This window comes from Nuphar pumila, chromosome 12, assembly GCF_984573655.1.
Source record: "Nuphar pumila chromosome 12, dmNupPumi1.hap1.1, whole genome shotgun sequence".
In the NCBI taxonomy this organism is placed as follows: domain Eukaryota; kingdom Viridiplantae; phylum Streptophyta; class Magnoliopsida; order Nymphaeales; family Nymphaeaceae; genus Nuphar; species Nuphar pumila.
The window spans coordinates 26882759-26954847 of NC_143260.1; the positions used below are offsets into that span (position 1 = coordinate 26882759).

Genomic DNA, 72089 nt, shown 5'->3' on the forward strand with positions numbered 1-72089 from the left:
AAAACTATGTATTTAACACATGATTTGCAATTATAAGACAATAATTGGAACGTATAACAATCTTGATTCAAGCCACTCATCTCACATGAATGATTTACATCTATAAATTTTAGACTGTGAACTACAAGTAGAAGTATACTTAGAAAGATCTCAAAGTGAATTAACTTTATGTTTTTCTTGTTAATTATCATGTGGGTACGTACGAACATTCGACATTGTATCAAACCGAGATTACACGGGGGTCTGTTATGTTTTTCCAATTAATACCCCGTACGACTAGCAGTACGAATATCCAAAGGAAACGATTCATGATCGAGAGAGTACTCCACAATAGCTAGAATTAGAATTAGGATGCATCTTGTAACTTCTGCAGAAGACTTGGATCTACCAAATAAGATGTATTGGTAGTCCTGACCCCCTAACTCCGATGACTGCGGACCGGGTGAGACGCATTGCTCTCACAAAGTGTAATTGTTTCACAGAGCTTGTACCTTCTACCCTCTTCAAGGTAGAACATGAGTTCGGTAACATACACCATCTTTCAGGTGTATCCAAAACCCTGAGAACCCAGTAACATATATCGTCTTTCGGGTATGCCTAAAATCTCGTAGTTAGGTTATGTAAGCATACTTTATATTTTATTTATTTCTTCTTGTGAATCATGGCACCGCGAGGGATTTTCAAAAAAATCTCAACCAATATTCGAGGCGATCACAGTGTATGCATATTACCCAACCAACTCCCAATAGGCATAAACCATTTTTTTCTCAAGAATTTGGCTCAACCCTGAGCCGAGCACTTCGAGTATTTAACATTCATCTCTGGGCTAGGGTGTATGCTTTTGTACCCCACTGTTCGTACGCCCTCATGGCATATGACTCTTCATAAGTGCTTCCATGGCACTATAACAATCATGTGAAACCGTAGCAACATTTTTATCTCTAAAAATATTTTACAATGAAAAATTTATCTTTCGACCATACTCGGGCTACAATGAGCCATCGATAGGCCAATACTTCATAGCTGCCACCACTGGCAGGTGAACAAGGTAGCATATCCTACCAGTCACCGACAGTTGGTGAGGAGCTAGGATCGTTTGACCCCAGTTTGTTTTGCCTACAAGGGTGCAGCGGCAGCTTCCTTTCGACTCAATGCAGCAGACCTAGTCTACCAAGTTCACCGACACTTAGCCACCCGAACAGAGGCGACCAATTGGGCGTACTCAGTCCCAACGGTCTGTCCTTTTTAACCTTTATATATATATATATATATATATATAGAGAGAGAGAGAGAGAGAGAGAGAAAACGCTGCCTATGACATGGTTATCTGGACTATGTCTATAATCTCCCTATTAAGAGCAGATCGACATCCCATGGTAGGAGATTCAACCGTAGCCTATGCAACTCCATTAATCATTGAAATGAGGACTGATTTGATCTCTCATCCGTCGTGACTATTTTAAATGAATGGATGTGTTTTCACACATTCGCAGGGTGCTACAATATACGTGTGCTACAGGGCATCGAGCGCACGCACACAGACATAACACCCCTTACCTCGATTTGACGAATCGTGCCCAAAAAAATGGTATTGCTTGCTTCGATGATCCCTTCAATTCCGGCTGGAGTATCTCTTAGTGTGAGAGAGCTAATGGAGATTCTGGAGGGTTTTTTTTCTTAGATGGGTTAGAGAAGAGAAAGAGAGAGAGATGACAGCAAAATCGTGAATCACCATATTTGCTATGGTGGTTTTATTTAATTGGTTGGGTGTTTCAAAAAAAAATTGAAAAAACTAAAAGTGTGCCTCCCTCCACCATGTTTTCTTCATTTGGATAACTTTTAACCCAAAGTACCATTTTTTCCTTCCTCCTTCACGCACATTTGTTTTTCCCAACTACTTTTCTTCTTTTTATTCTTGCCCTTCTACATTTGTGTGTGCAAGCTCCTCCTAAAATCATGGAGAATGAGAGAGATTTTAGCTATTTTAATTTCTTAGCAAAAGCAAGTGATAACTTCTCATGTTACCATTTGTTTCAGAAGTAGATAAAACATGGGGCTAGGGTTTTAACAATTTTTTTTTATAAAAAAGTCTTAAAATGCAAAGATGTAAAAACCCATGTGCAATGGGGGGTTTGTACTAGGGTTTATCCCCAAAGAGGCAACAAATCTCTTCACTACACTATGTTTTATTTCGTTGCAAAGAGTGTATCTTTTAATTCATTTATACGTGTCTAAGATTCTATGCGTCTTTGACAAAAAGAAAAACATGTTTTTCTCAAAACGTGCATGTGAGCATGGTCGGATTCAAACCTGCGTCAAATCCCCAAGAGGTAACGAGCCTCTCCACCACACCACAATCCATTGCGTTGCAGGTTTTGTCTGGTTTAATTTAGATAACTCTTGTTCGGGTTTTTCCCTTAACGGCTTCACCTTTTCCAAGTGGGTTCTCCCGACTTTTCTTACACACCTACGAAAATGTGTTAATTCTTCTTTATATCTTGGTTAGGGATCATAAGATATTTGGATCCATCGAGATCCAATTGCAATCGGGTTAGGTTTTGGATTCTCCTAAAATCCGAATCCAATCACCAAATCCGAATCAAATTACTGGATCTACGTAATCTAGTTCGGATCTAGTGTCAATTCATTCCAAAGACCTGATATTATCACATGCCTTTTGCAAAAAATCTTACCTTTATTTATCTAAAAAAATATCAAAATTTCTAGATTTTACACAGAGAGATTCGATCATGGGCCTTCAGCTTGACACAAGACTCAACTTACCACATGGGATACCACCTCGATGGTGTATGGTTTAAATTTTTGCTACTAATCCTACATATATCTAGGGATGGCGGTGGACCAAGCGAAAACGGAGTTTCGCCCTGACTCGCCCCGTTTGGACCGGGGATGAAGAGCATGAAATGGGAATGAAGGCAGGGATGAAGGTTAAAATGCATCCCCAAGCGGGGATGGACTTACGCTTTCTCCCACCCCACCCCGTCCCCATCCGATCCCCGCCCGACCCCATCCCAATCCTTCTAAGGGATGACAATAGACCTAGGGAAAACGGGGCCCCACCCCATCTTGCCCCTGTTTGGACCAGGGATGGAGGACATGAAACGGGGATGGAGGTTAAAATCCATCCCCATGCGGGGATGGAGGTTCTAATTTTGAGACGGGGTGGGGGTGGAGACCTTGTCCCCCGCCCCCGCCCCGGTCCATTGCCATCCCTAAGGATATCTGAATTTGATGGCATGTAAAAGATCAGATTCAGTATGAACTTTTCTTCATTTGGATCTGAACCCATTTAGGCAAATATCCAATTAGTCCGATCTGATATTGGTGATATCTGACCCGAATCAGAAGCATTTAACTACCCTGGCATAAATCCAGATTGGATGAGGCTGGTCCAGTTTTGATGGCCAATGTTCCCCGTAGGGGTGCAAATGAATCAGCTTTGTTTGGACCGTCGATCCATATATGACCACTTTATTTCTAAATACAAATCCTTAAAATAAGATCCAATTTAGATTTTCTTAGCCGGGTTATTTTTGGAGACAGATCAGACACGAATAATAGAATGTTGGATTTAGATTCAAGTTTGGATCAAGTCTGATGTATATACATTTTTCGCAAATATTAAAAAACCTGTTTTTTTTAATCTCCTATTATTGGATCCAGTATTACCATACACACTATCAACCTTGCTTCATTGGATCTAATTCAGACTTGGACTTGATTCCGACCTATTGCACACACTTTCGATCAGATTTGGATAAAGTACGATCCAGACTGGGGTGTCAACGGTTCGGATCCCTGCTAAAATGGGTGGATCCAAACATGGATCCAACTGAATGATGCAGGAATCAATTCGAGTCGGGCTGATTTTTCATAAGAAAAATCGTACCCAGATCCAATAAGAATTACATAAACCAGTTCCGGTCCGTCCATACCCAGTAAAATAGTAAAAAAAAAAATTAAAAGGTTTTTCATTAAAAAAAACAGGGATCTTAATTGGAACTCAGGTCGAACCCGGGTTTAGTATAAAATTTCATAAACCACACTCGACTCATTGGATACCCTTCTTTGCAACCAAACTCTGACCCTATACTGGGCGGGACAACAAGAATGATTTTGGAGTTCTATATTTTTTTCCTCAGTAAGATTAAGGTTTTGAAAGATTTGCTTGTTGGGTTGTCCGTATAACGACTTTCTCCAAACAATTTTGCTGCACAGCGTATATAGTTTACTTAATGTTTCTTCATTCATTTATTGAACTTTAAAAGAAATTGTAAGTTGAGGTTCTTTTTTATTGCGAGAGGGAAGAGGAGTGTAAATGTAGATTTCAGTAGGGAATCAGTGATTCATCTGAGAAGCTTTTCATCCGTATAATTGTCTTCGTTTATGGTAAATGAGCAGAAGTTGATAAGTGATACTAGAGCTTTCCATCCATGTAATGGTTCTGCAGTTTTGTTGCTCAGATAAATTTACTGCGAGTTAATTTCTTTGATTGATGACGATTTGTTGTTTTATGGATCTCTGAGAAGAAAATGCTCTACGCATGTCTTTTCTGATGAAGATCCCTTTTGGAATTAGGGGAGAGCTAGTCAAAAACGGGAAAAAAAGAAAAAGCCTTGCCCACTTCCATTGAAATGAAAATACTTATTTTCCTTGAATTTTTTCTGCATGTTGGATTTCTTTTTTTATGGTAATGGATGGATTGATGACCAGACGGAGTGGACAAGAGAAGAGGATGAGAAGCTTCTCCATATTGCGAAGCTCATGCCTACACAATGGCAAACTATTGCCCCCATCGTTGGCAGGACTCACTCACAGTGCTTGGAACGTTATGAGAAGCTCCTTGATGTTGCATGCCTCAAAGATGAAACATATGAGGCCTCTGATGATCCCAGAAAACTACGCCCAGGTGAGATCGATCCCAACCCTAAGTCAAAACCTGCCCGACCCTGTTGACATGGATGAAGACGAGAAGGAACTGCTTTCAGAGGCTCGTGCTCGCCTTGCTAACACATGTGGAAAGAAGGCAAAGCGGAAAGCCAGAGAGAAGCAACTTGAGGAGGCAAGGAGGCTTTCTTCCGTCCAAAAACGCAGGGAGCGAAAGGCTGCTGGTATCAACATCAGACAGCGTAAGAAAAGGAAAGGGATTGATTACTATGCTGAGATACCATTTGAGAAAAGACCTCCTCCTGACTTTTCTGATGTCACTGATGAGGTAGACCGGTTGAACAGCCAAAATTTCCAACAACTATCGAAGAGCTTGAAGGGAAAAGGAGGGTTGATGTTGAAGCACAGTTAAGGAAGCAAGATATTGCTAGAAACAAGATTCTGTAGAGGCAGGATGCACCAGCAGCAATACCGCAAGTAAATAAGCTGAATGATCCTGAAGCCGTTCGAAAGAGATCTAAGTTGATGCTATCTGCCCCACAGATCTCGGACCAGGAATTGGAGGAGATTGCAAAGATAGGCTATGCAAGTGATATTGTCTCCGGTGGGGAGGAAATGGATGGAGGGAATATTGTGACACGGACTTCTAGCAAACTATGGGCAAACTCCTAGGCAAGCGATGGCACCTATTCGGACACCTCAAAGGACCCCAGGTGGGAAGGCCGATGCTATTATGATGGAAGCTGAAAACCTTGCTCGTCTGCAAGAGTCACAGACACCACTGTTGGGTGGGGAAATTCAGAGTTGCACCCTTCAGATTTCTCCGGTGTTACTCCCAAGAAAAGGGAAATTCAGACACCAAATCCAATGGCTACACCGATGATGACACCTGGAGGTACAGGTATCACCCCTAGAGTCGGGACGACACCATCAAGGGATGGTTATTCTTATGGTATGACACCAAAAGGGACGCCTTTGCGGGATGATCTTCATATCAATGAGGACATTGGCATGACAGAGTGCTAAGCTAGAGCTTCGTAGGCAGGCAGAATTGAGAAAAAAACCTGCGTTCTGGGTTGTTAAATCTTCCTCAGCCGAAAAATGAGTATCAGATAGTTGTGCAAGAACTACCAGAAGAAAGTGAAGAAGTTGAGGAAAATATTGAAGAAGATACGTCCGACAGGATATTAGGGAAAAGGCAGAGGAAGAAGCAAGACAGCAGGTACTCCTTAGGAAGAGATCAAAGGTGTTGCAGAGGGAACTACCTAGACCACCTAAAGCTGCGGTGGACCTAATCAGAAATTCCTTGGCCAGTGGACAAGGGTTCCTTTGTCCCAATCACTCCAATTGAGCAGGCAGATGGATTTATCAGAGAGGAGTTATTGAAATTGCTGGAACATGACAATGCTAAATATCGGATGGGAATGTAGACAATGTGAAGAGAAAAGGTCACAAGGGTGCCCCTGCTGGGAGATCCGCAGGTTCTGTTTCGGAGATTGAAGATTTTGACGAGGATGAGCTGAAAGTGGTATTGTCTATACTTATATATCTTGAGTCTTGACAGATATGTCTGAATTTCATTTGATGCCTTCCCCTTTGGTATCATTAACCAAGAGAATAATGCAATATTTAGAGAAGCATGCGGCCAAGAATAAATTTGTCAAATGTTTAGATTCAAAGTTTATGTGCACACGGATGTTCAAGTTGTGTCAGTATAACCAAATTTCAAAATTCTGTCAAGGCTTTGTGGCAATAAAATTTATAGTAAAGCAGATCAATAGGATGCATCTCCTACATTGTGATCTGCTTTCATCTTATGATTGGAATTGCTCTTATTGCTGTCTTTGATTGAAAATGCTGCCTTATTTTGGGAAACTGCTGTTGTTTGTTTTGGCAAATCATTGTTGCTGCTGCATGATTCTGGTTAAAAATAAGAGCTGTTTGGAATGGTTCCTTGGGATGTCATGCAGTTTTTTTTTTTTCTTTGAGAAGATATTTGCCACTTTTGCTTGGTAGTAATTCAAATGTCCAGGATCTGTGTGTTCGTGGGTTTCATTTTGTGATGATTATCGAAATTTCCCTCTTAAGTGGGTGTTCCTTTGTTTTTTGAACTTTTTTGAACTTCAGATGATTACTCTTATCAACTCTGTTTTGTTATAAATGAAGATAATTGATGAGTAATAATGAGGTAGAAACAACTGAATGTGACATATCTGTTGCACTTAAGTTCCGAGGAAGGCAAATAGAAATGGGAAGCATTATGAGAAACAGAAATAGGAAATAAGGCCTGATGAAATGGGAAGTGGGAAATGAGTTGGAAAAGAATTCGGAAGCAAAAGTCAAAAGGGGAAGAGAGTGGAGAAACATTTTGGGAAGCAAATATGGATTTTTATTTTAAATATCAAATGTTTGAGGTTCAAAGAGATAATAGTATAATACTTTATGTTAGTATTCCCTGCCGTAACTTTTATTCAATATGCCATCATAGAAATCAACTTTTACACATATAGCAATTGTGCAAAACTAAAGGATTTTTAGGTTTTCACAAAGTTAAAACTGACTGGAATTCAAATTACATTCCCTCTCTTATATAATATATTGCATTCATTTTCTAATTTAATGTTATGTAAAAACTACGATTTATATGAATTTGTTTTCCAAATACATACAACAACAACAACAACTACGCCTTCGTCCCAAAACAATTGGGGTCGGCGATATGAACCAAAAAAGAAAATCATTCTGGGTCTTCCACATGAATCCTTCTCCTCCAATCATTTCTATCCAATGCCATGTCCTCGGTGAGGTTCAAAGCATTCATATCCTTTCCTATCATCTCCATTAAGTCTTCTTAGGCCTACCCCGACCTCTTTTAACTAATATATTTTCCCATTTCTCCATCCTTCTAACTGGAGCATCATCAGGCCTTCGCCGAATATGTCCAAACCATCCTAAACGATTCTCTCTTATCTTATTTTCAACGGATGCAACGCCTACCTTCTTACGTATCTCCTCATTCTGAATCTTATCTTTTATTGTATTTCCACACATCCATCTAAGCATACGCATCTCAGCTACACTCATTTTTTGAATATGATGTCTCTTGGCATCCCAACATTCCGTACCATATAGTAAAGCGGGCCTAATTGTCGTCCTATAAAACTTTTCCTTCAATCGAAATGGCATTCTACGATCGCACAACACTCCAATTGCACTTTTCTATTTCATCCACCCAACCTTTATCCTATTATTTACATCTCCATCAATTTCTCCATACTTTTGAATGATATATCCCAAATATTTGAAACAATCATCCACCGGTATTTCTTGCTCACCAAGCTTCACTATACTCTCATCACTACTTCGTTGCTTACTAAACCGACATTTCATATATTTTGTCTTACTCTTACTCAACTTAAAACCTCTTGCTTCCAATGTCTGTCTCCATAATTCTAACTTAGCATTAATTCCAGTTCTAGACTCATCAATCAAAACAATATCATCAGCAAACAACATACACCATGACACATTTTCTTGAATTGATCTCGTAAGTTCATCCATCACTGTAACAAATAGGAAAGGGCTTAATGCATATCCTTGATGTAACCCAACCGTTATAGGAAAATTGGTTGTCACACCTCCACAAGTGCGGACATTGGTTACTACTCCTTTGTACATATCTTTAATTATACTAATGTACTTGAGAGAAACACATTTCTTTATCATTGTCCACCAGAGAACATCTCTAGGTACTCTATCATATGCCTTTTCTAAATCAATAAAAACCATATGCAAATCTTTGTTCCTCTCTCTATGTCTCTCAATAAGTTGCCTAAGAAGATGTATAGCTTCCATAGTTGATCTTTCAGGCATAAAACCAAATTGATTCTCCGATATCATGACAATCTTCCTCAACCTATACTCAATCACCCTCTCCCAAAGCTTCATAGTATGACTCATGAGTTTTATACCACGATAGTTTGTGCAATCTTGTATATCACCCTTATTCTTATATAGAGGCACCAAAGTACTCTTCCTCCACTCATTAGGCATCTTATTTGTTCGCCAAATCTTGTTAAAAAGATTTGTCAACCATTCTAAACATTTTTCACCCAAGCATTTTCAAGCCTCGATAGGTATACCATCTGGGCCAATTGCCCTTCTTGATTTCATTTTCTTCAAAGCCTCTGCAATTTTCTTCTTTTGAATCTTGCGCATGAAGTCACGATTCATCTCATGAAAAGGAATGGAGAAGTCTCCAAGATCCTGAGCATGACTTCCATTAAATAGCTTATCAAAATAATCTTTCCATCTCTCCTTAATCTCCTCATCTTTGACTAAAACCCTTTGTATACATCTAACCATACCCAGATCCCTCGATTTCCTATCTCTCATCTTTGCAAGCCTATAAATATCCTTCTCGCTCTCTTTGGTATCCAACTTGTCATAAACTTCCTTATATACCTTATCCCTCGCGTTTCGAACTACTTTTTTAGTTTCCTTCTTTGCAATCATATACTTCTCCAAATTCTCATTATCACGACTCTTACTTAGATTTATATAACACTCTTTTAACCTTAATAGCTAATTTGACATCCTCGTTCCACCATGATGTATCCTTACCTAGCGGTGTACCGCCTTTAGACTCACCCAATACCTCCTTAGCCACCTTTTTCATGCCACCCGCTATCTTATTCCACATTGATTTCGAATCCTCCTCGAGACACCAATCAGCTTCCTTAACTACCTGCTCTACAAACATTCCTTGTTTAGCTCCTTTCAGTGCCCACCACTTAATTCTAGGATCTATCATATGTCTATCCCTTTTGCGACATTTTTTAATTCTAAGATCTAAAATTAAGACTCTATGTTGTGTAGCTACACTTTCTCCCGGTATAACCTTACAATCGATGCAACAACCCCTATCTATCTTTCTAAGTAGGAAAAATCTATCTTACTCGTATTAACCCCACTTTTAAATGTTACTAGGTGAGACTCACTCTTCCTAAACCAAGTGTTTGCTATGATCATATCATAGGACAAACCAAAATCTAAAATCATTTCTCCAATTTCGTTTCTTTCTCCTATACCATAGCCTCCATGGTTACTCTCAAATTCATCCCTACTAATGCCTATATGTCCATTATGGTCACCGCCGATGAAAAGCTTTTCTCCATAAGATATCCCTTGTACTACTCCATCTAAATCTTCCCAAAATTGATGCTTAATGGAATCATCTTAACCTACTTGAGGTGCATAAACACTAATAATATTAATAATATCCGTACCTAATACTAATTTAATAAGTAAAATCCTATCACCCTTCTTACGGACCTCAACTACATTATCTATAAACTCACGACTAATAACAATCCCTACTCCATTCTTATTACTATTTATTCTTATATACCAAATCTTATATCCCCAAGGTTCTATCACTTTTGCTTTCTCACCTACTCATTTGGTCTTTTGTAGACATAAAATATCAATCTTTCTCCTATACATAACATCTACTAACTCAACCAACTTACCAATTAAAGGCCCTATGTTCCAAGTGGCTAACCTAATTTTATGATCTTGGACTATCTTCTTTACCCTCACCCGTCCAACAAAGTGAGGGAACCCTTGCCTATTTGACACCACACCCGGGCGCCGGTGTGACGCGTCGCTTCTGGGCGACGACCTAGCAACCCTTGCCCATTTATCACTGCCTCCGGGCCTATAGAGTACAGTGCGTCGCTCAGTAGGGAATGCCCCAACGAAATTCTCATATTGGTTCATATTGATAGGGTGTGACTAAGTTTTTATGCTGGCTGTCACTGGCCTGCCGCAACCCTCCTCATTTATCCGGGCTTGGGACCGGCAGTACATGATGCTAAAAAATATATTTTGTTGTTGTAAATATCCTAACATTTCCCCACACATTGGGAAACTTGTTTTCTGCTTAGGGCCTATTTGTTGCAAGGGAATATGGGGTCTTTTCATATGAAAAGTTCACGCTGGCAGCCGTTCCCACCATCAGCAAAACAAACATCCAAACATTGTCAAGGGAAAAGTCCATGCTGGCAGTTGTGGACCCCAGTGCTTGCCACCTCCTTCCTCATTTCATGCAAATTGATTCATACCTTGCCTCGTGGGAAAGGTGTTGCATGATGAAGCCAGCATGGCAGGCTTTTTTTCGAAAGCCAAGCCTTTTTCATATGTTGGCCCTTTTCGTCCCCTTCCTTCTCCCTTGCAACAAATGGCCCTTAGGAAAACATATTTCACATTGGTGAGAAACGTGTTTCCCTATATGTTATTGATGTTTCCTAGATGTTTCAGAAATAGTGTTTCACATTTCAGAAATGATTTCTTGGGAGACATGTTTCCTCATGGTCAAGTGTTCCTAAAACACTGGCTGCAGTTGTCCTAGATAATCTTTTGCCTCAAAAGTTTAGCAAATTGTAATTTTTAATATGATTTTATGTGGTAAGTTTATCGGTAATGGCACTTCTGCTGTTCGCTACTTGCATCTTACAGGGATGACAATTTTTTAGACAGCTTTTGTGATAGTCAGTCGATGATTTCATTTCTTTTTTAGCAAGACAATGCATAAAATTTATGATGATGGCATGATATTACTATCTGTGCAATTTATTGGGATTTTCTTTTTCCAGGCTAACTCACTAATTGAACAAGAGATCTCCTTCGTGTGGCAATGGGACATGAAAATGCTTCTCTCAATGACTTTTCTGAAGCACATGATTCATGTCAAGAAGACCTTGTGTACTTCCCAGTAAGGAACAGTTATGGTCTTGTTAGTGTTGCCAGCAACAGTGACGAGCTTGCTGCATTGCAGAGTGAGTTTGAAACTGTTAAAAATTGGGTGAAAGATGAGATGAAGAAAGCAGATCGCCTTGAGAAGAAGATCAAGATTTTGACAGATGGATATCAGGTAGGGCTTGTCTCCATGGTTCCAATTTTCTGATGCACACAGGCAGTAGTGCAACATGCAGACTATTGCTGCTAAATTTTACTCTTTGCCCAGCATTATTCATAAAAATAAAGGGATTTTCTCTTGCTTTTATCTTGTCCAAGAACAGAAGATACTGCGTGTGCATTCATTGCATTTATTTTACTGTTGGTTGTTCATTGTTTTGGTGCACAAAGTTGTTTCTTTATTGTTTATATTTGAATGAGCAGATGTGGCCACGAATAGAATCTGCTTTCAAACAGATGGACACTGCTGGAACAGAACTCTAATGTTTTTGAGCTTTGCAGAAGCAGGAGCGACTGGCAGCATCTTCTAGGATTGAGGAATTGCACAAGTGAATAATCAGAAAGACCTTGAGCGACATCTTCAGCAGAGATATGGAAAGCTTGTAGCTGAGTTGGATAGGATGCAAAGGACATTTGAGGAGTACAGAATGCAGTTGCAAAGCTTGGAAGAGATTGAAGCAAAGAATCATGTTGTTGAGGCATTGAATTCATGTCTCTATCAAACTGAGACTACAAACCCGGATGAAGCTGCTGTCCCAGATGGTTCACTAGATGATACTTATAGTTCCATGGACTCAGAAGGAGCTATGCTTGCAGACAGTTCATCTAATGAGACTCGGGCTACAAACTCTAATCAAACTCTATTGGCAGATAGCATGATGAATGAAGCTAGTGTGGTCAATGAAGCTCCTAGTGCTACAAACTCATCAGAAGTTGGTTTTGCGAACAATTCAATTAGCAATACTATTGCTGAATGAGCTGGATTTGCCAGTGGTTCATCATTTAGTGAACAATGGAAGTTTGTCTGGTCGAAGAACCTCAAAATGCAGATCCTGCTGATCCTCACCCAGCAGCAATTCCAGCCACTACTAGCATGGATACTGAATCATCAGGCACTGATCAGGATGCCATAGAGCAGAATACAACAGTTTTATGAAATAATGCAAATGCTGGTCCCAGGTTAGATGATCGGTCTCTTGTTAACCAAGGTGAAGACCCAGTTTCCAGACTGGCTGGAGAAGGCATCATTCTTCCAATATTTGATGGTGGATATGATAATGGAAGCACAGTTGCAACAGTTAGCGAGAAGGAAGGGAATCTTGTGGTTGATTCAAATGCTCAAATACAGGATACTTCAGGTGTAATGAATAGAGTATGTTTCTCATCTTTGTGAGAGCACTATATCGAATCCTAGTGACTAGAAGTCCTCTGAGCTAGGTGGAGAGTGGGTTGATAAAAGCTGAGATTTTGCCAGCAATGCTTGGAATCAGCCAATGAGGGAAAGTACATAGTCTGTTCAGCACGGGCAATTTTAACTGGAAACCAAGGGGCTGCCTGTGGTTTGTCGAACTTGAGCAAGTGGTATGCCCTTAATTTTCTCAATTTCACACCTCACAAAAGTTCTATGCCAATATGGGCTGCCTAATCTAGAGGGTTGGAAACATATTTCCCATGATTTTTGGTGTCGCCATTTTGAGTATGCAAAGAATGAAGAAATAGGATTCACAAAACCGACGCAATGTTGTTGGGATAAAGCATGATGACGGTGATGATGATATCTTGTTAGAGTTGGCTCATGGCTGAAATCATGCACTGTAAGACTATGCTGAGGGTACGGTTTACTGTTTTAAGGAGAGCTAGGCTTATTACATGATTTTCGTAACATAGTTTTTTTCTTTATCATCTAAAATTTTGGCATTAGTTTGAGACATACCACCTTAAAATTTTGTTCATAAATCTTTTCTTTGTTTTTTAGCAGAATGGCAACACAACCAAGCTACAGTGGAAAACGCGATGTGATCTTGTTATCTGAAATAAATAGCATAACGACACAATACATTTTTTCTTTTAATTTATTTGCATGAAAGTTTGTTATTTACTGCCTATCGGGGGAAAAGAAAAGGTTTGATATCAACTGCAAACTGGTAACGAATGAGGCGATTGCAAGGGAATTAAAATTGCAGAAGAGTGACTTGTGGGCCTTGTAATGGTGGACAGAGCCTTTATGGGCATAACTTTGTGTTGATCTTGGTAGAAGGTCCATGGCCCATTTGAACTTGCGCAATCTTCAGCCTCTATGCTTATCTGAGGCAGAGCAGATCCAGTGATCGTGCCGAGTACTCTGTAAAAAGTATGTAAAGCACTCGAGCCACCCAAATCAAAGAAAACCACTTCATCACATGCAGCAATTTCTGTGTTTTACATGGAAAATTGTTGCGTGAAAAAAAAGTCGCTGCACGCCCAGTGAATTTCTGTGTTTTGTGTGACCCGATCACTGGAACATGCGCCTATCCGATGTGTCTACCTTCAGGTTGTCGCCTCTTGTAGAGCATTTGTCAAAGTCGTAAATGAAAAATCCATTAACATAGCTGTTTGAACAGTGTATGTAATTTCTTGAAATGCTACTCCATATAAGTTAGCCTGCCTTGCCTAGGCAAGGTTGTACACCCCACGTTAGCATTGCAACCTACACCCCTTTGTTAAAATCAGTCACAAAAATCACTCAAGGGAGTTTTTCAGAAAGGAGAAAACTCGTGATAAATTAAATTTTGTCTCCGAGAAATTCTCAGTACAATTGAAAATAAAATATCAAATAGATGCAAAAATACCAAAAAGATGAACTCACAAGTACCAAAAAAAGACGACTGTTGAGATTAAGGATGTAAATGATTTTGGATTCGGGTCATGTGTGGCCAGAGTCCAAATCCAACTAATCAAATATTGGCTAAATGAATCGGATTTAAATTTTGGACTCGGATGGTAAAAAGCAAATCTGGTTTTTTACATGTAATTGGATTTGGATATCCCACAAATCAAGATATCCTTCAGATGTAGTAGTAAAAAAATCAAAACCATGCGTTTTGACTTCCCAAATCTAATATAAGATAAAATACCATCCGTTGACATCCCCAGTTGAGATGAGTCCTAAACTATGCTGATGACATCTCAGATACAACAACCTGGATGAACCAAGTCCTCAAGATATTGTGGAAGAGAATATTTTCCATGATACTAACAAAACTTCCATGAAGCAAAAAATGTCAAAAGATACAACAAAATTCACCAACTACTATCTTCTACCTTGAAGTGGATGAATCTGTTATTGGCTAAGTCTGTAGCTTCTTCCTCTGAATGCTGTTGTGCCAGAAGACTGGTTGGGTTGAACAGGGGAATTTGCCTGGAGTCCAATGCCCCAACGAGCAACTAGCTTATGCCTGAACACATTTTGTCAAGGGCAACAAACAACAACATAGAGCTAAGTGTGCCAAGGGGCCTTCAAACCAAAAGAAAACTGACCAAGTTACAGCAAACTTGGGCCTGCATTCCAAATAGACCACCTTATACCCAGTAAAGCAGAAAAGTAAGAAAGGCATGCCGATCAGTAACGCAATTCCACCACCTTTTATCCGACAAATGGAAGGAATGAGATTAAGCACCTGTCTTGGTGCTTGCTGAACCACAAGATACCCCCTATAAAAAAGCAATCGCAGCAAACCAGACACAGATTGCTGTCATTTCCTATGTATATGGTTACAATTATCTACATTCCCAGTGTGCCTACGATGTAGCACCAGGTGGACTGCTAGTGATTCTGTATCATCTGACGAGAATACAGGATGGTGTGGACCAACAGGAAGAGGCATGCATAAAAGTATTGGCCCCAAGGAGTAATCCTAGAATCCCATCCGTTTTCTGGATTTGGAAAAGCATCGATTTTCTTTTATAGAACCAGAATCTTATGATATGTTGGGAATCTCTAATACAAATCCTGAATTCAAATCCCACATTTCAATTGAAACAACAAACCACTGTATCAGGCTAGAAACAACTCCATGGTTCCATTAACTAGTTTTGATTCATGCACCTACGTTAGGTGCACAGTGCATTAGTTAATCAGAAAACTTGGTACAAAAATGTCAATCAGAAAACTTTGCACTAAGCATCAGACTCTCAATAAGCCTGTATTCCATGAATTCCCAATGCACCCTATGGCCTAAGGGTAAGAATTGGCTTATTGATGCAAAGACACCTAGAAATGTAGCTTCATTCTGGTGGTTGAAAATTTTGCAGATAGTTTTCGTGAGAACTAAGATGGTGATTTACTCATGTTCTATAAAATGTCACTAGCATAATGGTCCACTCATACTCATTGTACCCTATGCTTTTATTTTTAAGGGTAAGAGTTGGCTCACTGATGCAAAGGAGCATGACACAGCTTCATTCTGGTGGTTGAAAAATTTATAGATGGTCTTCTGCAAGGCCTACGACGGTGATTTACTGTTCAGTTGTGCCCTCTACATGTCTAAATGTAACCTAACCTAAGGTTTTGTTTTTGGGTAAACTGGCTTATCAATCCAAAGGCACCAAGACATAAAGATTGATTCTGATGGTTGAAAAGCATTGACAGTTTCCTGTGAGACCTAAGATGGTGGTTTAGTCACGTCCACTGACTTGTCACTATGCACAATCAATTTTCATACTTCCCTATGTTTATTAACATTGACCTGGAACTTCTAGAATGCATGTGTGTTCCACACCATATACAAATTTTTTGGCTGTTTCAAGATTCAGGCTTCAAAATCAATTCCAACACCTGTCCAATCACTAGTAGCTTCAATAGAAAGCAGTGCACTCTAAATTAGTGCAGGGCGTTAAACGCAATACACTCAACCATATGCATCAAGACATATACTAATAAAAGGAAGGATACATCCAAACTGGAGTCTTCAATATGTTCCTCCCTCCAGCCATTGGATGGAGTGTCGTTAAAAAGTAGTAGAGATGACCTGCAACAATCCCCATCAGATCCGGAACCAAGGGAGATCCAAAGATGACATCCAATGCCAACATTGCCCAGGGCAGATAAAAAGCCTGCATCCATAAATGCACATTGTAACACACAATGTTTTCAAAAAAAGAAATTCCACAAGCCGCAAATGTATTTTATCGGGAAGGAGAATGATATAACAGTGCATCAATGGATAAATCATGCACTCCTATATAACCTAAGAAAAAATTATCTTAATTTTGATAAAATGTAGGGATCATATATGACAACAAGGTGACAATGTAGCTTCAGTGTGACAAGGCCATATATATTGATTTTAACATTTGGATATTCTCTACTCCAAACTTAAAGAAGCATGAAAACCAGTGATACATGACAACAAGGTGATAATGTACCTTCAGTGTGACAAGGCCATATATATTGATTTGAGCATTTGGATATTCTCTACTCCAAACATAGAGAAGCATGAAAACCAGTGATATTCCTAGAAAGAGTGACTGTAATTGTGGAACGATGGACATTGCCTGAAATATCATTGTTACAGAGTTGGTCCATGACATACTTGAGCTACCACATCAAAAGAGGACAATAGTGATGGAGAGATATTTCAATTTCGATGATAAAATATATTGGAAACGAAAAGAAGAGCACAAACCAATAAAGAAATGGCCCCAAAGATCATCATCCATAGAAAATCTGCGGTTCGTCTCTCGAATGGACCCTGTTCAAGTTGGACTCCATATCTCGCTCTGAGTTGTTCAGAAATAAGTTATTTCAAACCCATGTTACAAATAGCTAACTAAAACTGCAAAATTACAGCAGCTAAGAACTGTGTCTAGCTTTCAGCATCAGCTGCTACTTGTGCAGTATAAAGTATACACATAAAAAATACTTATAATAGGCTTACATCATTAAAAGGCGAATACCAAAATTAATGGAAAATGGCCCAAGGAAGAAAAAATTTGTAAGGAGCCTCCAGATCTGCACAACATTTAAAGAAAAAGGTTTAGGACAGAAGACGTAAAAGTTTAAGGATTAGCAACCACTGTCACAAGTCAGATGATTGAGGCCTCATATATAAAACATAATTAATACAGGAGACAAAAACTATTTCTATAAGGAAAAGAAGGATAAGAAAAACTAAATGTTTCCATTTGGATTAAAAATACAAAGAAAAATGGATGCCCACTGAAAAGCACTACAAAACTCCAAAGATATCCCCCTCGAGTCTGCATGATACGAATTCTCTGCAGAAAAATTTATGGCCACATATGCAACTCAGGCTGCATCATCCAAACGTAAATGAGGTATACAGCAGTTAAGCCAGATACACAATAAACAATTACAAGATCATGATTGCATCAGTAGCCAAGACATAGAGTTAGGGCTGTCAACCGGTGGGATATATTAGCAGAGTGATACTTTCATCATTTTACACAGGCACTGCCTCAGGATTCACATTATTGTGTATCACCTTCTTGTAGTTTATATGCTTTTCTTTTCCTTGTATGTATATTTGTGGGACACCACCTTGGAGTGTCATTGTTGTAGTACTTAGAATTTTGTTGGTTTTTTTGTATTGACACCATTAGGGCATCTCATATAACTGAAAGGCTTTGTGTGCTGCTCTTCACACAAGAAGTCATTTGGGGCTAGGAGTTCTCTCCCTTCAAAAAAATTCATCATCCATCTCTCATCTTTCTTTTTCATTCTTCTTTCTTTCTTGCTCTCCATTCTCCAAGTCTCCTATTCTCCCTTTCTTCTTCTCTTCTAATAATCTCCATCCCTTTTCCTCATCTTTCCCTTTGATTTTTGAGATTCTGAACTCAAACCAGAAACCAAGCATCCTACTGCCCCTAATGATGTCAGTAGTATGACATCATTTATTTCTTTGCTAACTGCTCCATCTTAATTTACTGGTTTTACCTGTTATTTATTATAGCAATCAATATTAAGTGTGCACTATGGGAATAGAAAAAGGGAAGAAAGGGTGATTTAAAATGAAAAGAAAATACTTTATCTAAGCATTGGTGACCAGATCAGAGTTACCGGAAGCCTCTTAGGTAGGTGGGAAGCTCGCTTCCCAGAAACTCGCTTCGGAAGAGCGATACTCCTCGCTTCCGAAACTTTATGGGAATTTTGATTCCCCCGCGCTTCTTCTATGCTTCCCACATGCATGGTCTATGCTTCCTATATGCTTTTCTCACGTTTCTTTTCATGTTTTCATGTTTTTCATGTATTTTCTCTCACGCTTCCACTCACTTGCCATGTATTTTCTCTAAATTGGTAACCATCATTGTTAGATTTTAATAAAAAAAATTTACTGAAAAATCATGAAATATAAGAATGATCAATTTTATTTTAGTTTTTATTTGTTTATTGTTTGATTCCTATTCAGTTACCATATTGCCTATTTTGCTTTCAAATTGATATTTCGCTGCCCGCTTCCTATAAATTTTAAAATGTCACACTTATCACTTTCGCTTCCCGTATCGTTTTCCGCTTCCACTTCCTAGTTTGGCAACCTTGGACAAGACATGAAAAACCAAAATATCCCAAATCTATCATCTACTTCTACTCCTACTACATCCCTACATGCATCTCATGCACCAAATTTTAGTTCACCTACCCTAAGCATTCATATGGCCATTGAAAGATTGACTTGTTCTTCGCCCATCACATATGTGACCTCAAATTGCCTTTTCCTATTGTCTAGTTCAAGTTGAATGATTCCAACTTCTTTACTTGGAATATGCCCTTCTTGTCTACATTCAGTTCTTTATATTGATGGATCACATAGATGGAGATGGTAAAGCTCCACTGGTCATAGATATCACTGATATTTTTTAAAATATTATGATATTATCGGTATTTCAAGGTCAGCCAATATTTTCCGAGATTTTTCCAATATTATCAAAATATTGTGAGAACATAAAATATCACGATATTATCATAATAATTTCCTGATATTTTAAATATATATATATATACATTTCAAGCATTTGTTTTCTATTTTTTGTTTATTTTATATTCTAAAAAGTTTCTAATTGTTTTTTTACATTTTTACAAGAAAAACCCATTAATTTTTTATCTTCTTTATTATTCCTTATATTTTTCAAATTTTAAAACATATGATATTTTCCCAAGATTTTCCCAAGAAAAACAACTTTTTGGAAAAGAAAAAACTCCCGAGAAAAACTATGCCGAGAATGATATTGGTGACTATGGGCTGCACCAGTTTCAATCAGTTATAAGAAAGTGAAAGATGAAGGATCAAGAGAGATGCTTATGACTCCTAACCCAGCTTATGAAGAACACTACATTCAAGCCCAAGGCTTGATTGGATGGATCACTTCCACTCTATCAGAGGACATATCGTTCAGCTAGTTGGGCCTCCTACTGTGTCTGATTTATGAAATGCATTGCATCATTAGTATGCACAAGTTTCTATTGCAAATGTGATACACTTGAGCAAGCATTATTGAATTGCAAGAAAGGCATCTTCAAGTGGTCAAGAGAGACTGGGTGCACCTTGTGCTAGATTCAAAGAGATTGAAGAATGGAGAAGGATGCAGCTGCAAGTTTTTCTCAATTAATGCTGAAGAGTCCAGTGAAGAGGAAGGAGTTGAGTTAAGATGGAAAGTCAGCATCCTTATCAAGAAAATTAAGGAACGGAGGACAAGGGATAAGATCAAGTGGAGGCAGCAATATTGGAAATTTTGGTTGGATCGTGGTGACTCATACTAAATGTTTTCACCAAACTAGTTGCAGGAGAAGGAATAACATTACCTTCATTTAGTTTGAAGGTAAGTTGGTCAACCGCGATTCTCTGACATCAGACATAACTAATTTCTTCAAATGCAGATTCAGTTGTCCTAATTCTTTTCAGGTCAAGCTAGTTTCCCTGCTGGGTTGCTTGTGAAGGCCCTGGCCTTGAGCCTGAAACCAGATTTTACTGATCTTATTTCACCATAATGTGCTTTTGTTCCAGGTGTAGAGAAAGACTTAAATAGTCTATAGAGGGTTATAATGTTTATATACTAGTTGACTCATTGACCTTTGGTCTCCTTTTTTGTACACTCTTGTATATCCATTTTATTATCAAGGGTATTTTGGCCCTTTTGTATAAAAGATCATTAGCAATAAAGTTATAGAGAGAAGGGACGTAACAAGTTCTGAACTCTCTTCTTCTACTCTCTCTACCATATTTTCTCTGCTGATTACAGGGCATTAAGAGAAGCTAGAGGCAACTGAAAATGGTATCAGAGTGACCTCTGATGACATTGGCATGACATCATCTGCTGACATCACGCCTGGCCAGCAGATGTGTGATCTCAGGTCGGGATCTTAGGGGTTCTGAAGAATGGGATTTTTGGAGATTTGTGGTGATTTTTCCATGATTTTTCGGTAAGTAGTTTGGAAGATACTCTAAAAAAAAGTAGTTTGGAAGATATTGATTTTCTTATTTTTATGCCGCCAACCCTAGATTACGATTTTCAAATCCTTTTGCAAATCGGGGCACTGTAAAACGAGTGTGATTGGCTGTAACACATTTCTTCAAGTGTGTTGGAGTGTTTAAAACCATTCTGAAGCTATTCTTTGGTATGATGGCAAAGATTCGAGAAGTATTTGAGGTACTTGTGGTGGAAATTGCCCACTGAGTGTGTACTAGGGTGTGAACACCTGTGGAGGTTGTTAATATATATATATATATAATGTTATGTATTGTAATTGGTTATACCCTCTAGGTGTATTTTTGTTTTTTTCTGTTATTGTAATAGGTGCTGTCCACTAGGGACAGTTTTGTACTTTTATTTTTCCTTATTTTTGTAGTAGTGAAGGGGCCCTATGGTCATTTGGACCATAGAGTTGTTGGAAGCTTCCAGCGGCTCTATTGGTCCCTTCTATTTTGTGTAGCCTATTTAAAGGGACAACTTGTTCCCATTCTTCAATGCTTTTCTAAAGCATTGTCTCAATAAAAGTTAATATTTTTATGTTCTTGTGTTTATGTTTGGACTCTTTGAAGTCTTTTGTATGCACTTTGTGCTTGTGTAGTGCCTTAGTGCCATGGTATTGTCCCTTGGTGAACTTTTAATTGTGCTTGTGCATCTCATATTTGTATTTCAGCATACTTCTTTATATGGTATCAGAGCCATAGTGCTCTTATGGAGAATCGCCATCAAGTGTTCGTGATGCTTGCGGTGACTAGTGAACGTACTCTTCCACATCTATCTCTTTCTTCTCTCTTCCAACATGGAGCATGATCACAAAATAGACCTCTCCTTCAAACTTAATGGCACAAACTACACGATGTGGGCTTTCATTACGGAGAACAATCTTAAAGGAAAGAAGATTTGGAGATACATAATGGGCATTATTTTCAAGCCTCAATTGGTGCTCGCCAAGAATGAAGGAGACCAAGTTAAAGCTCTTGAAAGAGATGATCATGTGAAAACCATTTGTGACTATCAATCTAAAGTAGAAGATTAGGAAAGTAATCATGCAAAAATTTTTGCATGGTTTATGAACAATGTTGACATCAAAATATGTGTCAACATTGCTAAGTTTAGAAAAACCATTAAAGTTTGGTTATTCATGAAAGGCATGTATACGCAAAAGGATCTTGCAAGACGATATTTCTTACAAGAGAAAATTAGAACCAAGGTTGTAAGTATCATATTGTAACCCGTATCGATCGAGCTCAAAATAAGATATGTATCGTATAGTATCATAAAAAGTCGTAAATTTTGAAAAAAAAATAAAAATTCTAAAAAAATCATAAAAAATAACAAGAAATAGCAAAAAATATAAAAAATTATAACACACGAAGCAATGATGAAGTGCACAAAATGCAACTATAAAATCACATATGAAGCATTTAAGTCTTTATGAGCTACATAAGACATCATTTATCATCAATTATCTCAAAATAACAATGCAAAATATTAATATCTTGCAATTAAGAACATGCCACAATATTCATACTTTCATATTAATAATTTGCACTCGATTTTTAATCGATTTTCACTCATTACTTGAGTTCTCCATTGTCATGCAAGATCATTTTATGTTATCTTCCCTAAAAAAACTCAATAAGAAGCAAAAAATTGGATTTTTTTGCCTTAACCCACTTCCTTGAGTGAAAAATGGTGGAAATTCACTCTTACTCGATAAAATCGCAAAAGCTCTCTCCCTTGCGCACGAATCGGCCCTCAAATCGTTGTCACGGATCCTAGGGTGCATTGATACCTCTCTAATGGCTTCTACACAAATGAGGGAGTCAGCCCTCAAGAGGTGTTCAAAACCCAAAAACGCAAAATTATTTTTTTGGCCCTTTTTAAAGTGTGTTGACACTGAATCGTACGATACAGGACCGTATCGTACGAATAAGGACCATATCATACGATATGTACGATGCACACTCGTATCGCGATACGAGTGTGTATCATACTATTTTTCTAAAAAGTAACAATGTGTAGCATATTGTATGATACGCTATGATACATACAACATTGACTAGAACTACCAAGGGGACATGAGTGTCCAAGACTTCTTTAGTGCTTTATCCCGTCTACGAGATGAGTTGTCACTTCTTGAACCTAAATGGGTTACTATTGAAGATGTTGAACTAAGACAAGGGCAAATAGAAAAAATACTTTTTTCAATTTCTACATAGTCTACGCCCGAAATATGAACAAGTGTGGCATTCTCTTCTTTATAGATCCTCTCCCTTACCTCTCGAAGATGTCGTTACCAAGGTTTGCCAAGAGGAGACTCGATTTGGTATGATAAAAGGAGAAAATGAAGTGTTGGCACTTGCCAGTGTCTAAGTCTGACAACAACACGAAGAGCTACAAGCTTCCACTTAGGAAGGCAAATAACTATAGTAGTCATAATAACTATAGGGGTGGTAGAAGAATTATTTGTCACTATTGTAATGAGTTGGGCCGCATCAAATCTGTTGGTCCAAAGGTCAAGAACAAGGTGGCTTCCAATGAAGAATCCACACCCAAGACGGAAGAGTCAAGCAAAAGAAAATGAAACTCTAAAGATACTTTCTCTCTTTCTCAACTGTCAAAAGCACTTCAACAAATACTTAAATCTATATATGTTGGCACTATTACTTCTTCCTCTCAAGGTATGTGCTCTTGGATTCTTGATTCGGAAGCTTCTTTTCATATGACCCCTCATGAGAACTTCATTTCCGACATATGCACTAACTCAAATTGATCCTATGTTTCAACGGCCGATGGGACTTCTCTAAGAATTAAAAGTATTGGGACTTTAGATTCAAAAACATCTCAGAAAAATTTGTATCCAAAATTAGAGTGGTTCCCAAACTCAATCTTAATTTTTTTAGTTTCTCAAATTTTCGACGATGGATGTGAAATCACTTTCTCATTAAAAGGTTGCATCGTGCATTATCTCCGGTTTGAGAAGCGGATTGGGCAAGGCCACAGGAGAGATCTTTACTACATGGATTTTTTGTCTATTCTTTATAAGTCATTTTATAATTATGTCCAAGAAAATGATATTGAAATATGACATAAGAGACTTGGACATCCTAGTTTTTCCAAGATGTATCTATTCCCATTTGCAGAGACTTGTTGGAATGAAAAACCCATTTGCAGAGACTTGTTGGAATGAAAAATATATTATTTGTAAATATTACATCTTTAGAAAAATGAAATCTATACCTTTTCCTCTTAGAACTTTTGTTTCAAACAGACCATTTGAGTTGGTAAATTCGGATGTATGGGGACCCTCTCCGGTCATATCAAAGGGTGGATATTCCTATTATATTATTTTCATTGATGACTTCACAAGATATGCATGGGCCTACTTAATTTAAAATCGGATGTTTTTTCTTTCTTTAAAGAATTTCGCATGATGGTTAAAAATCAATTTCAAAGTGATATTTCTATTCTTAGATCTGACTCAGGTAGAGAATATCTATCAAATAAATTTCAAAATTATTTGAAGAAAATGGTATTTGTCGTCAAAGATCTTGCCCTAGAACCCCTCAACAAAATCAATTAGCAAAAAAAAACATAGACATATCATGGAAATCGCCAGAACCTTACTTATTTGTTCAAATGTTCTTAAGAAATTTTGGACCGAAGTTGTTTTGACTTCAATATACTTAATAAATAGAATGCCTTCTTCACAAAATATTTCTCTATTTGAAAAATTGTTCAAAATGTCACCTGATTTCAAAAGATTACGTATTTTTTGTTATAAATGCATTGTACTTTCTCACAAAAATGATAAACTATCTCAAAAGGCAATTGAGTGTCTTTATGGGATATGGTGAAAAACAAAAAGGTTAGCGTTGTTTTGATTCTAAGAACAAAAAACATTATGTCCAAGGACGTGACTTCACACAAAAAATAAAATGGTTTTGATAAAGAAAGTAACAAAAAAGTAGACTGTGTTCTTGTTTGATCTCTTGCCAAGGAAAGATGTTGATTCTTAGGAATCAAATGATTGTGATTTAAATCATGATAATGATATTTCTTTGGAAAATAATCACGATAGTGATATTTTATAATTGATTCACAATAATGACAATATAGATGAAAACACCTCTCAAAATATTCAAGTTTATACCCAGCACAGTCAAGAAAGCCAAACAAGTGCGTATGAAAAATATTCTCAAGATTTTTCAATAGATGAAACACCTATTCAAGATTTCTCTAGAAAATATCACACTTAGGAAATCGAATAGAGCCGCCATTCCACCAAATAGGTTTGTGTTCTACGAATCCTTCTCACCAAACTATAAGGCATATCTTATAACTATTCACTCCTATCATGAACCCTCTCACTATATTGAAGCCAAAAATTGTCCCCATTGGATTAATGCTATAAACATAGAGCTAGAGGCCCTTTGAAAGGCCCATACTTGGGAGATGGTCAATTTTCCTTTAGGAAAGAAATCTATAGGATGCATAAGGGTATTTAAGGTTAAAACTAAAAGTGATGGAACATTAGAGAGACAACGCTAGGCTAATTGCCAAAGGTTACTCCCAAGAATATGAAATTGATTATGAAGAGACCTTTGCACCTGGAGCTAGAATGACTAGTGTTAGAACCTTGATAGTAGTTGTATCCACTAAAAAATAACCTATTTACCAACTATAACTAAATTAAATTCCATATGGGTGATTCTTTCCCTAGCAACTCACAAGTCATGGCGACTGTACCAGTTGGATGTGAAGAATGTCTTTCTACATAGAGATCTTATAAAAGAAGTGTAATTGGCACGTCCACCAGGTTTTCTTCCAAAAGGTCTTGGCATGCAAGTTCAAAAAGGCTACTTATAGCCTAATACATTAACCTCATGCTTGGTTTGAGAAATTCAGTAAGGCAATTGTTGAGTTTGGATACTAAAGAAGTAACTTTGATCAGACTCTTTTTGCAAAGAAAAGTCAGTTTATCAACATCCTCATAGTGTATATTGATGATATAGTGGTTACCGGGGATGATAAAGAGGAAATCAAAAAATTAAAATCCTATTTGAAGACAGTATTTGATATTAAGGATTTTGGACCTCTTTGATATTTCCTTGGAATTGAGGTTTTTATGTCTTCTAAAGGAATAGCCATTTCACAAAGAAAGTATGCATTGGACCTCTTAAAGGAGATGAGGATGTTGGAATACAAACCTATCAATACCCCTATTGATCTTAATAACAAGTTATGCCAAGGCAAATGGAGAACCTTATGAGGATAAACTACAATACCAAAGGTTGGTAGGAAAATTGACCCATCTTACTATAACCAGGCCAGATATTGCGTCTTGTGGGTGTATCAAGTAGATTCAAGCATGCTCCAAGCAATCTACATATGCAAGGTGCTTACAGGGTGTTGAGATATCTGAAGAAGAATCTTGGGATAGCATTCTTTATGCCAATCATAACCATTGTAGAGTCCAAGTATATACAGATGCTGATTGGGGTGGATCCATTGATGATAGGAGATCCACTACTGGATATATTGTACTTTTATAGAAGGAAACCTTGTCCCATGGAGGAGTAAAAAACAAGACGTGTCAAGATCTAGTGTAGAAGTTGAGTATAGAGCAATAGCTTTAGGAGATTATGAAGGCATATGGATTAAGTCAGTTATGAGTGAGATGTGATAATAGCTCAGCAATTCACATTGCTATTAATAGAGGACAAAGCATATTGGAGTTGATTGTCACTTCATCAAAAAGAAAGTTGAGAATGGAATCTTCAAAATTTCTTATGTTAGAACTCAAGATCAGCTAGCAGATATTCTCACCAAAGCTATCAGCAGGATTAAACATGAAGAAGTATCTAGCAAGTTGGGGATGATAGATGTATTCACCCCCACCTTGAGGGGGAGTGCAGAGAAAGACTTAAATAGTCTATAGAGTGTAATAATGTTTATATACTAGATTGACTCATTGACCTTTTGGTCTCCTTTTCTGTACACTCTTGTATATCCATTTCATTATCAAGGGGTATTTTGGACTTTTGGTGTAAAAGAGCATTAGCAATAAAGTTATAGAGAGAAGGGACGTAACAAGTTCTGAACTCTCTCTCTCTACCATATTTTCTAAGCTGATTACAGGGGCATTAAGAGAAGCTAGAGTCATCGGAAAGCAGCTGTATTTGTTAAATTATGTATCAAATATTGTAATCTCATATATATTTTATATATATATATATAAGGTGATACATATATATGATATATATGTATATGTATCTACCTAATTATATATATAAAATATATATTTCTTTATTATTAGCCATAGGGCTAGTTTAGTCATTTCTCAATTCTTGCGCATATTCATTTTACGAATATGCTTGTAATTTTGCTTTTTATTTTTTCCTTTTCTTTTTTTTTATTTTCCTTTTCTTTTGACTAAAGTCAAATGCACCTTGGGGGGCCACTCTCATAGATGTTGGGCCCCTCCAACGGTGGGCTCCAACGTCTATGAGTTGGCCCCCTCCAAGGTCCTCCTCATTATGTATAAATAGGGGCATTCCCCCCTCTTGTAACCTTATGGCTTTGGGTCAAAGCCCAAGTGATTCATAAAGTGTTTGCATTTCACTTTTACGTTTTTGTGCATTTGTGAGATTTGTATTGTGCTTTTGTGCACAAGTGTTCTTATTGTGCATGTATGCTCGTATTTACTATCAAGAATATTAAAGTCTTGATCATAGTATCTTGTTGAAGATACTTTTACAGTATTCATGTGCCTTGTGCTGGCTAATGAAGTGATTCCACTAAACCATCCAAAAGACCAATGCCGCTCATTGAGGTATATATAGTCAAGGCTTTTGATTGTGTAACTATGCAGGTGCGGGGCTTTCAAAAAACTTGGGTGCGGGGGTGCGGCAAATATATATATATATAAAGTCCAAAAGTTGGACATAAATGATCCTGGGTGCGGTCAACACACCCAGCGTCAGGTTGACCGCATCGGGTGCCGCACCCGCATCACGTCGCGTCGACGCGGGTGCGGCACCCAGTTGGCCGAGTCCCTGTGACATAGCTGTGTAATTGGATTATGTTCCCAACATTTTTAAGAAGTAGTTTGGGGACATGTGGACCAGTTGTATGAAAAATATGGTATCCAATGCTTGCGTGGTGGTGAGGGCTAACGGTGCAGAAGGTGAGGTATTCCCCCACTTTCAGAGACTGCAACAAGGCTTTTCACCCTCCTTGTCCACATTGTGGTGGGAGGCTTGGTGGCATTATTCAGGAAAACAAGGTGGAATTTATTGAGGGGCTACCGCTGCCAGACATTGAGCTGCTCTCTGCCATTCAATTCATTTGCGATATTTTTGCATTTTGGACAGCTTCAGCTACCCAAATCAGCAGGACCAGTCTATTGCTGAAGATTTTCACAAATCTCTTGGTTTGTCGCTAGCTAGGGACCAAAAAAATGAAGTGGCACCACTATTTTTCAGCAAAGTAGTGTCTGATAGTGCTAGCAGTGACCAGACTGTATCACAAAACAAACACACGAATATACACATGTATGCATGCACATGCATACAGAGAAAAGCCCAAATCTTCAAATTCGTTCCTCCCTTGCAATATGTTGATTTCCTAAAGGGGAGATTTATGAAGATACTCTCAATAAATTTTTCTTCCCCTAAGGAGATATTAGTAAAATTACACAGAAACACATAAAACATAAAGAGTATAAATTTTTTCTGATTATTTTATTATTGGGAAATGTCAAATGTATTGCTGCATCATAATTAAAAATGAAAAATAGTTGGACAGCTTCGTGATATCTTCATGATTTTTTGCTTTGAAAAATTGAGTCAACAACAGTAATATTTTATAAACTTGATATTTGTGGCAGAGGAACTTTCTTTCTTCACTTTTTTGAAGACTACTTGTTAAAATGTATATACATATAATATGTATATATACAATATATATATATACTAAGTGTGTATATACATTTGTATATGAATATACCTGTGTATACATATATATTATATATGTAAATATTGTAACTATTTTTCATTTTTTTCTTTATTCTTTTTCTTGTTTAGTTAGATTCTTTTTGGACTAATCAACATAGAGTTGACTAGTCAAATAGAGCTGTTGGAACAGTCCCAACAGATCTATTTGTAGTCGTTTGAATGGTCCAACAGCTTTATTTGAGACTACCGCTTGAGTATAAAAATAGGGGTGAACCCCCTCATTATTTGTAATGCATTTTTTGTATTTTGGTGATTAATAAAATATATTTTTTATATTCTTTGTTGTGGAGAACACCTTTGTGGGTTTTTGTGAGTGTCCTTAGTGACACTTTTGTGCTTGTGCATTTGATTTATTGGAGGACACTATGGTTAGTAATTGGAAGATCGTGTTTTCATACATGGTATCAGAGCAAGGTGCTCTTTGAGATTGAAGAAATTTTGTTGACCCGTGAAACCGTATCTCTCTCATGCTCATGTTGGTGGTTGCAACATAAGCTTGTTTTCTTCTTCGTGAATCATCTCAAGTATTTGTGTGATCAAGTTGTGCTCTCTTCAAGGTTGATTTGTTCGTTGTGCTAGTTGATCTATTCAAAGCTTGTGAAAGTGGTGTTCGTATTTTTTTTGTTCTCTTTTTCTCATCTCCTCTCTTTCTATCTCTCGCTTTCTCTCTATCTCTTATTACCCTTGTAAAAATGGTTGACAAAGAAAGTGCCACCATCGTGCCCATGAAACTCGATATGAATTATGTTATGTGGTCTCCAACTATTAAGCATAACATTTGGAGAAAATGGTTGTTGGGATTAGTGAATGGTTCTAATCTGAAACCTAAACTAGTTCTCGCTAAGGTGGAGAACGAGAAAGAAGTCTCTCTTTTAGATGTAAAAAAAAATAAAGTTATAGCTAATTACGAAAACAAGTGGAAAGAGTGAAGAGTAGGATATGTCAAGATTATGTCTTGGCTCTGTAATGAAGTGCCAAACGAGAGAGGCGAAATCTCCAAGAGTGAGCACGGAAGCACGCACATACACAAGAGGCCACTAATGGGCAAAATAAACCACAAAAAGTGGTCAAACACACTAAAAGGTAAAAAAATATATTTCACTCATAAAATGCTTCATAAGAAGCTTGAAGAATACATGGGGCCATGCCCCTTATTTATACACCGCAAGGGACCCAAGGAGGGGCTCCCATAGAGTCGTTGGAGCCCCTCCAACAGTCATATTTATGACCGTTGGAGGGGTCCAACGACTCTATGTGGACCCCTCTTTAATCAATAAAAAAAGAAAAACAAAAAGGTAAAAAAGGAAAAAGAATAAAAAAGAAAAAAGTAAAAAGAAGCATATCTAGGATATGCGTGTACAGGTGAAATGACAGAATTACCCCTATTGGGTATTACAAAATAAATATATATATTTATATATGTAGATAGACACATAGACATATATATGTGTATGTGTCATAATCTATATATATATATATATATACATCATATTTTAACACCCCCCCCCCCTCAAACACATGGTGAAATCACCGAGAGTTTGCTAAGGAGAAAGTAGAAGCGAGGCGAGGGCAAAGCTTTGGTGAAGAAGTCCGCCAACTGATATTCGGTAGGAACATATGGGAGTTGAATGGTGCCCTGTAAGAACTCATCACGAACATAATGACAGTCTATCTCAATGTGCTTTGTTCGTTCATGAAAGGTGTGATTGCTAGCAATATAGATAGAACTCTTGTTGTCGCAACACAGCTTTGAAGGAGTTGAGAATGAGACACTCATATCTTTAAGCAAGCTTCTTAACCATACAATCTCAGTTGTGGTAGTGGCCATCGCACGATATTCTGCTTCGGTAGACGAGAGAGAAACTTTATGTTGCTTCTTACACCTCCATGAGATAAGTGACTCACCAAGAAACACACAATAACCTGTGGTAGAAATACGATCATCGGGGTTACCCCCCAATCGGAGTCAGTATACGCAAGTAAAGTAAGAGGTGAAGAAGAGGATAAGAATACTCCTTTTGTTATGGTATTTTTCAAGTATCTGATAATCCTCATTACTGCTGCCATGTGAATAGTAGAAGGAGCAGTCTGAAATTGGCTTGCACTATGAACTGCATGTGAAATGTCGGACCTGGTAATAGATAAATATGTTAGTGATCCAATCAACTGACGGTAAGGCGTGGGATCTGCTAATGGAGTGCCATCACTGTCTCTCATCTTGGCGTTGATCACTTCTGGAGTTTCCACCCTTTTATCATCTGTCAGCCCAGACCGGGCAATAATGTCGGAGGCAAGCTTCATCTGAGATAGGACATACCCCTTGGGGGAGTATGCAACTTCAATTCCTAAGAAATACCTTAGAAAACCCAGGTCAGACATATCAAAATTTTTCTTCAGAATATTTTTAATAAGATCAATACCTTTCTTATCATTACCTGTGATAATCATGTCATCAACATATAGCAACAAAATTGTTATGTATTCATTAGAAGATTTAACAAACAAAGCAGTATCTGTGTAACATGAGGAAAAACCATTATCAAGAACTACTTTGCTAAAAAGATCATACCAAGCCTTTGGTGCTTGTTTAAGACCATAGAGAGCTTTATTCAACTTTTTCCTTTCCCAATTTCAAGACCTGGCGAAGGGTCCATAAGAACTTCTTCACATAGAGTTCCATTTAGGAACGCATTTTTAACATCAAGTTGATATATCAGCCATTGCTTGATGGAAGCTAAAGCAATTAATGTTTGTACACTAGTCATTCTGGCTACAGGAGCAAAGGTTTCTTCATAATCAATCCCATATTCTTGGGCGAAGCCTTTTGCAACCAAGCGAGCTTTGTATCTTTCTAGAGACCCATCACATTTGGTTTTGACTTTATATACCCATCTACACCCAATTGCCTTTTTTCCTAATGGTTGAGGAATAATGCTCCAAGTTTGGACTTTGTTAAGAGCCTCTAATTCGATTTTCATAGCTTCAATCCAATGTGGATGATCTTTAGCTTCTTTGAATGAGATAGGCTCATGATACGAATGTATTAACATGAGACAAGTCCTATAATTCGGAGAAAAGGATTCGTAAGACACAAATTTTTGAGGTGGCCTACTAGTACGAGAAGATCTCCTAGGTGGATTGTTATCAATAGATTCTTCTAAAGAGAAGTCTTGAGAGTATCTGTCAATAGCTGGTTGATGTTCATTTCCTAACCACCGGGTATATACATTTATATCATTAAGGTTTTCATTTTGAGAAACATTATCATGTTGTGGTATATCATTATAATGTAAGATGCCATCACAAGTAGTATCACAAATAATTGCCTCAGGGGACTCAATTCTAGGAGCTAAGTCAAATAGAAAAGAATAATCGATGTCTTCCCTAGATGTGTGAATATCGAAACCATTTTGTTCTTCAAGAAAGTTTACATTTCTTGACACATACAGTTTATTGTTTCGAACATCATAGCATCTATAGCCTTTTTTATTCTCACCATAGCCAATGAACATACATTCAAGAGCTTTGGGTGACAATTTATCATGTCCTTGACTAAGTACAAAGCATTTGCATCCAAAGATTCTTAGTCTATTAAAATCTGGAGTAATTTTAAATAATTTTTCAAAAGGTGAAACATTTTTTAAAGAAGAAGAGGGCATGCGATTTATAATATATGTTGTGGTGAGAAGAGCTTCGGCCCAAAAGTTTTTAGGAACATTTTTAGACACAAGAAGAGTTTTGTGGTTTCGATTAAATGACTATGTTTGCTTTCCGCAAGACCATTTTGTTGCGGAGTTTTAGGACAAGATCGTTGGTGCAAAATTCCATTTGTTTTAAAGTAATTTTGAAAATCTTTAGACATGTACTCACCTCCAGAGTCGGATCTAAATATGGCTATATTGTTTTGAAATTGATTTTGGATAAGAACGTGAAATTCTTTAAAAATAGTGAAGACATCGGATTTATTTTTAATAATGTAAACCCATGTATATCTAGTAAAGTCATCAATAAAAGAAACATAGTAAGAATAGCCCCCTTTTGGACATAACGGGTGTCGGTCCCCATACATCGGAATACACAAGTTCAAAAGGCCTTTTTGACACAAAATTACTATGTGAATATGGAAGAGAGTGAATCTTTCCAAGAATACAATCATTACATGTAAATGTATTTGTATTACAAAATTTTTCCAAAAACGGAAAGAGGTACAACTTGGAAATACTAGGGTGTCCAAGCCTCTTATGCCAAGTCTCAATATCTTTAGATTGAACATGATTACAAAATGATTTGGATGGCAAAGACAAAAAATCCATATAATAAAGGTCCCCTCTTCTATGGCCTTGCCCAATCCGCTTCCCGGACCGGAGATCCTGCACATAGCAATGGGTTGGTGAAAAAGAGACATTACACTCAAAATCGGTAATTTGAAAAACGGAAAAAAGATTTAGATTAAGTTTTGGAATAATTCAGATTTTGGGAACAAAAAATTCTTTGTTTTGGTCCATAAGTTTTCTCAAGATTTCCAATGCCTTCAACATTCAAGGATGTTCCATCGGCAGTGGATACATATGATTTGAATTTATTGAGACTTGGTTTTGACAAAAGTGATGCATTTGGAGTCGTATGGAAAGAGGCACCCGAGTCAAGAATCCAAGAAGTCATACCTAGAAAGGAGGAGATGGCGGCACCGGAAGTGGAAGGTGAAGAGGATGATGTAGAGGAGTTCATCTTTATAAATTGTTGAAGAGTTTCGGTTAGATGAGCGATGGACTCCTTTATGTCTCCATCCTTCCTTGAATCTTCATTGATGTTGGGAAGAGTTTCACCCACGAAAGCCACCTTCTTTTTGAATTTAGGGCAATCCGGACGAATATGGCCCGGTTCATTACAATTATGACATGATTTTTCTTCCTCCACCGCCATTATTCTTCCAAAAATGTGGTGGTTTATATGATCTTACATTGTTGCCGGGTCTAGACACGGCATGTACTTCATCAACATCTCTTTTCAAGGCCAAACGAGTTTCTTCTTGACATAAGTCGGCCAATATGTCACTTAAAGGAGTAGAGGCCCTATGAAGAAGGGATCCTCTAAGTTGCTCAAATTCGGGACGAAGCCCATGAATAAATTGAAAGAACCTCTCTTTTTCCATTTGCTCGTCTCATGGCAATAGCACTACCTTCTCATTGAGGTTCGAGAAGAACAAGCTCATCCCATAAAGAGGATAGGGCACTATAGTAGTCCCTAATACTCATGTCACCTTGCTTGGTAGCTCTTACCTTTTCTTGTAGAAAAAAATGCCTAGCAAGGTCTCTTTGGGTGTACATGCCTTTCATAAAAAACCAAGCTTCATTAGCCTTCTTGAATTTTGCAAGATTTGCACAAATCTTCAATTCGACATTATTCATGAACCATGCTAGAATTTTAGCATGCTCGCTTTCCCAATCTTCCATTTTAGAAGAGTAATCAAGAATAGCCTTCTATTTTTCTTCTTCGTTTAATGCTTTTTCCTCATCTCCTTCAAACTTAGTTAACTTCAATTGTGGTTCCGGAATGGTTCCACATACATAACCCCAAAGTTTTTTACCTTTGAGATTATTTTCCATAGCGGCCGCCCACATACGGTAATTGGTCCCATCCAATTTGAATGAGAGATCGATTTTTGCATCTTTGTTAGCTATTTATAGAAAAAGAATTTTGAAGACAAGAGAGAGGAGGGATATTACTTGTCAAGAGAGGATCCGATGAAGCCTTCTCAACCAAGGCTCTGATACCATGTAATGAAGTGCCAAACGAGAAAGGCGAAATCTCCAAGAGTGAGCACGGAAGCACACACATACACAAGAGGCCACTAATGGGCAAAATAAACCACAAAAAGTGGTCAAACACACTAAAAGGTAAAAAAATATATTTCACTCATAAAATGCTTCATAAGAAGCTTGAAGAATACATGGGGCCATGCCCCTTATTTATACACAGCAAGGGACCCAAGGAGGGGCTCCCATAGAGTCGTTGGAGCCCCTCCAACGGTCATATTTATGACCATTGGAGGGGTCCAACGACTCTATGTGGACCCCTCTTTAATCAATAAAAAAAAAAGAAAAACAAAAAGGTAAAAAAGGAATAAGAATAAAAAAGAAAAAAGTAAAAAGAAGCATATCTAGGATATGCGTGTATAGGTGAAATGACAGAATTACCCCTATTGGGTATTACAAAATAAATATATATATTTATATATGTAGATAGACACATAGACATATATATGTTAATATATATGTGTATGTGTCATAATCTATATATATAGATATATATATATACATCATATTTTAACAGGCTCATCAACAGAGTTGACATCAAAAAGTGCTCTAGCCTTGCGAAATTCTAGCATGCCAACAATGCTTGGGAATACCTCAAGAATATATATTCCCTTAAGGACATTACACATGTGTGCAATTTATAAGACAAAGTTCAAACTATGACTCAAGGCAACAAAAATATTAGAGAATACTATAACGAGTTATCCGAACTATGAGAAGTATTGGCCCTACTTGAACCCAAGTGGCATTCTCACGAAGATATTGAGCCTTGACAATGGCAAATCGATCAAGAACATTTTTACCAATTTGTGAATATTTTGAGGTTGAAATTTGAGTCTACTAAATTGACTCTTTTGCATAGAAGCAAAGTTCCTTTTATTGTTGATACGATAGAGGAACTAAGCATAGAAGATAATAGGTTGAAGAAAAATTCTCTTAAGAATGATGGAGAATCCGTGTTGACTGTCTCTAGGCCCAGATCTTATGTTCGTACTTATACATCACTAGGGTACATTAAACCTATGTGTCCCAAGCTAAGAAGGGATACAACAACGCCTTCATCCCAAACAATTGGGGTCGGCGATATGAACCAAAAAGAAAATCATTTTGGGTCCTCCACATGAATCCTTCTCCTCCAATCATTTCTATCCAATGTCATGTCCTCGGTGAGGTTCAAAGCATTCATATCCTTTCTTATCATCTCCGTCCAAGTCTTCTTAGGCCTACCCCGACCTCTTTTAGCTAATAGATTTTCCCACTTCTCCATCCTTCTAACCGAAGCATCATTAGGCCTTCGCCGAATATGCCCAAACCATCGTAAACGATTCTCACTCATCTTATTTTCAATGGATGCAACGCCTACCTTCTTACGTATTTCCTCGTTCTGAATCTTATCTTTTAGTGTATTTCCACACATCCATCGAAGCATACGCATCTCAGTTACACTCATTTTTTGCAAATGATGTCTCTTGGCAACCCAACATTCTGTGTCATATAGTAAAGCGGGTCTAATTGTCGTCCTATAAAACTTTCACTTCAACCATAATGACATTCTACGATCGCACAACACTCCAATTGCACTTTTCCATTTCATCCACCCAACCTTAATCCTATGATTTACATCACCATCAATTTCTCCATTCTTTTGAATGATAGATCCCAAATATTTGAAACAGTCATCCAACGCTATTTGTTGCTCGCCAAGCTTCACTACACTCTTATCACTACTTCGTTGCTTACTAAACTGACATTTCATATATTCTGTCTTACTCTTACTCAACGTAAAACCTCTTGCTTCCAAAGTCCTCCATAATTCTACCTTAGCATTAACCCCAGCTCTAGACTCATCAATCAAAACAATATCATCAGCAAACACCATACACCATGGCACATTTTCTTGAATTGATCTCGTAAGTTCATTTATCATTATAGCAAAAAGGAAAGGGCTTAATGCAGATCCTTGATGTAACCCAACCGTTATAGGAAAGTTGGTTGTCACCCCTCCACAAGTGCGGACATTGGTTACTACTCCTTCGTACATATCTTTAATTATACTAATGTACTTGAGAGAGATATCTTTCTTCATCATTGTCCACCAGAGAACATCCCTAGGTACTCTATCGTATGCCTTCTCCAAATCAATAAAAACCATATGCAAATCTTTGTTCCCCTCTCTATATCTCTCAATAAGTTGTCTAAGAAGATGTATAGCTTCCATAGTTGATCTTCCAGGCATAAAACCAAATTGATTCTCCGATATCATGACCATCTTCCTCAACCTATACTCAATCACCCTCTCCTAAAGTTTCATAGTATGACTCATGAGTTTTATACCACGATAGTTTGCGCAATCTTGTATATCACCCTTCTTCCTCCACTCATTAGGCATCTTATTTGTCCGTCAAATCTTGTTAAAAAGATTTGCCAACCATACTAAACCTTTCTCCCCCAAGCTAAGAAGGGATGAAAAATAATATATGGAGAAAAAAGTGGCTACGGTTGAAACACCTCAAGAGACTAAAGACAATGATGAAATGAAATATGTGAAAATACAAAACGAGGGCCTCTAAGAGCTTACAAGATCATAAACACAAAGTACACATGCACGTACACAAGTTCAACTAAGGGACAATACAAGAGCACAACGGCACTTCACAAGCACTAAGTGCATTAAGACATCAAAGAACTAAAGAGAGGAACACAAAATATAAAAAATATTCATCTTATTGAACATGAATGCTTAAGATAAGCATTATCTTACAAAGAGGACAAAATTTCTATATATAGAGCCAAGATGGGCATTTTAGAGAGGCATTCACTGTTCCAATAGTCATTATCTCATAGGCAGTCACTGTTATGACTGTTGGAATAGTCCCAACAATACAACTGCTAGTTGGACTTTCCAACAGTAATATAAACCCCCTACACTATACAATAAAGACAAAAAAAAATAAAGAACAAAAATACAATATTGTCTCTAGTGGACTATCACAATTTACATGAAAATAACAAGACCAAAATACCCCTAGAGAGCATTACCTATTACATAACATACAATATATATATATATATATGATTATATATACACATGGATATATATATATATATATATATTAACACCCCCTCAAACTTACGGTGTGATAACCGAAAGTTTGAAACTGCAAGTCCTTGAAGGTTTTAATTAAATACAAGTCTTTGAAAGTCTTCATTAAATACAAGTCTTCAAAATATCTTCATTGCATTAGAGAATTTTGCAAATACAAGTCTCCAAATGTTTTTCTTGGTGATCGTCCCCAAACGCCTTCATCGGCTATCTTCATCTTCATGACACAATGTATCAAAGATATTTATTTCTCAATCCATCGCTGCATAGAGAACAAAACAAAGGTACAAGCTACACAAAGAAAAATATCTTAACCCAATAGTTTTAAAAAATATATATTTTTGAACAAGAGAAACATTAGATAATCATTAAGAAAGATAAGAAGAGCACACCTCAAAGATAAATTTTATGAAATAAAATTATAAACCCAAAATCAACATATTTTTCAAGAAAACTATTTATCATAAGAGAATTTGATCATTAAAGGACAAATAAATCATCAAGAAGAGATCAACAATTATGCATAAATAATATCCCAAGGATTTTTAGAAAAGCATTTCAAATGAAATAACAAATCATCAATGACAATATACACATAAAATATAACAATTTAAAAAAAGTCATCAAGAAAGGAGATAATTAAATCCATGCATATAATAATGTGAACAAGATATTTAATATGAAACAGATATATATCCAACATGCAATTAAAGCATATTTAATGCACATAATAATGAAAGATAGTGATCTCACAAATCACAACTCATTAGGATTTATTCACACAACCTAGAATGGGTTTAAGCACAAAAGACCAAACATCAATCTTAAAAATATGTATATATATATATATATATTATTAATGAAATGCACATAAGATGCATGAAATTTTATCAATAAACATTTTTTTCATACAAGTAGAAAAAGTTTAAAAATTTTAAGAGAAACATTTAAAAAATCTCACATAATAAAAGGAATGATATTTGCAAATCTCAACAATAGTTTGACCACCACAAGCAATCACCTCACTAGACCTCCAAACCTCAAAATTCAAGTGTATCAACAACTAGAACAGGAGTAAAATCATAATGCCACTAATGAGCTAAAAACACACAAAAAGTGTGAATAACCAACTTTTGTCTATAAAAAATAACGCTTAAAACAAGTATATCAGCGACTAGAACAAGAGCATAACTAATAATTGCACATAACTCACCACATTGAAAACATCTTTTGTCTACATATAATGACACTCAAAATAAGTGTATTAGCTACTAGAACAAGAGTATAATCAAAGTGTCACTTATAGGCCAAACAAATACACAAAAGTACGATTAAACATCTCTTGTCTACCTATAATGACACTTGGATAAAAGGCATAACAGGAGGAAACACAAGAAATAAGAGAGCTTGTAATGAAAACAAATTAATGCCATCAAGAAGAATAAGAATATAACGATTTTAACAATCTTTAAAATTCTATGGTTCCAAAAACATAACTATCATCACATGAAAATCAAGATATCAAGCATCCAATACTATAACAATGGACACATAAACAAATTAGTGGTAAAACACACTCATACACAACTCACCCCTACGACTAACTCAGATTTCCAACAACAATGAGTTCAGAGGTCAATCAGACCCAAGGCAAATAACAACACGTCAATCATAACCCTTGAAAATCTAGAATGATAAGATAACATGAGGTGCACACATAACTCACCTCAACGGCTAATCTTGACTCCACAACATCAAGGTGCACAAGAAACAAATGAGTGATACAACACATTAATAGAACCAGAGGTCAATCAACCGCCAATCAAAGCCAAATCATTTGGCAATATATACTGACAAAAAGACAGAGGTGCATACATAACTCACTTCAACAACTTTGGTCTCACAACATAGAAGTGCATACGACTCACCTCGATAAGGCCAAACAAATAATAATGGACATATCAAAAGAAGAGTGATGGACTTACAAAGTCAAACAATAAAAACCTTGAAAAACACATTCCAATGAACAAGAACTGATAAGACAAATTTTCAAGTCAAGAAAATCCTCAAGTAATGCAATTATAGAGCCTTCCATCACGAACCAAAATGTCTATCAATATTAAGTGGATAAACAAAAAAAAATCTCTAAGGAACATTCTCACAAAACCTACAAAGGGCTACACAAGAAGTCTCACAATATAAAAAAAAGATATTTTATTAAATATCATAAGTATGCAATAGAAACATAACACTTGAAACTCATGTGAGGTATCGTGATGCAAATAAGTTTTAGTAAAAATATGCAATCATACGACAACGAGGGAAACACTTATCACCCACAAAGGGCAAAGACAAAGAAGGTTCTCATAATTCTTAAATTAATATTTTATTAAAACTAAGTATGCAAAAAAGAATAATATTTAAATCTCATGCAAAATCTGTAAGATAATGTTCATTAAAGAGACATGAGACTAAGAAAACAATACAATCACAAGGACCATAAAAGGGCCAACAAGAGAAACACCTATTAACATAACTATTTTAAATAATTTTTAAAAAGGAGCATATTTAAAAGGCATTTATAAAAGTGAATAGTTCCCATAAAAAATCATACTCAGTACCTTATGCATGAATAGATAATCTCATTCATCATGTAAGACAATCACAAGTGCAAAAGGATCATATATAAATAAAAAATTTATTTATTCAAAATTCAAAAATAGCAAGGTATCCATGATCACTAAGATCCTAACCACATAATTTTTAATACTTTATAATCTATTTTAGGTTTCACATAAGAATATATCAAGAGTAAAGAAAGAAAAAAAATCAAACACAAGTTAAGCAAAATGTCATAAGATCATATTTGTTAATAACACACAATACCATTTCAAATTATATTAAAAACTTTGACAGTTTTTCAAAGAAAAACAACACAAAGTTCAATAATAAATACAAACATGATTTGACATTTATAACCATGAAGTATTCAAATAAAGCATCTAAATGCCAACAATACATGCTCAAGAATACTAGATCATATACCTACATATTAAATAAAGCGAGTTCGAAAAACTAAAATTCAAACTAGATCTCAAAAAAACATGCACATATATAATTTCACAAGATCAAACAAATATTATAAAACTTGTAAAATATTTAATAAAAATAATTTCAATAATAATTTAAAAAATATTTAAAGATTTTAATTTTTAACAAAAATAACAAATATTTTTTCAAATATAAGAAAAATGAGTGTTTTTTCATTCATAATGCATGAGATAGATAACCCAAGTAACACTAAAGATATAAGATATATACCGGTTCAAGATTTTTCTTGAATCCAAGCTACGCAACGATCACAAATCCTTCACGAAGCACGAACTCGAACCAAAAAAATCCCAAGACCCAAAAAAAACAAAATACCAAGAAAGATTTCTTGGCTATGATACCATGTAATGAAATATGCGAAAATACAAAATGAGGGCCTCTACGGGCTTATAAGAACATAAACACAAAGTGCACATGCACGTACACAAGTCCAACTAAGGGACAATACAAGAGCACAAAGGCACTACACAAGCTATAAGTGCATTCAAGACATCAAAATACTAAAGAAAAGAATACGAAATATAAAAAATATTCATCTTATTGAACATGAATGCTTAAGAAAAGCATTATCTTACAAAGAGGAAAAAAACTCTATATATAAAGCCAAGATGGGCATTTTAGAGAGGTATTCAATGTTCCAACAGTCATTGTCTCATAGGCAGTCACTGTTTATGACTGTTGGAATAGTCCCAACAGTCCAACTGCTAGTTGGGCTCTTCCAACAGTCATATATAAACCCCCTACACTATACAATAAAAACAAAAATACAATATTGTCTCTAGTTGAGAGTCACAATTTACATGAAAATAACAAGACCAAAATGGCCCTAGAGCATTACCTATTACATAACATACAATATATATATATATATATATATATATTAACAGATGATACCGCTTAAGATATATCCATTGGAATAGCTAAATTTTCATCTCAATTGGTGGAAGCTCTTCAACCTCTTCTTAGAGGATCTTCTTCTTCAATTGGAGTCGCAGCCTCATCTTACACCAACCCCGATAAATTTTTTTGGCTTCTTGATTCTGGTGCATCTTTTCACATGACCCCAAATCATGATATTTTATCTAAATGTCGTAATAACTCAAGTGTGTCAAATATTTTCACTGTCGATGGTACATCGCTTGAAATCAAAAGAATAAAAAAGTTTGATAAAAATCTTTCAAATACAAAAAAAAAATCAAAAATTAGATACATCCCTAAATTAAATTTAAATCTTCTATCTGTCTTCCAAATATCTTATTATGGTTGTAATATCTCCTTCTCTTCAAATGAATGTCGGGTGCAGGATCGCCAATCAGGGAAGTTGATTGACCAAGGCCATAGAGAAGGTATCTACTATATGAATTTTTTGGAGATACCCAAAGATACATTTTGTTGTAATGTCCAAAAATTGGATTTAAATCTATGGCATAGAAGATTAGAACATCTTAATGTATCCAAAATTCAATATTTTTCAAGATTGAATTTGTAATATTAATGACTTTACTTGTGAGAGGGTGATTGAGTCTAGGTTGAGGAAGGTTGTCATGATATCGGAGAATCAATTTGGTTTTATGCCTGGAAGATCAACTATGGAAGCTATACATCTTCTTAGACAACTTATTGAAAGATATAGAGAGAGGAACAAAGATTTGCATATGGTTTTTATTGATTTAGAGAAGGCATACGATAGAGTACCTAGGGACGTTCTCTGGTGGACAATGATGAAGAAAGGTGTTTCTCTCAAGTACATTAATATAATTAAAGATATGTATGAAGGAGTAGTAACCAATGTCCGCACTTGTGGAGGGGTGACAACCAATTTCCCGATAACGGTTGGGTTACATCAAGGATCTGCTTTAAGCCCTTTCCTATTTGCAATAGTGATGGATGAGCTTATGAGATCAATTCAAGAAAATGTACCGTGGTGTATGTTGTTTGCTGATGATATTGTTTTGATTGATGAGTCTAGAGCTGGGGTTAATGCTAAGTTAGAATTATGGAGACAGACATTGGAAGCTAGAGGTTTTAAGTTGAGTAAGAGTAAGACTGAATATATGGAATGTCGGTTTAGTAAGCAACGAAGTAGTGATGGGAGTGTAGTGAAGCTTGGTGAGCAAGATATACCGGTGAATGATTATTTCAAATATTTGGGATCCATCATTCAAAAGTATGGAGAAATTGATGGAGATGTAAATCATAGGATAAAGGTTGGGTGGATGAAATGGAAAAGTGCTACTGGAGTGATGTGCGATCGTAGAATGCCATTGCGGTTGAAGGGAAAGTTTTATAGGACGACTATTAGACCCGCTTTACTATATGGTACGGAATGTTGGGCTGCCAAGAGACATCATATTCAAAAAATGAGTGTAGCTGAGATGCGAATGCTTAGATGGATGTGTGGAAATACAATAAAAGATAAGATTCGGAACGAAGGGATACGTAAGAAGGTAGGTGTTGCACCCATTGAAAATAAGATGCGAGAGAATCGTTTACGGTGGTTTGGACATATTCGGCGAAGGCCTAATGATGCTCCAGTTAGAAGGTTGGAGAAATGGGAAAATATATTAGTTAAAAGAGGTCGGGGTAGGCCTAGGAAGACTTGGATGGAGATGATAGGAAAGGATATGAATGCTTTGAACCTCACCGAGGACATGGCGTTGGATAGAAATGATTGGAGGAAAAGGATTCATGTGGAAGACCCAAAATGAATATCTTTTTTGGTTCATATCGCTGACCCCAATTGTTTTGGGATGAAGGCGTAGTTGTTGTTGTTGTTGTTGTAATGACTTTACTTGTGAAGATTGTGTTCTTGGGAAAATGATGAAATTATTGTTTAATGATAGAACTTTTATTTCTTCTTGACTAGTTGAGTTAGTTCATTTGGATGTTTGGGGTCATGCACCACTTGAGTTAATGATAGAATTTTCATAAGTTAGTTAAAAATAGATTTAATAATGATATTTCTATATTTTACACTGATTTAGGGAGAGAATTTTTATCGAATGAATAAATGACTGCATTGTACGCCAAAAATAATGTGTTCCCAAAAAACTCCACAATTTGCCAAAATCTGCTCGATGACCAAAACCGCAAATGACCATTAAAATGACCATTTTAACCTTCGTATGTGCAGACCTCCTGAGAATATACGAATTTTTTCTATGACAAACTTTACTACTGATTTTTAACCCAGAAATTGAAGGATTTCGATGAAACATAGAAAAGAACAAAGAAACTAGACAGAAATACCTTTGCAATGACATCTAACTCGCTGAAAAATGATGATGGTGCACGGAGATACAACCCCGACAGCATTCTAAAAAAAGAATATGAACAAGTGTGATTGTGCCAAGCCCAATTATTTTATGCTATTTTTCAGCCACCTGCAACAAAAATCCGAAAAAAAAAACAATAAAAAGGACAAACAGATCGACATGTTAGCTTTCCAGCGCCACCATGATCACCTTGATCTGATGAGCGGTTGGGAGAAACGTCCTATGGAATATAGACTTTTTTATTGTATCGCATCCTCTGACTAAAAGGTAGATTCACACAATTTTTTTGCAAACCTCACGAAGTCTGCATAAAATATAGGTGAGGATGAGGAAGTTTGCATAAAATATAGGTGAAAATGATCAATATTTGTGAGGATGAGGAGGTTTGCATATATTTTATGACAGGATGAGGAAGTCGACATATATTTTATGACGAAGACCTCACGAAACTTCCTTGTCATCATATAAAATATATGCGGACTTCCTCATCCTCACAAATATTGGTCATTTTTTGCCTATATTTTATGCAAACTTCGTGAGGTTCACACAAAAAAATCGTGTGAAACTACCTTTTAGTCAGAGGGTGTGATACAACCGAAAAGTCTATATTCCATAGGACGTTTCTCCTAAACTGCTCATCAAATCAAGGTGATCATGGTGGCGTTGGAAAGCTAACACGCCGATTTGTTTGTCATTTTTATTGGTTTTCCTAATTTTTGGCGCAGGTGACCGAAAAAGAGCATAGAATAACCAAGTTACGTGCAACTGCGACTGTTATCTTCTTTTTTTTTTGAACGTTGTCGAGGTTGTATCTCATCGCCCGTTCATCGATTTTCAGCGATTTAAATGTCGTTGGAAAAGAAATTCTGACTAATTTCTTTATTATTTTTTGTGTTTCTCTAGAATCCTTCAATTTTTAGGTCAAAAATTAGTAGTAAAATCTGACACAGAGGAAATTCGCATATCCTCAGGAGGTCCACACATGCGAAGGTTAAAATGGTCATTCTAATGCCCAACATTTGCAGTTTTGGTCATTGGGCGAATTTAGCAAATTGATGGGTTTTTTGACAAACATGTCATTTTTGTCGTACAGTATAGTCATTTTTCGTTTAAAAATTATCTCAACTACATGGCATCATGCATCAAAGATCTTGCCCGCACACACCACAACAAAATGACTTAGATAAAACAAAACATAGGCACATTGTATAAACTTCAAGAACTTTACTTATTGTTAGTCACGTGCCTAAGGTTTTTTGGGTAAAAGTCGTTTTGACTGCTATTTATCTTATAAACAGAATGCCTTCTTCCTCTTTGAAAAAGATTTCTCTTATGCCTTTCTTGGTTATGCTGACAACCAAAAGGGTTATAAGGTTTACGACTTTAAGACTGAAAAACTATATATTTCAAGAAATGTAACTCTTTTAGAAAAGAAAAACTTCTTTGATAAGGATCAATCTAAGGAAGTAACCGAGTATTATTTTTTGGTTGATCTTGTTTCAAAACAAGAAATTGATGATTGTGATTGTAACTATGATTTTGATAATATTAATAAATCAAGAGATATTGAACCTCTTGATGAACTATCCCATGACGATAAAAACTTGTATAAAATATTCTAGACAGGGAAACCAAAACCCTCCACGTGCACTTGAGAAATTTTCTAACTTTGAAAGTGAAGATGAATTACAAACTAAGAGATCATCTAGAATATCAAAACCTCTATCGAAATTTGTACCTATGACTCTTTCTCCTCGAAATACCAAGCATGTTATAGCCTTGATTCATTCTTATGTAGAACGGCCATCTTATGCTCAGTCCAAAAAAAAAATTGAATGGGTTAAAGCGATGAGAATAGAATTAGAAGCATTAGAGAAGACTCAAACTTGGATTATTCAAAACCTTTTATAAGGAAAGAAACCCATAGGTTGTAGGTAGGTATATAAAATAAAAGCCTAGAGTGATAGAACCCTTGAGAGATACAAAGTTGAACTAATTGCCAAAGGGTACTCGCAAGAGTATGGCATATATTATAAAAAAATCTTTGCTCCTATTGCCCGTATGACCACTATTAGAATCCTCATTGCAATTGTTTCATTCAATAACTAGTCTACATATCAAATAGACGTTAAGAATGCATTCCTTAATGAAAATCGTATAAAAAAAGTATACATGGAGGCACCCCCAGGTATGGGCATCCCTCAAGGGATGGCTTTTCGTTTACAAAAGGCTTTATATGGTTTGAAACAAACTCCCAAAGCTTGGTACGATAGATTTAGTAGAGTTATACTTAACACTGGTTTTAAATCCTTTTTGACAGACACTGCTTTGTTTGTCGAGGATTATAATGCAGGTATTGTCATTTTACTCCTCTATGTTGACGATATGATAATCACTGGAGGCGACAAACAGAGAGTTCAAAATATTAAAAGGATTCTTAAAACCAATTTTAAAATGACTTATTTAGGTTTTCTAAGATACTTTCTAAGTATAGAGGTTGCTTATTCTCCTAGAAGGTATCTATTATCTCAGTCTAAGTTTGCTTCCGATATTATTCTCAGGTCTGGTATCATGGATGACAAGAGAGTTGATACTTTAGAAGTGACAAATGTCAAAATAAAAATTAATGATGAAGAGCCTCTTGATGATCCAACACCTTATCGGCAACTTATTAGAGTCCATTTTTATTTGTCAATTACTAGACCCGATATAGCACACGTTGTACACACAGCTAGCTAGTTTCAGTATGCTCCCATATTTGTTCAAATGGGAGTTGTTTTGTATATCATTAGATATTTTAAAAACTCTATTTCTAGAGTCTTGTTTATGGCTTCTTTATCTACACTAGATTCACTTGCTTACACTAATGCAGATTAGGGAGGTGATCCTAACAATAGGCATTCAACCACGGGTTTCTGTGTTTTTTTAAGTGAATCTCTAATCTCGTGGTGGTATAAAAACAACAAAAAGTCTCTCTTTCTTCGACAGAGGTTGAGTATCGAGCCATGGCCACTATTACAATGGAGGTGGTATGGCTGAGAAAATTACTAGATGATATGAGAATCCAAATTCAAGGAGCTTCAAAGATGTATTACGACAATAATAGTACTATCAATATAGCCAGCAACCACACATTTCACGAAAAAACCAAGCATATCGAGACAGAATGTCATTATATACCAGAAGAGTATCTTCAAGGAGTTATTATTCTGCCATATGTCACATCATAGCACCAATTGTCAGATTTCTTCACGAAACCTCTCATTGCTCCTAGATTTCTCTTCCTTCTTGGCAGACTTTCAGTTATTTTACCGTAAGTTTGAGAGGGAGTGTTAAAATGTATATGCATATAATATCTATATATACAATATATATACATGTATCTATATGTATATAGAATTAAGTGTGTATATGTATTTGTATACGTATATACGTATGTGTATACATACATATTATATATGTAAATATTGTAATTAGTTGTAACTATTTTTTCCTTTTTTCTTCTTTTTCTTTTTTAGTTAGGCTTTTTTTAGGACTAGTCGACATATAGTTGACTAGTCAAATAGAGTTGTTGGAACAATCCCAACAACCCTATTTGTAGCCATTGGACTGTTCTAACCATAGTCACAAATATCGGTATCGGCTATAGCTCGGTGAGGCTATTTCTCGCGATATTATTGGATTGGTGATAAATCTCAGGAAAATCTCGGGACTTAAAAAATAAAAATAATAACAAAAATAAGAAAATTTCATGTTCAGACGAAAAAGTACATAAATAAAAAAGAAATAAGTAAAATATGTAAAAGAAAAAAACATATTTAAAATGTAAAAATAAATAAAAAGTAAAACTAATTGATAATATCACGATATATATAAATTTATGATATCTTGAAAATATCGTGATATTTTACCTTTAATATTATTTTTCTATCATATCGCAATATTTTCAAAATATTGCCGGTATATGCGACTATGATTCCAACAACTCTATTTGATACTACTTGTGTATAAATAGGGGTGAACTCCCTCATTATTTGTAATACATTTCTTTGCATTTTGGTGATTAATAAAATATATTTTTTATATTCTTTGTTGTGGAGAACGTTTGTAGGTTTTTGTGAGTGTGTTCCTCCTTAGTGACACTTTTCTGCTTGTCCATTTGATTTATTGGTGAACATTTTAGTTCCTAATTGGAGGATCGTATTTCCTCACACTACTATCATGTTAATATGATGTCCAGGAATAACAAAATGAATCTAGATATAATCACTATTTCAGAATTCTGACACTTGGACTTACACAATATAAGACATAATTTGGTAAAACAAAAAAATTGCTAATAAAAAAATCCCACAAGCATGTAAATATGTACCTGAAAACGTAGCACTTCCCCATATATCAGAGCAATATAGTATGGATGAAACAATCCCAGACTACACACAGTTGTTGTCAATAGGCATAGGGTCCCATAAGCTTTGCTTATGGGTGGAAGTGATCTATAGTACCTGGAAGGCAAAGCCAAGAAAAATAATTCAACATTAATGGTGACAAAATTTTATTTGGAGGAAACAAAAGATCAATTTTTTTTCTTAAAAAAGAAAGCTAAAAATAGATAGATAAATGTTTACACACAAACAAATGCAAATAGTAAACAGTTGCCATAACGACTTGAAGAGTGTTGCCATTTTTCCCCCAAGATGATGGCACTAAAAACCATGTTACACCATTTACAGCCTCTTAATCGTTTACACCACCTAGTGCAAACGTAACTTAGTCCTCATTAATAGTTGATTCCGTTTATTTAAACTTCCTAGCCATTCCCTGCCAAATTTGGTATGTTCTCCTTCTCCAACACAGCAGCAAATGAAGACTGCCAAGATCAGCCCAAGAAGGATTTTCTTGATCAAGAAAGCTCCACAAACCAGCCTAGCTTCTTGCTCAAAGTGTTGGATGTTTTGGCTTCACGTCCAACCAGATCAAGAGGGTCTGCATCTGCAAGACCTCCAGCTCTGTTCATATGCACAAGAAGAAGAGGAATATAGGGAAAAGGGGGGGAGAGAGAGAGTAGGGTTGCTTCAAGGGAGCCCTAATCCTCCTTGGATGTCTGAAAGAGAACCTCACACATAATTTCTTCATTCAGCAAATCATAATATATATGAGCTACATTCATCAAACCACGAGTGACACCAAGTCAGCTCCTACTTAATCCAAGCCCACAAGATTCAACCCATGTTCCATAACCTATTTCACAAAGATACAGGTATGACCCAACACGATGCAAGCACGAAGTTCAAAAATTTTATAAAAAATAGGACACGAGGACTCTACCTTTTTAACTTTTAATCAACAAAAACTAATTTTTAAATATTTTAACTATATAGAATGCATTTTTTGTTAATGTAAACATATATGTATATTATATATATATATATATGTATGTATTTCTGGACATTTATGTACATATTGGGTTTCAAGGGCATTTTTGACTTTTCACATGTACATAAAATAAGTGTAATTATTATATTTTTATTCTTTTTATTTTTTTGTATTTATTCCCACCCACAAAGGGCAGTTTGGGAACAATATAGGAGCCGTTGGACCGTACCCAACTGCTCTCTATGAGTCTCCTTTTGTATATACAGGGGCTAACCCCCCTCTCCCTTTATCTTTTCTTCTAAGGGTTACTCCCTAATAAAAGTGATTCATTTTATGAGTGTTCTCAGACCTTAAGTGGATTTCTATACTTTTTTTGTGTTAGACCCATAAGTGGTCATTTCTCAAAGTGTACTTTAGCCCATCAGTGGCTTTCTAAAGAATAACATCAGATTGTGACATGGTATCAGAGCAAGATCGACTTCTTGGTGATATTCAACTCTTCTTCAAGCATATCTTGAGTGTTGCAAAGATTGGGTCTTGCCTTGGGAAGCATGCCGACCAATCCTCTTGAAGATTGATCATCTCGTGAATGCATAGAAGCATTGGTTCTTCAAAAGGAGTTGAAAATTGCTCCAAGTACTTATTTCTCTACTCTATTCTCTTGTCTTATACTTTTTGGTTTCATGGTCGACAAAGAGATTGTGACGGTAGTTCCAATCAAATTTGATGAAAAAAAATATAATCTTTGGGCTACCACCGTTAAAAGGATTCTTATTGGAAAAGGTTTGTTGGAGTATGTTGATGGTTCCGCAATTGAACCTCAACTAACTCTCACGAAATCTATAAAAGAGAAAGATGGAACCATTAAGGAAAAAGTGCTTAAAAGAGATGAAAAATAAAAGGCTCTTGTGAGTTATAAGACAGCCTTGAAAGAATGGTTAATAACCCATGCCAAGGACTTTCCCTATTCATGGGAAGTATGAATGAAGATACGTGTGAGAGTATTTTGAAATTTGAGAGAGCCAATGAAGCATGGTTCTTTATTAAACAAACATATACTCAACGTGATATTGCCTTTAAATGGGAGCTTCTAGATAAAATACTAAACAAGGTGAAAAGAGTGTTAAAGAGTAATTTGGCTGTATAAAGAAATTATGGGATCAAATGGCCAAATTGGAGCCCATTTGGGAAACTCCAATAATGCTCAACTTAGAAAGAAATAAATAAATAATATACAATTTTTTCAATTTATGAGCGGATTAAAACCCAAGTTTGAGCAAATGAGTAACTATGATGGCTCCTTGGCTCTTAGACTCAAGTGCCTCATTTCATATGACTTATGATGGATCTATATTTTCTAATTATAATAACTCCACTAGTAAAAGAACTGTATTTATTGTTGATGAAACCTCTCTTGATATTAATGGAATTGAAAATTTTGAAAAATCTTAGTTTTAGACTTTTAGTATTCCAAAAATAAGGATTATTCCAAAACTGAATTTAAATTCATTTTATGTTTCTCAAATCATTGATCATGGATATAGAGTCTCATTCACTTCTAACCAATGCTTAATACAATCTAAGAAGCAGATTAGGGAAGGGCATAGACAAGGAGACTTGTATAATATGAATCAGTTAAAAATTCTCATCAAGACTTTTTGCCTTAATGTTAAAAAATTGAATAAAGTTTTGTGGCATCAAAGACTAGGGCATCCTAGTATGAATAAATTATCCAATGTTCCACACATGAGGACTTTTTGTAATAAACAAATTTCATGTACTAATTATATTCTTGCTAAAATTAAATCAATTTCATATCAAGAGAAATCTTTCTCTGCTTCTAAGCCTCTTGAATTGGTTCACTCTGATATTTGGGGTCCTGCCCTTGTTGCCTCCAAGGGATGATATACTTATTATGTTATCTTTGTAGATGACTACTGTCGCTCTACATGGATATATTTTCTCAAACATAAATATGAAGTATTTGAGAATTTCTAAAAATTTCATTAGTGACAAATCTTTTAAAGACCAATATATCTATCTTTCGTTTTGACCAAAGTGACCGGAAGCTTCTCAGGTAGGTGGGAAGCGCGATACTCCTCGCTTCCGAAACTTCATGGGAATCTTGATTCCCCCACGCTTCTTCTATGCTTTCCACACACATGGTATATGTTTCCTATATGCTTTTCTCACGTTTCTTTTCATGTTTTTCGTGTATTTTCTCTCAAGCTTTCACTCACTTGTCATGTACTTTCTCTAAATTAGTGACCATCGTTGTTAGATTTTAACAAAAATTTAAGTCTTTAATTGCAAAATCATGAAATATAAGAATAATCAATTTTATTTTAGGTTTTATTTGCTTCTTGTTTGATTCCTATTCAGTTACTATATTGCTTCATTTTTTATTTATATTTCGCTTTCAAATTGATACTTCGCTTATCACTTCTTATAAATTTCAAAATGCCTTGCTTCTCGCTTTCGCTTCCCGTATCGTTTCCGGCTTCCGTTTCCTAGTTTGGCAGCCTTGGTATTGACTCGAGGGGTGAATATATGTCTAATGATTTTCAAAAATATATAAGGAAAAATGAAATACTTCATCAAAGGTATTGTGCTAATACACCACAACAAAATGGTTTAACTGAAAGAAAGCACCAGCACATAATAGAAACCACTAGAACCTTACTCATATCTAAGAGTGTTCCAAAATATTTTTGGGTTGAGGCAGTTATTACTGTTGTATACCTTATAAATAGATTGACCTCCTCAAAAATTAAAAATCTTTCACCATATGAAAAGATTTATAAAGTCTCGCCTAATTATCTTAGACTAAGGATCTTTGGGTGTAGATGTTTTGTGCTCACCCATAAAAATGATAAACTTTCTCCTAAGGTCATCCCATGTCTTCTTAGGATACAAAGAAAGTCAAAAGGGATTTAGGTGTTATGATCTTGAAAATAAGAAACTATATATTTTTAGAAATAACATATTTTTAGAACAAGAAAATGGTTTTCATACTATCACATCAAAAGATGAGAATGAATACAATTTTTAGAAATTTATCTTGAAAATAATGCCACGCAAAATTAAAACATTGATAAGATAATTTGCAATAAATCTCAATCCAACATTCAGGATCATCCAACTGTCATTCAATACCAAAGAAGAAAAGATAATTAACTAAGTGTCTTAGAAAAATATTCAAACATAAAAGAACAAGAAACCTCGACCATTAGGCACTCTGAGAGACCACATAGAGCTTCAGATGGGTTTGAGCCTCATTATAGAGCTTGTTTAGAAAAAAAAATCATATTTTGAACCTTTTATATATAATCAAGCAAAGGACTATCCTGTATGGAAAGATGTTATGGATGAAGAAATTAGAACCTTAGAGAAATCCCAAACTTGGAAATTATCTGACATATCAATCAATAAGAAAACAATAGGTTGTAGGTGGGTCTTTAAAGTTAAAACTAAAAGTAATGGATCTTTAGAAAGGCATAAAGTTAGTTTGGTTGTCAAAGGATACACTCAAGAATATGAAATCGATTATGATAAAACTTTTGCTCCTTTAGATAGGATGACCATTGTTTGTATTCTCATAGTTGTAGCCGCTATTAGGAAGTGCTCAATTTACCAGGTGGATATTAAAAATGCATTTTTAAATGGTGATCTAAAAGAAAAAGTATATATGGATCAACTCCCTGGATATAGAGTTATTCGTCTTAGAAAAGCTTTATATGGTCTTAAACAAGCCCCAAATGCTTGGTAAGAACGTTTCAGTTCTGTTATGCTTAAATTTGGATATACTTATTTTTATACTGACACGGTTTTGCTTGTTAAGAATTTTGTTACAGGTATTGTTATTCTTCTACTTTATGTTGATGATATGATTATAACTGGAGGTAACAAAAAGAGAGTAGATCAAGTTAAATTTATTCTTAAGCAAAATTTTGAAATGATTGAACTTAGTTTTCTCAAATTTTTCTTAGAGATTGAGGTTGCATATTCTCCTAGAATGTACTTGTTATCTCAATCCAAATTTGCAGCCAAAATTATTGACAGGTCTGGCATCACTGACTACAAAAGAGTGGATACACCTGAAGTGATAAACTCGAAGATGAAAATAAATGATGAAGCACCACTAGACGATCCCACTCCTTATCGGCAGATGATTGGGCCATTGACATGTTTAACTATTACCAGACCAGACATATCTCATGCTACAGCCAGTCAATTTCAGCGCTCCCCTACCATTGTGCATATGGGTGTTGTAATGCATATTGTCAGATATTTAAAACATTCTACCTCCAAAGGATTATTTTTATCTTTCTCTCTTCCTCCTAAGTTAATTGCATATTCTGATTTCGATTGGGGGGAGACCCTAATGACAGATGCTCAACTACTAGTTTCTGTGTTTTTATAAGAAATTCTTTGGTATCTTGAAAATATAAAAAACAATAAAAAGTATCTCTATTTTTTACAGAAGCCGAGTATCAAGCCATGACAACTACTACGACTGAAATTGTATGGTTACGACGTCTTCTCAAGAATATGAGAGTAATTGTGACAAAGCCATCACGACTATGTTGTGACAATAAGAGTGTCATCTACATTACTGGAAATCATACTTTTCATGAGCACACTAAACATATTGAGACAGACTGTCACTACGTTAGACAAGAATTTTTTAAGAAGACCATTTAATTGCCATATGTGACTTCAGAATATCAGCTTGCAGACTTCTTCACAAAATCCTTGTCTTCCCCAAGGTTTTATTTCTTGTTGGGCAAACTTTCGGTGATCCCACCATAAGTTTAAGGGGGAGTGTTAATGTAAACATATATGTATATTATATATATATACTGCATATTTATGTACATATTGGTTTCAGGGGCATTTTTGTCTTTTCACATGTACATAAAATAAGTGTAATTGTTATATTTTATTCTTTTTGCTTTTTTATTTTTTTATATTTATTCTCAGCCACAAAGGGCAGTTTGGGAACAATATAGAATATACGAACCATTGGACCCTACCCAACGGCTAGATTTCTAGCAGTTGGGTAGGTCCCAACGGCTCTCTATGAGTCTCCTTTTGTATATAAAGGGGCTAATCCCCCTCTCTCTTGTATCTTTTCTTCTAAGGGTTATTCCCTAATAAAAGTGATTCATTTTATGAGTGTTCTCAGCCCTCAAGTCGCTTTCTATACTTTTTGTTTGTGTAAGACCCATAAGTGGTCATTTCTCAAAGTGTACTTTAGCCCATAAGTGACTCTCTAAAGAATAGCATCAGTTCGTGACATTTTTAACAATTTTATTAAAAAACATTAAAATTATTTAAAATTTTAAATAATGTACATACATGTCAATGTCTGAATCTGGGTGTCATTAGCATGTCCATTCATGTCACCCAGGACACGCCATCAAAATGGTGAGTCCTTGTAACATAGCTCATAAATTAAACTTACAAGACTAGACCCCTTTCTCCATCTCCCTACCTACAACAAGAACACCAAGAACATCCAAAACATAAAAGAAGACCAAGCAAAGAAATGAGAACTCGACAATTGAACCTTGCTCACTACAAAACTAGATGATCCTATCATTCCCTTCCCCTTGGGACACTCCTTGTCCTTGAAGTGTAAAACCCAGAAATCAAGCTACAAGACTGCCCTTGACTTTCCATACTGCCTCCTTGGGTGCTCAATGGCATCACTCCACCAAAATCTCAGTCACAACATGGGTACGGATCATTCACTTACACTTCTCAAGGCTTCTAATGGTTTATTATGTCAAGGAGTGCCACATGTGGTAGCTCCAATGCAACGCCCACCTTCTCCCTTTGATATGTCTTCAAACATAACATGCGAAAAAACAAAATGAATAGCAGCATTTTTGGGCCAGTCCAATCTATACATAACTTATCTAATTCTCTCTAGAATTGCGAAGGGTTTGAAGTATCGAGGACTCATCTGGTTGTAACTGCAATTGCAAACAGTTTGCTGCCAATATGGTGGCAACCTTTTCGCTTACCTGGAATTCCCACTCCTTATGCTTTTGATCCTATACCTACTTCATTCTATTTTGGGTCATGATCAAGTGCTGCTTGAGGCATGAGTAACTCATCACAGCTCTTCAAAAGCTCAACCACTGCATTTGTTGTCCCCAATGCAAGTATAATAGGTGGTTGTCTCCTGTGCAAGGCCTGAAACAATGACGTGTGAATAGCTGAGTAATGAGTTGTGTTGTACAACCACTCAAGCCAAGGTAGATAATAGTTCCTTTGTTTTGGCCAGACGAACACAACAATGAAGATAGGTCTCAAGGAATTGGTTAAGGACCTTGCTCTAACCATCAGCTTGAGGACGGTAACTTGAACTCATATCGAGCTTGCTGCCTTGTAACACAAAGAACTCCTACCAAAACCTACTAACGAAAATGCAAACACTGCATGCCATGTAACTTGGAGATACGTTCTATAAATACAAGTGCTACTGAATGTGTGGTGCAGGAGTGTGCCAAGGCAACAACGTGAGCATACTTAATTAACCTATTCACAACTATCAACACACAGATTTTCCTCCAACACAAGGACATCCCTCTACAAAATCAATGGTTATCCTCCCAAACCTGCTCGAGAATGGGCGGCAAGGGTTGCAGCGACCTAACCAGCATGGTGGTTTAATACTTATCCTTTTTTCTGGCAAATCAAGCACTTTTCAACAAACTTGCAAACAACACAGTGTGAAAGTTGGCATATGTCCTTTATGGCCATCTTTACATAGGTCCACAGTTCACAACCTGATAGCTACTTGGTGCCTTGCTGCAAATGACTTTTGCGGTCTCATAGCTCCTGTATGTCACCATATTCTTCAACGACCTTTTGCAGAAAAAGATAAGTGGAGAATAAGATGGCATTCATCTCAGCAACTTTATGTTGGCACAATAAGGCAACAGCTACTACATTCTTAAACCAGCATTGATATTGTATCATAATCATAGACCATGAGCTTCACTAACAATCTATGTTGGGAAAGTGTGGCAATTCTCTGGCTCAGCAGGTACCCGAGACTACTGTGATCAGTTGACATCACAAATCAATGGCTCAACTGATACAGTGTACCACTTAGTGAAGGTTTATACAATGGCCATCACCTTTTTTTCATAGGTGGACAACAAGAGTGCTTTTCTTGTGGATTTACTGTAGCATGAAATAGGATGCCCCTCCTAGGGAAGGAATATCCGATCCTTTTGCTGCATACATCAGTGTCTACTGTGAAAGGCTTAGCAAAATCATGTAATGCCAGCATGAGAATGATACACATGACTCACTTCAGTGCTTGAAAAGCAGTGGTAGCTTTATCACTCACTACGTCACACGGATACTCCATTTGTCACACTGGAAATTTCATAAAAATGGATGTATCCTCTATCCACAATCGTATTCACCCCAAACGAAAGCATGATTCTTCAAATGAGTAGTGACTGGGGCGGAAAGCAGCTCTGGTGCCTCATAAAGCATTGAATAATACCCTGTCATGCCTAAGAATCCCAGAAAGGCTATTAATAATGTAGGAATAAGTCAAGTGCTTATAGTGGCAATCTTCTCGAGATTGACATAACTTGGCAGCTAATGCGATGCACCAGATAGGAAATTTACCTTCATCTAAAGCTGCACTTATGCTTCTTTACTAACAGCACTTTCCTTCAACACATGCAGCACTACTTAACCTAAAGGGAATGTAAAAAATTCACAGTGCCCATCATCAATTCTAAACACATCTTAGCAATATCACCTGTAGCCACACAGATCTGACAGTATCTAACCCTCTAGTTTAACTTAGGAAACAAATAGCACCATTGAGCTCATCTATCAACCCAGCAATAACAGGAATCATCTATATGATGACATTGAGGGCCCGTTAGTCTATGCAAACCCTCCAACACCCATCTTTTTTCTTGACAAGAATTATAGGTGAAAATTATGGACTATTGCTCAATCTGATGATTCTCGCATTGATCACCTCAGCAACCAACCTTTTTTAGCTTTATTTTCTAGACCCTCACATAAACGAGGTCGGGCATTTGCAAGCTTAGCCTCCAGCACGATCATGACTTTATCACTATGGCCCAGATTAAGAGGAAGACCCTTAGGATCGCCAAGCACAAACACAAACTTCTCCAAATATGCATTCATAATCTTGTTGTTTTAGACTTTTAGTCCTAGCCTTGGCCATCCTCTGAGATTATCATCTGGGGAAGAAAGATCTGAGCACTAACCCATAACTCCTTCGCCATCACCAAAAGACCAGCTTCGCACATCGTAGGTCCTTGGTTTTTATGAATCTCCACCATCTCCTCCATGGCTAAACCTCGTGCTCATTCAAGGAAAAGCCCAAGTCATTTCACCAATGTCCTTCAACCATTGCATGCCTAAGACTATGTCGATGCCTATTCTTTGTATTAGTATTTGCATGCTCAAGCACTATCCCTCACTTTTGCAAGTTTTCACCATTGCCCACAACTATGAAATTGGGATGGGGCACGAAGCCACACCTATCACCCAAGCAGTCTTGTTGCATATGAAGTTGTGGTTTGAGCACATATCAATTAATACTTGTATACAATTAATATTTGATATAATAATTTTTAATCTTACCATGGACTAGGGCATAACTAGGGTGCACAAGGCATGAGTAGAAATTTCTAGTGGGTCCTCAAAGTCAGATTGCAACTCCTCTACTTCCTCAACCCAAGACATGTCTTCCTCCTCGTCATCAACCACATAAAGGTTTAAAGTCTTGTACTTATTCCCCAGCCCTCGTTCATCCTCACAATTATAACATAGTTTGCACTTGCACCATTCCACCATCCGCTCGGAGGTTAACTTCCTTACAATCACCTTAGATGTAGAATTGGTCATACGAGCTTTCTTTTCAAATTTCCACCAACACCTAACAACATGTGGCTTGAGATCCCTTGTGCATCACTATTGTCCCCACATCTGCAAACTTGAGATTGATGGTATTCTTTTTTCTCCACAAGACAGGCCAGGTCAAAACAACAGTAGCTCTACTATCGACCAGCTTGGACTTCAATCGGTACATCTTGGCCAAGCCCCTTGACAAAACTCACACCTAGTTTCTTCATTCAGCAAACCATAACACATGCATGGGTTACACTCATCCAAACCTATGTGACATCAAGTCGAGTCATACTTACTCGATTCAAGCACACAAGATTTGGTCCATGTTCCATAACTCCACTGTACAAGACCCTACCCATCTCTGTATCATCCAACTCGCAACAAGAGCCCAAAAGAACACCAAGAAACATCTAGAACATCAAAGAAGACCAAGCAAATAAACAAATCAAAACTTTAACGTCTTGATATTTTACACTTTCCTAATATCTTCTCTATCCTCATAAGTAGGAAGAAAGCTCCTCTTCTTCCATTCCTTAGGCACGCAGGTAACATATTGTACAGCAATCAATCAAAAACTGCTTTTCTCCAAACCTAGCCGTTGTGCTCAGATATATCATCCGAAAACAATGTGTTGCTTTCGCTAAAATTTGCCAAACCAAATGTTTCTTCTATGCTCACTTCCCTACTCAGTCTCCAATTTGAGTTTGCTTTCTTGAAACACTTCATTCGATCATTCTTCATTCAACAAGTACATAAATAATTTAGGTTCTTCCTCTTAACCTACTTCACACACCTTGTTTCATTGATCAAGATAATTGAAAAACGAAACCAAAAACAAAAAGAATAAAAGAACCAAAGCTTTTTCCATGTTCCCGATAAAGGGACCCAAGTCTTCCCAAGAATTCATCCTTATCGATGTATAGAAAACGCATTACCGTCATGGTTGCAAGAGAATTCCTAAACCCACTTGAGGCCTCTCTCACATCCAACCTCCCCAAACACGCAAACCAACTCTTAAGCGCCTCTCCTTTCCTAACACGTTTATCTCACATCCCCCATTTTCCAATCACCCCACTGTGTATCCCCATCAAAAACCTCAAAAAATCTACAAATTCAATAAGCGCAGCGAAATTCTCCCATCAAAGCCAAAAGAACAATTACTAAAAAAAGTACCCATCTTCAAAAACTAGGGGTTCACCACAGGCAACACAATCCTCCCACCAAAGCAAAAAAGAACAATTACTAAAACTACTAAAAGGAAAATAAAAGTACCCATCTTCATTAGAGAAAACACTATGATTTTGTTAGATTAGATAATGATGATGGTGTGGTGGTGAGATATATAAAAAAGAAAAAGAAAGTTGTGCCCAATATATAGTTTTCGTTAGATTAGATGATGGTGGTGGTGGTGGTGGTGGTGAAGAATAAAATAGAGAAGAGAAATGGTGTAAGAAAGGAAAGAACTCACTCTCCCGGCGACGACATTGATGCAGAGACGGCCGATCTCGGAAAAGCACAACTAAATATATTCCTCTCTCAAACGTCTTTTCATAGGTAGGGGTGGGCAACCGGCTCAGGCTTGCTTACTTAATCGGGCCTATCATATTATATATAATATTATGTTATATATAACGTATATTATATATAAAATATACATTCAATATTATATATATATATATTTAATTATTTATATAAGTGGGCCAAGGCAGACTGCTGGCCGATCCATGCAGCCCGCTTCAGTCTAATTTATAGGACCAAGCACAGACCGTAGGAAGCTGGGCCAGGCTGGCCCATTGCCCACACCTATTCATAAGGGTGTAACTAGGTCATGTATACCAGAGCCGGACTCTCAATTAACCTGACCAAACCTAATTTTAGTGGATCCATGAGTTAAGGTGGGGTCCAAAAACAGGCTCATAATGAAAATGGGTCAGGTTGTAGGCCTTGTAAACGAAGCCGTGAACCCCTTTGGACCGATCATCTTTTTGGTTCTCTATATTGTAAAACCAATCCGACTCAAACCCAACTTGATTATGTACCAAAACCCCTTTTATTATTGAAGCCACCTAAACCAATTATGTACCCAAGTTTGTTTTATACATGAAACGATTCCATATAATGTCTTTTTCCAACTTCAAATGATTGGTTGCTATTGAAATTTTTTATATTTAGATTTTGACGTTATTTAAAATAATTAATAAATTTCTCATTTGTTAGTGTACAATATCTTCTTAATGAAAAACCAATTTCATTAATTTACATATTTTTTGATAGGCAAATAATTAAGTCTAAATTACCAATTATATCAAGACCTGAGACAAAATCAAACTCGTTAAAACCCAAACCAATCATATTTAAACCCGTTAAACCATATGGGTCAACATTGTTTTCAGCCATACCCAAACCCGTATCTGGGCTTGAATCAAAATGGATTAGTTTGGGTTTAATTTTTACACCTGATTAAAAGTGGGGAGTCCCTTGATTATACCTGACTTGGCACATATCCAAACCTGTTGACGTATATGAGTCCGTAATTTCTAGTCACACCCATTCCTGAATTAGATTGATGTGTTTCCTCATTTTATTATGTTTTAAAATTATCAATATATTTATAATACTCATTGTTTTTACATTCAATCTTAATAAAGGTATTTGATGTAAACCTTTTTTTAACGTTTTAGTTATCTTATAAAAGCAGAAGTGAGGATAGTAGGTGGCAAAAATTAGATTTTTTCAATGTTTTTTTTAAATGACATTCTTGTTATATAATGTGGCATTGTAATTAAAAATTCAGCAAATGACCAGTGTGACCATGAAATTATTGTGCATTTTAAAAAAATGATCATGACATTTTACAAATTCTATAAATAACCAAAATTTGACTTGATAACTTTTTTTAAACAATTTTACCCATTCACCTGAAAAATAAACTACTCCAGTTAAATGTTTACCTTTTTTTTTCTATTCCACCCTCCACCTCCATCACCACCACCACTTCTCCACCATCACCTTCATCACTACCACCACTTCTCCACCATTGCCACTAGGGATGCACACGAGCCGAGCTCAGACTCAAAAAGCTTGGCTCGACTCAAGCCGAGCTTGAAAAACTGCGTATGCACTAGGCCCGAGTTCAAGCTTGAGCCTAGCTATAACATTTGATATTTTTTTTTGAAATAAAAATGAATAAAGATGAATATTTGTGCATTTATGGCCTCAATGTAATTATTGATTTTCTTGATTTTCTTAAATTAATAATGAATTTAATCTTAATTGTTGTTGAATTGTATGAGATATCTTTGCTTAATTTAATATTCAATTGAGGTGAATATAGAAGGTGAATTTAAAAATAAATGATATGTTATTTAGAAAATAAATGTAAAGTAAATGATCATTTATTTGGATAATATGTAATTAAATATGAATTAATTGTGAATCTTAGATATTTTGATCATGGACCAAATCTAAAATTTTTGCAATGCATTAGGAATGCAAATTGTGATAATTTGAGTATGAGTCATTAATTAGATCCATTTGGACCTATAACAAGTTCAAAAATTGCTTTTTTGGATCCAGTCTCATTTGGATTGGACCCATAGTGTGGGACGGCACATGTGAGACCCACTTGAAATTAATTAATTAAACAAGAGATGAGGGTGGGACATCCCCCACCTCTCTGTCTCTTAATTAACTTAATTAGGGGTTAATTGGTTAAGAAAAGTCGAATATGGAGAGTTTGAAAACAATTAAAAGTTTTAAACAAGAGAGTAGGTTAGCATAGAGATAAAAACAAAACAAAAACATATTTTATGGGACTCTCTCTCCAGCCCACATGGTTTTGGGGAGAGAGACACCCAATCTTATGGAATGGAAGATAGGTGATGGTCTATGAATAGACCCCACACGCCCCCCTCTCCTATCTCTTTCAAAACTTCTCTCTCCAGATTTTTTCTCTTTATCTCTTTCTCTATTATTCTCCCTAGTGGCTGTCATTTTTGCACCTTCTTCCTTCTTCTTCGTTCACACCTTAAGTTGTTAGGTTTGCCATAGTTGCAGCAAGGAGGTGATTTATATGGCTGCAATTAAAGCTTTAGCAAGGTGGTGTGTAGCCTACATCCAAGGGTTCTTCATTCTTCTTCAATCGATTCTTTTGTAGTAGGTTTTACATTAATCTTGCGCTTGCATGCATAACACCAAATGTGTTTACACATGTTCTTAGATATGGTGTGGTCTGAATATCAGTCATGGATCACCTATGGATTGATGTCATAAAATTCTTGAAGGTTTTGAACAAGAACATGAGTTTAAAAAAAAATGTTTTTGCAGAAAAAGATTTAAAAAAAAAACTAAGATCCATTATGTATAATTATTATTGAGTGTCCTAATCATTGTGGTTGCTAGATCTAATTGAAATCAGTATTAGATATATGTGATTCATGTTGTAATTGATGTACTAAGGTCTCTTGAAAGCTTGACATTGATATATATAGTGGAGTTAAGAAAAACATTTTTGGAGAAAAGCCTAAAAAACCAAAGATTTATTATATAGCACTATGTGTGATGATTTTTATTATGTATTTTTGTTGGATTTGTTTTAAATCAGCATTTGATGCATATGATTCATGCTAATGATAAAGTTATATGGTTTTCATGAAGGTTTTCAAAGTCTAGTACGATTTTTTAGAAAATGGTTTTGGAAAAAAAACCTAAAAACCAAGAAGTATCATGTAGAAATTATATGTTGTGGTTTCTCTTATTTATTGTTGTTGTTAATGTTTATCAGCATATATTATATGTTATTCATGCTACAACTGATCTATGATAGTTTTTGAAAGCTTTGCATAATAGAACATGGTTTTATGAAAAAAGTTTTTGAGGAAAGCCTCAATAACCAAGTTTGTATGTGCATAAAATATGAAAGATGATTCTATTTAATTGTGGCATGTTTAATTTGGTTTTTGAATATGTATTTACTGTAAAATTTTCATGTTTAAATTGGATTCCTATGCTTCTTAAAAGGTTATATGATAAAGGATGGTTTTAAGAAAATTGTTTTCGGATTTTTACCTTCTTTAAAAAAAAAAACATTTTGGGTTATTGTTTCAATCACCAAAACTTTGTATTACAAATTGTGTACAACGTGATCTTGACCTTATTTGTACTACCTTGATAATTGTACACATAACTCAAAAACAAATACATAAGAAAATTGTGTGGGCTTCTCTATTAGAGTTTATGGGAGATATCTTTCAAAAAAATAGGCCTACATGATTATTATTTATAGATTTGTATTTACAATATTATTGATGTAATACTCACAAAAAAAACATTAATTATTTAAATACATAAAGATAATATATTATTTTAAATATGTCTTCTATTTATTTAAATATACTTGTGAATTATAATTTATGTGGTACATTGATTTGAAATATAAATTCAAAATAATTGAATTTTTACCAAAAGTTAAAATGAAATTCGAATTTAACCTCAAAGTTAAAATCGAGTAAATTATAAATGAATGGGAATTTAATTTTAATTTGGCTTTGGAATTATTTTCACTCAAATATGGATTTGCTATGGAGGTTTGGATCCAAATTAGGTTTGAAATGTTATTGGATTTAGATTTGGTATGAAATCCAAGGCTTAATATGGATCCAAAATCCAATTTTAAAATTCTGGGTTTTCTTTTTTTTTTATAAATAAATAATTAAAATTAATTAAAATTACTATCAAGGACGGTGGGAAAGGAAAAAATAAATAAAGAAACAAAGAAAGAACGAAAGAAGAAGAAAAAGAAAATGTAAAAAGGAAAGTTTTGAAATCCAAATTTGTTAGATTTTGAAATTCAAAAAGAGGAAAAGAGGGGGGGGGGGGTCGACCAACTCTCTCTCAGGTTTCCTTATGGGTTGCTCCATGTCCTCTCACTTTAAAAGATGAGAATGGGAAAAGGCGTCCCCACCCCCTTTATCTCTCTTTCTGCTTTTCTCTCTCTTCTCGCTTCTTCAATTTTAAAGGATGTTATGGCAATCATTAGAGGTGCACTTGATGGTTTATCAAGTGGAGACATTTAATATGTTGAAACTCACGTTCGAGGTAGGTACCTCTATTATATAAGCTCAGAAATGGATTCAGGTACGTAGAGAATGCAGAATCAAGATCAATGGTGATCCATGGTGGATCAGCCATAGATCTTGTATTAAAGATGTTGTAAATGTTTGTGCATGACATGCCTCATGCTAATATGTTTCAAAAATATCAATTTTCTTGAAAACAATATTCATTTTGTGGTTTTACTAAAATCGATTTTGAAAAATCGTGTAGTCTTGTATCTTAGATGCAAATCGATTTTGAATAAGCATGTTACTGATTTGTATGCATGAATATATGAATTGAAATATTGAACTTGATCTGAATGATGATTTAAAAGATTTGAAAAAGAATTGGTTTTGTTAAAATTCATATTATTTTATTGAAAAACCAGTTTTTCCTATGAAGTGGGTTAGATTATATATATATATATATATATATATATATATATATATATATATATATATATATATATATATATATCATGCTTAGAAGTCCATGTTAGAGTTATTTGCATAAGTGTTTTCATGTTTATACTTTAATTTAGAGAATTTGATATATGTTGTTTGTATTTTCCGAATTATAAGATGTCGGTAGAAAAATTATGATGCTCAAATGATTTAGATTTTAATGTAATCCTTTTGTGCTGGTTGTATAGACATATACACAAAGTCCCAGTAAATAGGGTTTGGCCATAAAGCCTATAGTTTGAGGGTTATAGTTTTTGTAATACAAACCATGAAATCTGGCCTGTGTGCAGAACCAGATATGGTATATCCTACCATAAAAAAAACAATAAATTTGTTTTATAGATTTTTTGGTTTATTTTTTGATATATGTTGTTAGACATCTTGAACATACCATCAAAAACAAGAAAAAATTACAACTCTTGCAAGTAATATTGTAACTTCATCCAAGTTGGTGAGAATCTTTTACTTGCAGAAAATCAAGATATGTGTAATTCCCTAATAGGGGTTTGGTCTAGAATAAATTTAAAAATATTGCTAAGGATTTTTGCAACAAGAATGGATTCAATGGAAAGGTAACGAATAAAGATTTTATATGAGCTTTAGGGAAGGTTATCAAATCATTATTTCTTCAAGGAACAAAATTCATCACCTGTAACTGTTGACAAAAAAACCAAATTCAGTTCAGAAATTACTACAGTAAAAACATAAGAGCTTTTCAAGATATGTAAATAGCAGATATTAAGGGACAATTGTAGGTGTTACTCAAAATGTTTGATTGATTGTTAGAACATTGTATGAGCCATGGCAGAACCTGTTACAACAAGGTGATTTCTACTAATTATTGTTTTAAGTATGCTTTGTGATCCTATGTGATTCAATGACTATCATGCTCACATGCACATAGTTAATGTATGAATCCATGTACAGTCTATAAAATGTATAAAATTGATGTGACAACATGATATGATTATGATGAATGCCATGTTACTTAATATGATGAGTCTTGATGAGATAAGTCATATATGATGATAAATTGCATGAATGTTGCATAAATGGTTTACACATAGGCATGGGTATTATGCATTGTATTGAAAGATGTATGTAAAGCATGTGAGATGGGACATGGGTCATGAGGGACTGTATGTGCACGTGGCTTGAGAATGAGCCTAGGTTAGGTAGAACTGTCATGGTGTTTGTGTACACGCTATAATGAATAATTGTAATGCATGCATATACACTCTTTAAGCTTAAGGGAGGTTTGACTCAAGGGTACTTCTGAGGAAAATATGTTACCTTGATTATAGCTCAAGGGTATTCTAGAATGAGGACATGTTACCGAGAGATTTGTTTGAATGAATTGATATTGTTCTTATGTTGTTGTGAGAAAATCCTAAGCGAGGCTCGAGCTAAAGGCCCTTGGTGGTAATGCACTTGAGTTGACTTATGAGTTTAATTAATCAACAATAAAGACCCATTCAAACCAATTGTATGCAATGGTGTATGATCTTGCTTATGGATGAGTTTGAATGCAGGTACTTAATCAAAGAGTAAGTAAATGTTGTTAATGTACCTATGCTCAAATATGTATGCATATAATCCAGATATGTGATATATGCTTAATTGATATGTGCATTGCATACTTTTTGTATTTGAAATTTATTTATATATTTATATGTTAGAGTGTTACCTATTGGGGCACGGTTTGACCTCCTACTTTTACCATTTTTAGGTAATAAGTAAGTTGAAAGTATTGTATGCATATTGTTGTCAAGACGGACGTCATAGTTCTCTTTCCAAATACTTGGCTTATATTTTGACTCTTTGGTATTTTAGATATTTTAATAATGTGTTAAGACTCTAATTTATTATGATTGAATATTTTAAATTAATGAATAATTTGTTTAGAACTCTATTTCAATTATGTGTGTATATTGTGGTTTGATTGTAACCAGCCAAAGTTTATTCGGGTTTGCATATAGCTTGTTGGTTTAAAAAAAAACTTTAAAAATTTTTCGATATAAATTTGAGGTGTTACAAATTTGGTATCAGAGCCAAGTAAGTTTAAGAAAAGAGTATAATGATTATGGCACACCCAGCAATCCGACATCATTGTAACTATATCCCAATTGTAGTTGTTTGCTTTAAGCATGTTTATATTTGAAACAATAGTTTATGCGAGAACTTAGACACATGTCAAAAATACAACACGGGAGTTTGGTCAGAAACTCATTTCTGCTTCAATTTTTTTTTCTAGAAAAGGTGTTGCAACAATATCATGAATACCCTTCACTACCTCGCTTACGTGGTAGGATAGCAAGCCATAGGATCCAACATACAACAGGTGGCTCAGGATAGGCCTAACGTAGAGAGCGGTATATCCCTGCGCCACCATCCTTCGTAGAGAACACAAATCCTGATGTTGTAGAAAATTGAGTTAAAGAGATCGAACACATTTTTTGGGTTTTGGAGGTTCCCAAGGATCAGAAGGTTGTTTTCAAGACATACAAATTGACAAAGTAGACAAAGAAGTGAAAGAGGGACACCCACAATATGAGGTTCGAGGACAAGTCAGTGACTTGGGCCTAGTTTCTGAATCAGTTTAACACGACGTACTTTTCAAAGAATTAATAATGTGGAGAATGAATATGAGGATTTAATAGATCTAGAAAAGAATTAGTTTTGTTGAAATCCACATTAGTTTATTGAAAAACTTTTTTTCCTAAGAGGTAGGTTATATCTTGACAAAAGCATGAATTCAATTATGTTCGAAAGCATGTATTGATTTCTTTAACATGTTACAATATCATGAGCGTCTCAATATGTGTATATTGTGCTTAGAAATCCATGTTAGAGTTATTTGCACAAGTGTTTTCATGTTTATACTTTAATTCAAAGAATTTGATATATGTTATATGTAATTTCCAACTAAGCGAGGTCGGTATGAAAATTATAACGCTCAAACGAAATAGATTTTGATGAAATCCTTTTATGTGAGTCATGTAAACATATACACAAAGTCCTAGTAAATAGGGTTTGGCTAGAAAGCCTATCATTTGCGGGTTATGGTTTCCATAACATGAACCAGAAAATTTGTCCTCTATGCAGAACCGAATCCAGTATGTCCTACCACAAAAACTCCAATAATCTATTTTATGGATTTTGAGGTTGATTTCCAAATATGTGTTGTTAGACATTGATGCGATTTTTGAAAAGAATATTATTAAATCAAGAATTATGCACCAAATAATAATTTAAAATCCAATTTTTGCACTCGCTGCAAAGTAGCAAGTCAGATCGTCTCCATAGAGAATGAAACTTACGCAAAATAATTCACTGAACTTCACTTTATTAATAATTGAAAAAGAAAATTACACTACATTTAATTACAATGCTAATAAAAATAAGAAGGTAAAAAAATAATAAGAATTCTAAACTAAGTTCGGCCACTCTAACAAAATTCAGGGAGCTTTATGACAATATTCTTTTACATCCACCTCAGCCCACCCTCCTTCTTATGCTGGCACAATATAGGGACCTGTAATATAAGAAAAACGAAAGGGAACCAACACTATTCTAAACAAAAAACAAATATTCTAACTGGATAAGGGATGACAATACAATTAATCAAAGGGAACTAAATTGAAAGAAAACAATAAAGAATTAATTAACTAAACTAAAATTCAAACTAGAGAGGGCAATTAATAACTAAGAAAAATGATTATTCTAATTTAACTACACTATTGAAATTAACTATCGACTAAAAAGAAAATAAACTAAATTTACAAATCAATTAAACAAAACAAATAACACAAATAAACTAAGAAACTATGCTAATGTGAATTCAAGAACGAACTATCTAATCTAACTAATAAAGAATCAAGAAACATCTAACAAATTTAATTAACTACTAACAAAAATAAAGATCAATAAATCTATGCCAACCGAATAACAAGAATTGAGAATAACTAATATACTCACTAAATGACAACAAATAAATAACAAACTAACAACTAATTAACTAAGCTACTATACGAAATAACAAATCTACCAATAACAATCTCAACAAAAAAAAACTTAATTAATGAATTGAAACAAAAAACAAGACTCGACTATCATTGTTTTAGTTAACTAAGCTACTTTGAATTGGACAATCAAATTCACAACTAAACTAATATTGATGTGAATTAAACAAAACTAAGGTTGACTAACTGAATTAATATTTGACTTTCTACAACTAATACGATTGAACGAAAAATATTTTTGACTATGCTAAAACTGATAATTGAATAAAGAAAAAGAAATCAACTAAATTATTTTTAATTAATCTAACAAACTAATCTAATTGGTCTACTAAAAGTAAACTAACTAGGACTGATCTAATTACTGTAAAAGAAATTGTCATGAATTGAAATTAATGATTAAAACAAAAACAATGATTGATTTCTAATTCAGCTAAATTATTCAATCTATCTAAAAACGATAATCACAACTTAAACAACTAATTCTAATATAAGTGCTGAGAGTAAATTATGAGATTAAAAGAACATAAATTTAACTACTAATAAAGAACAAAAAATTAAATCGAACCTATTCAGTTGAACTAAAAAAATAAAACAACTAAATATTTACCTACTGATTTATCTAATCTAACACTAACTGAATAAAAGCTAATTGAAATTAATAAAAATGTTACCTAATATGCTAAAAACAATAAAAGATGTTATTAATCAAGAAATAAACTAACCTATTAACAAGAATAAACAAACGAAACAAGATCTACACTATGATATAAATTTTTTTTGAAAAGAGAGCAAGAAATCCTACTCGACTATTTTAAAATTTTCTAAATAATAAATAACTAAGCCAAAATCGAATATTAAACCTACTGTAAATTAAATCTAAACTAAATCTACCTAATCTAAACTAAAATAACACGAATAGTAAAATTTTGATCCAACTATATGCACTGATTTAACTAAAACAAGACTATTGTTCACAAAAATCAAGAAAATCGGCAAATACCAATTTAATCTATTTTTATTTTTCTAAAAACGTGAATCTAAAAATATAAAAACTAGAATTAATCAGATCTTAGACTCAATACATTAAATTAACTAATAAAAATAAAAGACTAATCACAACACAAACACGATTTCGTAAAATACATCTAGCCAACTAGCCTTTTCTGCTAGGGTTTTGACCGAAAATGACTCAAGACTCAACAAAAACGCCGTCAAGAAAGTGATCAGACCCTAGAATCTGATTCTAGACACAAAATACTATAAAATATCCCAAACCTAAAACAAAACAAAAAACAAAAATGGTCAAGACCCGTGTTCTTTAAAAAACAAGAGGTTAAAGACTGAAAAGTAAAGAAGGGGAGGAAGGCGCACCTCAAGGGCTACCCGACGAATGTGGGGGTAGAAAGGAGCAGACTTGTACTTTGGTTTTTATGCCACGAACATTCTTTTTGTTGCCCGAATTCATTTTTTGCTACAGTACATTGGAGACCGAGTTAACAAAGAGGGAGATCGGTGGTGGAACAAAAGAGATCGGTCGGTTGCAGGGGGGTATTTCTCGGCCATCGATTGTGAAGGCAGATGGTAGTTTGCACCAAATTTGAGTTGAAAGTCTCCAACCATGGGTACCTGCAGCAAAAACGAAACCAAACAAAGAAAAGAAACACATAATACAACAGAGGGAAAGAAAGCTAGAGATCGCAGGCGAGTGAGAACAGGAGGAAAGAAGAAGAAATATAGAAAGCAAAAGGGAAGCAACGGGATGGAAAAGGTGGCATGAGACCCTAGGAAAAGACCATTGCAGTAACGCTTAACATCCTCTATATGTAGAAAAATGTTTTAGAAAATTAAAAATCAAGGCCTATTTTAGACTATTTATAAAACAGTACCTAAACTATCTATATTTGCTAAAAACTACAGTGCACAACTTTTAGAGGGGCTTTTTGGATATTCTTTTCAAATGTGGATCTTAGACTTTGGTTCAGATTGCCATGTGAATCATATTTGAACTCCAGTTATACGATTTTGGATTGGGTGTGGATCCACTTCGAATTGGTACAGATTCAATTTTCCAGAAAACACTCTAATTTACTTGTTTTAACTCCGATTTTGGTGAAATTCAAATTGTAGCTCCTTCGCACCTACAACAACATAAACACATGTACTTAAGCTATAAAGGTTCACATAAATGCATGACTTTATGATAATATAATATGCATTATCAAATGCCCTCATGCTTATTTGTTTGCTAATCCCCGAGCAAACTAAATATAGACTACTCTGCTAAGAAGTTATAAATAAATAATGCATGAATTCAAGAGCAAATAATATACAAATCATAACTCACTTTTGTAGGAATCACGACTGTATTTGGCATATGCAACAAGCCCTTTAAATATCGAGGTTACCCAAATGGACGAGTAAGGTCTCGTGATGGTTTGTGGTGATGCTACCCACAAACATCTGTGTCATGCATAAGTAAGAATTCTTTTTCAAAAAGTAATAGGTAATTAATTAATTATTTTATATAATTACATTCTCATAACATATTTAGAGTTTACATGCCTCCACAATACAAATTTTTTTCCTTTTATTTTTCCATAATTTTGTAATTATTTATGCTTCTTCCTCAAAAAATCAAGTACAATCATGCTATTGCCCATTTATCATCACTTGTATATTTTTTGCATATTTTTTTCATAATTATTTATAAGCAATGAACTTTTATTAAGCTCTTATTTTTATTTTTTTTAA

At 35.5% G+C, this 72089-nt stretch overlaps 1 protein-coding gene and 1 pseudogene across 1 annotated transcript; one reads left to right on the plus strand and one right to left on the minus strand.

Annotated features, from left to right (window-relative positions):
- The first annotated feature begins 4689 nt into the window (after positions 1–4689).
- LOC149820399 (cell division cycle 5-like protein pseudogene) lies at positions 4690–12644 on the plus strand (annotated as a pseudogene).
- Positions 12645–14744: 2100 nt separating this feature from the next.
- DER1 (DERLIN-1) lies at positions 14745–60338 on the minus strand. Its single transcript, XM_089982755.1, has 7 exons — positions 60225–60338; positions 48828–48960; positions 17583–17656; positions 17331–17424; positions 17071–17199; positions 16598–16758; positions 14745–15101 (listed from the first exon to the last, which is right to left on the minus strand). Exons 1-7 carry the CDS (start codon positions 60239–60241, stop codon positions 14987–14989), a joined length of 723 nt encoding a protein of 240 aa, XP_089838881.1. The 5' UTR covers positions 60242–60338; the 3' UTR covers positions 14745–14986.
- Between the last annotated feature and the right edge of the window lie 11751 nt (positions 60339–72089).

Coding starts and splice junctions, on each gene's coding strand:
- DER1 (XM_089982755.1), bottom strand. Junction 17,425..17,582: donor GGTATTCGCCTTTTAATGAT/GTAAGCCTATTA, acceptor TGAACAACTCAG/AGCGAGATATGGAGTCCAAC. Junction 17,200..17,330: donor TTGGGGCCATTTCTTTATTG/GTTTGTGCTCTT, acceptor ATGATATTTCAG/GCAATGTCCATCGTTCCACA.